The 53385-nt window shown below is 43.7% G+C and overlaps 4 protein-coding genes, 1 non-coding gene and 2 pseudogenes across 5 annotated transcripts; 3 read left to right on the forward strand and 4 right to left on the reverse strand.

Moving 5' to 3' along the window:
* Positions 1 to 7942: 7942 nt before the first annotated feature.
* LOC100839620 lies at positions 7943 to 10966 on the forward strand (annotated as a pseudogene).
* Positions 10967 to 20267: 9301 nt separating this feature from the next.
* On the reverse strand, positions 20268 to 20476 carry MIR396A (microRNA MIR396a). The gene has a single exon (NR_126886.1). It is a non-coding gene; the product is annotated as a microRNA MIR396a (primary transcript).
* Positions 20477 to 24773: 4297 nt separating this feature from the next.
* On the forward strand, positions 24774 to 28515 carry LOC100840234 (ferrochelatase-1, chloroplastic-like; the record flags this gene model as incomplete). Its single annotated transcript, XM_010238621.3, is given in 10 exon segments — positions 24774 to 25025; positions 25593 to 25736; positions 25924 to 25971; positions 25974 to 26027; positions 26208 to 26311; positions 26391 to 26517; positions 26796 to 26948; positions 27192 to 27224; positions 27227 to 27294; positions 27948 to 28515. Coding segments are annotated over 10 exon segments (1299 nt in total), but the record flags the coding sequence as incomplete, so codon positions are not given.
* A 268-nt stretch (positions 28516 to 28783) lies between these two features.
* LOC100828397 (replication protein A 32 kDa subunit A) lies at positions 28784 to 31257 on the reverse strand. Its single transcript, XM_003570670.4, has 10 exons — positions 30977 to 31257; positions 30766 to 30882; positions 30575 to 30672; positions 30230 to 30271; positions 30021 to 30098; positions 29862 to 29940; positions 29657 to 29749; positions 29495 to 29580; positions 29120 to 29188; positions 28784 to 29042 (listed from the first exon to the last, which is right to left on the reverse strand). The coding sequence occupies exons 1-10, from the start codon at positions 31064 to 31066 to the stop codon at positions 28958 to 28960; spliced, it is 837 nt and encodes a 278-aa protein (XP_003570718.1). The 5' UTR covers positions 31067 to 31257; the 3' UTR covers positions 28784 to 28957.
* Positions 31258 to 31555: 298 nt separating this feature from the next.
* Positions 31556 to 36275, reverse strand: LOC100829001 (synaptotagmin-2). Its single transcript, XM_003570671.4, has 8 exons — positions 35381 to 36275; positions 34569 to 34810; positions 34039 to 34057; positions 33485 to 33738; positions 32910 to 33019; positions 32715 to 32813; positions 32095 to 32527; positions 31556 to 31995 (listed from the first exon to the last, which is right to left on the reverse strand). Exons 1-8 carry the CDS (start codon positions 36124 to 36126, stop codon positions 31907 to 31909), a joined length of 1992 nt encoding a protein of 663 aa, XP_003570719.1. The 5' UTR covers positions 36127 to 36275; the 3' UTR covers positions 31556 to 31906.
* Positions 36276 to 39366: 3091 nt separating this feature from the next.
* On the forward strand, positions 39367 to 42732 carry LOC100840838. Its single transcript, XM_024460796.1, has 4 exons — positions 39367 to 39471; positions 40020 to 41177; positions 41277 to 41420; positions 41532 to 42732. Exons 1-4 carry the CDS (start codon positions 39388 to 39390, stop codon positions 41742 to 41744), a joined length of 1599 nt encoding a protein of 532 aa, XP_024316564.1. The 5' UTR covers positions 39367 to 39387; the 3' UTR covers positions 41745 to 42732.
* Positions 42733 to 43064: 332 nt separating this feature from the next.
* LOC100841144 lies at positions 43065 to 51093 on the reverse strand (annotated as a pseudogene).
* Positions 51094 to 53385: the final 2292 nt, after the last annotated feature.

Consider the following 53385-nt stretch of genomic DNA (forward strand, 5'->3'; position numbering starts at 1 on the left):
GAAGGAGGTCGTTGTGCCGCCGTCTATGGCTCGTCGGCCAGGGGCGGAGCTGAAACAAATATTTCCCTGATACCCGCTTACCACTTTAACCTGATGCATAGCCTTATTACACTCATAATTAGCATGGGTTTCCTCTTTTATCCTGATGCATGTGCATCAGGGTAAGCCTACACAACTCCGCCCCTGTCGTCGGCAACGGCGACCTGTTGGGGTTCTCGTTTTTTGTTATAATAGTATGGTGAATGTATTTTCAACACTCCAGCTCAGCGAGCTAAACTTTAGCTCGGTGATACTCTATCACCAAATGGGGCCAATGTGTTTTCAATACAAAGTTAAAATAAACTAGTTTCTCAAAACTGTAATATCCTATACCTACAGTCAATTATACTACAGTTTGTCTATGTTTTGGTTTTTAGAATACTTTGCTACAAACATAGCCTAAAGAGCGAACTTTCGCTCATTATAAATTTTGTTGTATAAATTTTATCAGGAGACCGCCAGTAATGTGTGACATTATTTTTCCTTTTTATTATTAGAACAAGTCGTGGAAAAGATTCTTCCCAAGGTTCTTCCCTTCAAAATACTTCAATGGTGTTTCAAAGGTAGCTGCTGTTCCATGTGATGATTTTGAAGAGGTCTGTAGACAGATTGCTGACGGCAATCCTCTTATTGCTGGACTCACGGTTGGTGAAAAATGGGATAACCTGAAGTTTTGCCAGTTCTACAAAACGATATCTTCGGTTGAAGTAGCCCTCGCTAGGACCTTTAAGATAGTATTTGCCTCTCATGCCATCGTGCTGATACGGGCATGTTGTCTGGGTGGTCATCGGGCTTACTATGGCCTAGACTCTGCTAGCTCCTTATTCTGCAAGCAAGTTGATTTGAATGAAGATTGGAAGCTTCTAGGCGCAGCCCCTGGTGGATTTGGGAAGATACAAGCAGATTCTGACTTTGTTATAAACATTTTAAAGTTTACCAGGTCTGGTGAAGGTATGTGCCATTGATAAGTCAATAGTAAAGAACTGTGAATGTTTTTTTTACTCGTTTTTCTTTCTGGTCACAGATGAAACTCATCCGGTCCTGAGGCATGAACAAGGGCGGAGGACCCGGTAGGGCAAGGTAGGGCGGCCGCCCTACCTTGATTTTTGCCTCAGTTACAAATTGCGGAAGATTAAGGAGATGCAACAGGAAGCTAAAGGGCGGGATCTGTTCATGGGGTGATGGGAGGAGAAACGGTCGGGAACGAGAGAATTGCAAGGGAGATAGATATCTGCGGTGGAGGCGCTCGCACGAGGAGGAAGACGAGCGACGGAGCGAGGGGGCTGGGGCGCTCGGCAGCGGTGGCAGCGCTCGCTCGAGGAGGAAGACAAGGAGCTACGTGGTTGGGCCGTCGGGCGCTCGGCAGCGAGATGGGCCAGGACAGGGAAGGTTGCCAAGCAAAGCAAGGAAAAATTATAGTGCCCTTTTTTCCTTAGCGTGAAACCCTAGCCGTCTGAGAAAAAATAATCCCATTTGCGACCAGGAGCTGAGAGGAACCACGGATCAACATCTGGCATCGTTTTAGCACCTTCCTTGTAAGGTTTTGTGTGTTCTTGACGGCAGCGCTTGACGGTGGATGCAACGACGCTTGGATTAATGGTCTTTCGGCTCTATCCCCGTTCCGGCATAGCTATCATGGTCTACTCCGTAGAGTTTGTGGATCTCACGGCTCGTAATTACGTGATTTTGATCATTTTCCTCACCAGTTCGGCTATGATTCAATGGTTCGACAACCTGTCTTGCGAGGGGTGTGCCCAGGCCACTGCGCGTGTTTAACGATCTTAAGTTCTCAACCGCTGGGATGGGCGGCTCAGTAAAACCTACAAGGTTAGTACAACTTATGCAGGTTTGGTCTTCTACTGTTTTGTCACCAGAGATTTGGAGAAATATCAAAATGCGAGCGGCGGTTAGAGAACTTGGCTTTAGAGATTTTTGTTATAATTTTCGGTTTATCCGAAATCTTTGTTGTTGTCTTAATTTTTCGATCAGTTTTATTTTGTTCGTTGAATAAACAAAGTCGGATCGTTGTTCTAAAAAAAACAAAAAAAATGTGAGAGATAAATGAGCTGAGAGCTCCCACCCTAGGCCTAACTGAGAAAAGGTAGTTTAATAATTCATGTGATGTAAAATTTTTGTGGCGAGTTAATACAGTCTGACAAAAAATATGTGGTTCTGTTGGCAATTAGCAAAAACTTGAGCTAGTGAACGGGCCCCAAAAACCGTGGTTTCTTGAAATTTTACCCTGTTTATTTTGTCAAATATCTATGGGTGTGTCCATATCTCAGGTGCCTGATTTTTTAAGTAAAATATTTAATTCTTGGTCGATAGCATCAAAGTCACTCATTTCCCTTTCGCTGCGAAGTTTAAAACACAATCTAGATCCAACGGCTGAACAATCAACTTATCCCTAACTAAAAATCATGCAACTTGGACATAACAAACCCAAAGATCTATTTTGTTAAGTATATAAGTATGTAGATGTTTTTGGAGAAAAATATAACTATATATTTACTCTTGTAAAGACCGAACTTCATAATTCATCTCCATGTATTTATGCTTACTTGAAACATTGGATTATTAGAAAAATACGGAATAAGATTATTACACACTTGATAATTTATACCTGTATACGATGCGACATTGTTTTTGCATGAAATCTATTGAAATATTGAATATTAAAAACAAAATGTTATAAGAACTAATAAAAATAGAAACAACAAACATTAAAATACAGTTTGTAATTATAAAATATAAATATTAAATGTTATATGTATGTTGTACGAATCGCCCTACGTAAATAATTTTTTGTCCTTCGCCCATGGGCATGAAGATGACTCTCCAGTGATGACACATGAAAATGTTGCTATTCTTGAAGGTGGTGAATGTTTCTAGAAGCAAAATGCTCTGATAAATGTAAGTTATGTTAGAATTTAAACTTATATTTTATCTAGGCAGAAAAATATATTATAAACTAAAACTTGTGCTTGATAAATTTCAAGAGAAGTTGGATGTGCTGCGATTTTGGACTGAAGATTAAGGACCGAGAGTGTGAAAACGTAGGATAGCGTTTAATTCTGGATCGAAGATCAAGGAGTGTTAGACTGCCAGCCGAAAAAACGAGAAGGTGAAAACGTAGGACGGCATTTCAAAAATTCAGGACCCTACTGAAATGTCCAAAATCTTGGAAATCATTTTGTTACTGCATGTTTTGGAGCAATGTTCATTGACTATTGTCTACGGTATTTTGTCCATACTATTGTCTACTTGGATCGATGAATCGACAAGATAAGTTGTTTCGTTAAAATTAGTGCCTAATTTATTGCTTTCTTTCTATCTGTGCTTCCTTGATGTATACGAGTATATGCAAGCCGTCTAAAAAAGATACATACATACACGAGCCTCAATTCAAGAGTATTCAAATCCCTGGCGCCCGGCTGTCCTAGTTCCCAGCTTTCTCCTCTACCTCTGCGGCTCTGCCTTCTCACCTCGCTTGGTCTATGCATGGCTACTGCTCGGCGCTTCCGCCGTTTCCCTTGTGGCCGTGTCTGCGGATGTGATGATCAATTCTGTTTTACTCAATTATGTGCTGTCTGCCTATCCCTCCCAAGTGACTCAAATTTGCAAATATGAATATATCTATATACTAAAATATGTTTAGATGCATATAATATCACGTCACTTAATATGGGGCGGACGGAGTAGTATGCATGAAAAGTTAGTACTGTGTGTCCCATAATCAACTTTTTATGCCAAAAACAAGGCTTAGCCGCTTAGGCTATACTACTATATATACTACTCCCTTCGACCCATATTACTTGTCGCAAATTTAGTACAAAATCAACGACAACTAATATGTGTCGTGTCGGAGGGAGTAGCGTTGTTAGTGTGGACTAAGGACATGCCCTTCAATCGCTGTATTACCTGATGCTCTGTATTAACCATGGAAAATGGAAATTTTGCATGATAGATTTGCCAAAACTCCTTATGCCCCCTACCGAGTAAAGTTTTCTTTCTTTAACTGAAGCAGCTAAGTTGTTAACTCATATCATCTCGTATTGCTTTTGTGCTGTTGTAACTGTTAAAAGTATATCAAATCTCCTTTTCCTATCAGATCGGTCTTTTAGGTGAGACGGCTAGATGGGGTATCTTAACATGGTATCAGAGCCAAAGGTCTCGAGTTCGATTCTCAATCCCCCTGCATAAATATTAGGCATTAGAATTGTTCTCTCTGGTGGTGATAGCATGTTAGAACACTTTAAAGTCTCTATGATAAGTGGTTGTAATTCAGTGACGTGACATGGCAATGAATTTTCAGTTCTATTATTCTGCATGTTCAACAAACAACTTTGTAGACCAATTTATTGCTGTACCATCTTTATATTGTATTTTTGTACACGCTCTGTTGAGTGGGCAGTGTGGCTTGATTGACTGAGATTCTGGATCATTGTCTATGGGGTTCTCTACTCTTCAATGATTCAATATTGAGGAAGTTATTTGTATCAGTAATCAAATACTTACTCGCTGCAATGGATTTTGCATCAGATGGTTGAGCTGAAGGCTTTGAACAATCTTGAGAGTACCTCTGATGCTCCCTCAGTGGCTTCTTTGCTAATGGATAGCAAACCTAGTAACGGTCGCATTGAAACTAGCATTCTCTAGTATGGTCTACGTGAGCATCCAATATCATAGTGATGCTTACTCAGGCCATTGTTGTGCTTCAGTACTGAATGTTACAAACTGCTCTGTTATTGTCTAGCAAGTGTTGTGGTTATGCTTTTCTGTTGGTATCTTTTCTTCAGTTTTCTCCATATGTGCAAGTGATTTTATGAATGTGCTCATTTCTGTAGGTTGACACTATGATCATTCAGGCCATTGGATTGCTGGATTATCTTGACAAGGTGCTTAGTACTTATGCAATGAGAGTCCCATAAGTCGTTCAGATAAATATCCATTAGGCCCTTTTCGGTTGCACCAAACCCTGCAAGGATTGAGAGGGATTTTACGGAAATTGAACTAAAATTCCATCAATTCCTGTTGATCCACACCGAGACAGGTAGAACCGAACTAAGCCTTACGCGGAAGCCGTGAAGATGATGGGCAATCCTGTTAACCTTGACTTGTCTGAGGCACGTGTCCAAAATTGTGGTTCTCATGTCAGGATGGCAATGGGGTGGGTCTGGACGGGTCGACCAAATCCATATCCATCGCCAAATCAACTATCCATCCACGAAAGTATCCGTGGATGCAAAACCATATCCACATCCATATCCACCGGGTATCCGGGTATCCATGGATTATTCATATCCATGCAATATACATCATAAACAGGAGCAACAACAACATATCAGGAATTGGGAGGGGATCGATGGGGGAATCAGGAGTCGAGGACATATCGGGGTCGGGTTGTTAGGGTAGGGTTGAGTGGGAAGAAGACTATTTATATGACTCAATGTAGCTAACTAATGAACCCACATGTCAATAATTTATTTATTTTAATAAATACCGGGTATCCATGGATAGCCATGGATCAAATGTGATATCCGTACCCGCTCCACGAGTTGGCGGGTATCCATTCGTGGATATCCATGGATCAAAAACCCGCTCCATATCCGCGATCCATGGGCTGTATATCCATGGATATCCACATTTTGACTATCCATCCTGATTTTCATGTACCTAAAGGTGGTTATTTTAAGTTTTATGTTTTGATTATATTAGATACTAACAGAAGAAGTGGAAGCGGAGCTAATGGAGGCGCATAGTAGAGAAGTTAATGATGTTGACCTATTAAACATCAGGGAGCTGTGTGATCAAGTTATGGCTCTGAAAGAGTAGAGATCCAGCTCTATGACTATCTATCCGGAAAAAGTCAATTAATTTCACTGCACTTGTCTGTGGATACTTTAAGGTAGACTGTCATGAATTTTACCATGAGGTTGTGGAAACTGTTTTTTTTACCAACTGAAAGGACTAAAGATGACATTCTACAAATACGGAGTACATGATATGATGATGAACAAGTTACAAGGGTAGCTCGAAAGTAGTACATTCATTGATCCATCGCTGGGAATGCTTTCCGAAATGCTTCTGGGGGCTTGGCGTTCTGGACTTAGACAAATTTGGCAGAGCTCTTCGCCTTCGCTGGGAATGGCTCAAATGGACCACGCCGGAGAAGCCTTGGTCGCTGATCCCCCCTCCCCTCAATGACTTGGATAGTTGTCTTTTCGCGGCTGCCACTACCATCACTGTGCGTGATGGCCGGCTCACCGATTTCTGGCATGATGCTTGGCTTGACGGTATGCGCCCTAAGGACTTGGCGCCCGACCTCTTTCTGATTGCTCGTCGCAAGCGCCGTTCGGTTCGCGACGCCCGGTGGCGTTTCAAATGGATCAACGACATTGCTCATGGTATCACACATGGTAACATTCAACAGTTCGTCCACCTCTTCTATCGAATTGACAACGCTTCGGCCTTAATTGAGGGCGATGATAGCATCACCTGGAACCTCACCCCATCTAGTTGCTACACTGCCAAGAGTGCTTATCTTGCACAATATCAGGGGTTGCAACGCTTGCCTTTCAATCCTCTAATCTGGTGTGTTTGGGCTCCGGAGAAATGTCAGTTTTTTGGATGGCTCCTCGCTCGCGGCAGAATCCCCACCTCCCTCCAGCTCCGGGGTATCCCCAACGACAAATGGTGCCCCTTCTATCATGTCGTGGAGGAGACGGCCCCTCATCTCCTTCTTGATTGCCCTTTCTCGAGGGAGGTTTGGAGTTTGATCGCAGGCTGGGCCGGGCAGAATCTTCTCAACCCCGCGTCTTGGCCGGACTTTGACTCTGTCCTGTGCTGGTGGCTCGGTCGGGTGGAGGCGGCGAAACCCCTTGGTAAGCCGGGCAGAAAATGCATTGCTTCCCTTCTCCTGCTTTCGTTGTGGGAGATTTGGAAGGAGAGAAACCGGCGCACCTTCCAGTTCAAGCTTCTTCCTCCACTGGCTGTTCTGCTCCTCATCAAGGCTGAGGCTGCTCTTTCGGACCTTGCCGGTGCTGGGCTTGGTGAGCTCGTCTCCGGTGACGCCGACGTCCCTTAGGTTGTGGGCGTTCTTTTCTATCTTTTGTATCTAAACCCTGCCCCCCTCTCGTCCTTTGTTTTCCGTGTTTTGTAAACTCACCGGGTTGATTCTCTCAACCCTGCCCCCCTCTCGTCCTCTGCGGCTGTTTTGTCAAAAAAAAAAGTAGTACATTCATTATTATTCTGAAGCGAACTCACGTGCTACTCCGCGGTTGGCTACGTGTCGAGTTTTAGCTGGACACCCTCGGTTATAAAATGGCGCGCACACATCCATTCTCCCTAGTACATCGCACTCCCAACAATTTTCTAAACATCTTGTCAACACGTTTTCCATGGATCCAGGAGCATCTAGTTCGTCAGGGGGAGGCGGAGGATCTAGTACGTATACACAAGCTTAATTTTACTATTGCTTAATTTTTCAACATCACCCATATCAAACGGCCTATCCATGATGACCCGCACTTGAGCCCTGACACATTCGGAGAAATTAAGCGTCGTTGAGGATGCAAAGGAACGGTTGGTGTGACTTAAGGCCTAGTAGCTGCATCAACCGTCAATCAAAATTAGCTAGCCATCCATCTCTTGAACCAGTAGCTTATTAGTCTTGTGTCTTCTCCTTCCCTTTGCAATAATTTTGGTTGCTCGGAGTGACAATCCAACTGTTGTTTGGCTAGGGAAAAGCCGGGTTTTATTATCACAATTGTCTTATGTAATGATTGTAACCAGTCCTTGAATGAATGAAATGTTTACTTCCCCTAAAAAAAACACAACTATTAGTTTTTTTTTCTTATCTGGGCCATATGCAGTAGTGGGCTTTCCTCAGGCCCAGCTCGCCCGTGCTATACTCGGCAATTGTGTCCGCGTCTTCGTCTCCTCAATCCCCAAGTCCGGTCCCAATCGCGTCCCAACCGGGGAGGGGGGGTGGCTCTTGCCGGCCCGGCGGATCCCTTGCCGGCTAGGGTTCAGAACCACGGCCACTTGACCACCCGATCTCCTCCAAATCCAAATCACCCATCGGAAAACATCTCCCCCCAAATCTCCTCCATCGGAAAAAATGTCTGAAGCTTTGGTCCGCCGCAACAAGAGCTCCGGTAGCAACAGAATCAGTAGAATCAGCAGCAGCATACGGAGAACCTTTCGCATCGGAAGCAGCAGCCGGAGACCAAGGATCTATGGGCCCGACACCCTGGGCCTCGAGGACGACCATCTCCAGAACGATGCAGTGGAGGATAAGACAGGCGCGCTCCTACCGGAGCTCCTTGCCAAGATTGAGAGCTACTACCAGCAGGTGAAGCACCGGAGGGTCTTCGACAACGGCTTCTGCTTCGGCCTCCTAGATCCCGTCTCCAACATCGTCCTCGGCGTCTTCCTCAGCGACGAACACAAGATCTGATCGGCGACATGAACATGCGCTCGCTCATGGGCCTTGTCGCCTTCCTCACGAGGCTCTTCCTCTCCCTCACCCAAGCCAAGGCCCTGTGGTATCTCAATAAGGCCGAGTTGGATGCCCTCGTCGCTGCCCGCCTCATCATCAAGCACCGCGGGATGGAGCCGAGCTTCGGGTTCACCTCCGGCGCCACCGTCGAATCGGCGCTCAGATGCGCCGCCGCCGCCGCCCAGCACCCCGATCCGCTCCAGTTCGCTGCAGGATGCAAGTCAATCTCACCTCTTCTCAACAAAGTCGCCACCTTGCTATCAGGCCCTTATGCCACCTTCGATGAAAATATTTTCAGTCACATGCAATCCATTCTGCTCCAGGGTCCTCGGCCGTCAGTTTTCAGCCTGGAGATGTCCTGGGACCTTGCCTCTTGTCGCCTCGCCAAGCTCAGTCCAGACCCCTTCATCGAGAACAAGGTGCAGGTGTACCCTGAGCGGTCCACAATGAGGCGCATGCTTCTCACCACCATCCATGGATACTACCTGCAGGCACTTGCCAGGCTACCCAAGGACAAGCTGCTCTCGCGCTACCACCACAGCATGCTCCAGGCCGGGCACTGCTACGGCCCCTTGGACCCTGTCTCCAACATCATCCTCAACACCATCTGGTACAGCGCCGCCTTCCCTCTGACCAAAGCTGTTGAGATTGAGGCCATCAGCACCAGATGACTGCTGCGGATTGCGGTCCGATCCTTTTACGGCCTCGTCTCCTTCATGTGCAACCGCTGGGCCCTCGACGCGGATCAAGCAATACAGCTGCTGCTGCAGGCGGATTGCAATAACCTCCTGGATTGTGGAAAGAATGCTGCTGGTATTGGATCTGCCACTGTCCAAGAAGCCTACACCGCTGCGGCTATTGCTGCGCAGCACCCGGTGCCTCATCTCCAAGCCTCTCTTCTCGGACCAGCTAACCAACCGTTGTTGTCGATGGCGTCGGACATCCTCATGCCCGGCGGCATGCTCTCCCGTGAGGACACTGACATGCTGCAAACATGCTTGGTCTATTCCTGCCAAGTACAAGAACAGCAACCGAGGGGGGAACCAACCATGTTGAACAAGTGGGACTATCCTATGATTGATAGGATTGTAAACAACTTCTGGACACAACATCACAGAGTCGTAGAAATGGTAAAAACTGCACTTGACCAAATGGCTTTTGATGATGTGGCTTCTTCTATTTGCAGTGATGAGGTTGGTTTCTTCTCTCTTAAATAGACTTGCCCTCAATGCATCAACATTTGCTAACTTTTCTTGTCCTCACGGTTCAAGGTATCCAAATACAAGCTGCACTTCATTTGCGGTGTCAATGAGCGTGTTGATGGCCCCGTGTACAAGGACAAGCCTTCCACTTTCATGTACCGTTGCTCCCACGTCAACTTCCTTGCTACCCCATCTGCAGGTGGACCTCCGACGCTATTCTTTGCTGAATTTCACGGTACCAAGGTGGGCTTGTGCTGCCCTGTGAATGTACCACCTCCACGTACTGGTATGTACTCCCTCCGTTCGCATACCAAGGGAAAAATCTGGATCTTTTTTTTGGAGTGATTTTACCCCCTCTACGACTTAAATGCTTAGGAGCTGGTATAAATCGTGATTTCGCATGTGTTACGGCATGCATTGGGCAACATCCCCTCGCGTCGTTCCGCATGCATATAGGCATAGCTGCTAGACAATGGAAAATCACGTCTCACTTTGCATGCAAGGCTGCTGGACAATGAAAAAGCTGAGCTCAGCGGGATCGATGGGGTATAGTGGGGCTGATTAATTACTTGCGGGCACGCGAAGGGATAAAAAGAGATAGACGCCATATTAACCGGAATAGAGGAAAAAAAAACTAAAACGCCATCTATAGAAAAACTGATGGGATATGATGTTACTTCCTTGCGATTTATATTTTCCATCAAAATGCGTATATATAGTTCTCTCTGTTATATGTGACTTGTATGTTGATGGATAACAAATGTTTTGACTTTTGAATGACAGAGCAAGTGCGTTGCTTTTACTGCGAATGCCATGGGAGCAGGATTGTGCACCCAGCAAGTAAGAGTTTCTGTGGAAGTGAATTCGAGGAGATAGTGTTGTGCGGAGATGAATTATATTTAGATTGGTACAGCAACGATGAAATCATCAGTCACAGCCATCAGGTGAGTTACTGGGCGGATCATGTGGAATATGATTGGATCTACTGCAGTTACAGCCTTGAGGATGACAAAGATGAAGGAATAGCATACTTTCTTCATAATGAGATTCTGTATGCTAAGTTTAGGTAAATGACACAGGGGCTGTGAATGCAAGCTTGTATTAGACCGTTAGTTTGGTTTCTTGGATGTTGGCTATTATATATGCCACGATACTCTTGTAGTAATGTTTATTTAACCGAACCCATGAATCCTAAACACTGATGCGTATGGCGTTCCTCTCAGTCTAAGGACATTTGAACCTCATCACCAAACAAGTTGTACGTCTCAAGCGCAGGCTGTAGCAGGGATGTGGATGGTCTGAAACGTTGTTGTCATATAAAGGTAAAAAGGAGGAGTCCAACCAATGCTTGTGTCTGTGTAGGCGAGAAGGGGGCGGAAGGGGGTTTCTCGTTTCCTCCGCCGGGAAGGCCGGTGTTCTCCTTAATACAGGATTCGTATGCATGTTACATCCGCTACCACATCAGTTGCAAAGTACATTGTACATGGACGCAAAGGCAATGGAGACAAATGCCCACAACAACATACATTGTACTACATGGTCAGAAACAAGAGACCAACTCTACTAATGAGCTCACGGCAACATCTAACCCTCCTTTTAAATTAATTACTTTCATTTCCATCAATCAGTGACGGCCACCAGACAAAATTAGTAGAGGGCATACTAATTACCTTTTTGGTTAACTAGCGCGTGCACTACTTGGAAAGGCAGTTAATTCGGCTAAAACACTTTGCCCCCGACTAGCATGACAGACATAAAAGTTTTAGCAGTTGATACTATTCGATAAAAAAAATGATTCGGTTAACATGTCAACTATACAAGAGTTAAAACAGTTTTGCCTAATCTGATAGTACAATGTCAATCTTCATAGAACAAGTGAACTAAACAACTATCTCACTAGTCTGTCAAATGGCAAATGTACAACTGAACCATGACTGACAGGTTCAAGATCACGATGATAAATAACATGAATGAATGGAATGGAAGACTGACAACCTACAGCCTTAAAAAATATTCAGTGTTTTCTTGCTTCTTGAGTATCGCTGGTCTTGTCATGGAGGGCAGGGCATATATCAAAATAATCACATAAATGTAGAATTATGTGTTCTACAACAATGCATTTTCCTTGTTTCCGCGTTTAATCATTGGTAGGGGAATGCACAACAGTCATGAAATGCCCAGGAGATAACCTGCTACAACAACAAAACTGCACTTGAGTAGAGAAAAAAGAACCCAAAAAAGCTTACAAGAAAATACAACTTACAGATGTTCATTCTGTAGTACCCTGCATTTCGTACATCACAAGATTAAAACAGTCGGTTTCTCCTTCTGCCCTTGATCACAAAACTGTACTGGTTCTGTCAAAACTATCAAAATCCTACAGAAAAGATTATAGCGGCACATCATGATGCTTGATTTATCTATCATGATGCAAGCCGCCCACATAAAATTCCACTGAACACCAAAGCTCCAAACCACTTATTTGACACAAATCTGCAGAATAAGAATTCAAAATTTTAGTTTAAGCACTTCATAGCTGTGTAATTAAAACGTCCTTTTTCTAAATCTCCATGAAGAACGAAGATTCAATGTAAAGAAACATACTTCCTATTGCAATCTGCACGGTCGGACAAGTCAACAGTTGATATCTGCCATGCCAATTGTGCAGCTGCAGCTGTCAGAAAAGGGAAGTAGGCCCATGCTGTCGAACATGGTTAAAGTGCACAGTCAATATCATGTTGCAACAGTATACTCTCCATAGAAAATGACATTCTGATAATGAGCACCAACCAAGTTCAGCATTGTAGCCACTGAGTGCTAAGCTACCAATGGATGCAGCACCGAAGGCGCTAATCCATTGCTTGGTCGATTCTCCAAACCTTAATGCTGTGGACTTAACTCCTACTTTGAGGTCATCTTCTTTGTCCTGACATGTATTAGAATTAGATTATAATAAATCACAGCAATCTGATAAGATGGTTTTGCTCAGGTTAGATACACAAGAACGCCATTACTAAAATACCTGGTGTGCATATATGGTATCATATACCAATGTCCAGCATATACCAGCAGTATACAATGGAACGATGACTGCAGGATCTAAGCTCTCTTTGATAGCAGCCCATCCTAACAGAGCTCCCCAGTTGAAGGTCAAGCCAAGATATGCCTGAGGCTGAGAAATGCATCGGGTGTAAATTAAGTGATCATTCTCGGTAACCAAGATTATGCTAGTACAACCATGTACATACCCAAAATGTGAACCTCTTCATCAGGGGGTAAGAAAAAACCAAAAGAAGAGAAGATGCCCCAAGGACACGGCTACATAGAAAATAAGACAAATTTAGAGGTGAATATTACGACAACTAGATAACCAAAATGCATCTGATAATCTGTTAGCCCTTTGGAGTATGCGGAAATGAATAATTCAAAATGGATGGATAGACACGTATTTGAGTTGAAAAGTTTTTTTTAATTCCACAACTCTGCAGCTTGTTTGGTTGCCATGAACTTTTGGGAGGGAATGGAGGGTTGAAGCTTCCTAGCAATTGTCAAACAAGCCGATGGTGCTGTATCTCCAAATACTTTGACTTTGTTAAGTAAACAAGATTCGGATTATGCCAACAATAGTAAGCATCGTGTGACATTGTAAGAGATATGATTGCGAATATGGGATAACAAAAATCCTACCCTCAAGAAACAGTGTTAACAAGGACTCCATAAATCATCCAGAATCTGTTTTACTGAACACACAGTACACGGAAAGTGACATAAAGATAGTCTAAATGCATCTAAAACAAGTAAACTGCATTTCACACAAGCAAGGAGCAGAGTCTATAGTTTACCTATAGTTGTTCAGTTGGAGAAGAATGCCTAATCCCAGTAGTAGCTGAGCTCCGAGGAAGCACACTCCTTGAGAAGGGGTTAGAGCACCTGATGCAAAAGGCCTGCTTTTGGTGCGCTCAACCTACATGAGGAACATGTCAGTGAATGCTCTGTAGTTTTACTCTATACATTTTTTGTCCTAGGAACTAACAGTAAGGTCATGACATTGAAAACTTAAATCCGCTACATTCTTGGTTCATAAGATAAGCATATAATATACCTCAAATTGCAGCTGATCCTTTTTTTCTATTAACACAACAATCTAAAGGCACTTTTCGCCGACACGCAAAGTTGAAGGCATTGTCTTCTACCAGAAGAAGTTACAGAAGAAACAAATTGACCTTGTTATCAATGTCGCGGTCAAGAAGATCGTTCACTGTGCAACCAGCCCCCCTGAGGAGGACAGCTCCACATCCAAAGAGTGCCAGCATTTTCAAGTCAGGGAGCTCCCCCGGCATTGCTGCTATTGTGATTGACCTACGAAGCAGCAGTACAATGTGCTATCAGCATAACATCGGACAAGCGTACCAACATGTGTGCACAGCAGAGGGGAACGTATAGCAAGGAACAAAGGTAAGAAGAAGATCATCAGCCCATGTAGCCGTAGCAAACCATCAAAGAGTAGCATGAGCAAGCTAAATTACCCATGAAAGCCATCAAGGATTTATAGGATTTTGCTTCTCGGTGAGTTAGTACTCTGTAGTATATAACAGGGTAAGAAGAGTTGCTTCTGGTGCTAATAAACATGTGTGTTCTTTTCTTCCTAAACCCCAAGGTTGAGCATGGACTCGGAAATTTTAAGGAACAGCTGAGCTCTCTGGTCTCCAGTGAGTCGACCCAGGCCGAGCATTCGACCCTATCTGTACGCGATCGTGGGGAGAGAACTAGAAGGTGATGTTGGGAGAGAAGTAAAAGCGGTAGTACCACATGCAGGGCCAGGCGAGTAGCCATGTACCGATGGGCTTGTCGATGCGGGCGAGCATCGCGTACGGGTGCGCCGCCGCGGGGAGCAACCTCTCCACCCACGACACCGGCGGCGGAGGAGGAGGCGGGAGGTTGTCCTCCTTGTTGTCCTTGTCCGTGGACTGGGAGGAGGTCGAGAGCGGGTGAGGGAAGGTGGTGGGGAGGAGAAGAACCTTGGCGGGGTAGTGGTAGGAGGAAGCGGCCGCGGAGGCGGTGGACGGCGGGTGCGGACATCCTCGGCGGCTTAGGGTGATGAGATGGCGCCGGGCGTCGGGGTTGGGAAAGCGAGTGGGATCGGGGGAGGAGGATGGAGTGTGGGTGAGCGGTGTGACGAGCGGGAGAGGGGCGGTCCTGGCGCGGCGGCGGAGGGCGGCGGCGGCGGCGCGGAGCAGAGCGGAGGACGCCATGGAAGAAAGGAAGGAAGCAGAGCAAAGCTGTAAGAATTGGGGATGGAATTATTTTTTTGGAGAGGAAATTGGGGATGGATTTAAGGCCCAGGTATGCAATACAAGGCTGCTGCTTCTGCTTCGGGCCCAATAACGTAGATGGGCCGGTGGTAATTCACTAGTTTCGGGCCCCATACAGTACATGAACCCGCTTCGATTGTACTTCTAGAAATGTTATGATACAAAAAAATGTGTGAGTATATCTTAGGCGTCATTTTTAAGTTGGATTAAAACCTGGTTGTTATTCCACTCTCTCCTTCCATGCTACGCAGACCATATACAATGGTCAAGGAATCGACTTATGTTTAACTAAAAATTAGGTGATTTAGATATAGCAAAATTATAAAAAAAAACATTGTCCTTCTACTTCTAGAACAAGAAAAAAAAAGGGTTTCTCTGTTTAAACGATAGAAGAATTTGTTCAAGAAAAAGAGCGGATTTTTTTTTTCATGTGTAAAAGAATAAAAGTAAATCACAGGAGCAATGGCTCGGTCATTGGATCCATCGGATCGGATGGATGGATGTATACAGATCGATCTCGACACTTTTGGCTTCCTTCATATTCTGCCTCTCCCAAAGATTCGTAATACCTATCTATTTTACGTCAATTAACCTACTACTCTCTCCGTCTCATAATTTTTGTCTCAAACTTGACCAAACATGGATATATATATTTCTAAAAAATATCTAAATACATATAATATTTCGACAATAATTATGAAACCGAGCGAGTAGTTAGTACCGGAAAAATTAAAATAGGAACAATGAGATGAAAGTTCCCAAGGTTGGGTACGGTCGACGACGATGCATCGCGATCGGTCGGCCCACGATGACAGACAGACAGATCGATCGAACTGCATGCAGCAGCAAACAGACAAAACACAAAAAAAAGTGACAACGCATGCATGCCAAATTAACTAAAGCTACTCCCAGCTGCTAGCTGCTTCCTTTTCGCTTTTTTGCCTTTGTCTTGCTTTGCTTTATGGTCGAAGCTGGAGTCAGTCCCAGTAATTAAGTAAGTAACAAAGAGTAATCGAATAACCAAGATGATGATCGATTGATCATGATGAGATCGATCTTTAATCCTTCCCTTGCCTTGCCGGATGATGATCGATTGATATATACATAGACATTCCCAGCTGCTTTCACTTTTGCTGCAAATCTTTTCAAAATCCCTTTTCCAAGCCCGGCAGGCACCAACTGCACTGCACTGCTGATTGAGTGAAAGAAAGAAAGCAACCCTGCACCAAAAAAGCTGATCCGGCCAGTGCTCAATCTCTATCTATCCTTCCCCACACCTGCATATACGCATGCAGTCTCCATCAAATCCAAATCAACACCTAATTTAATTTACTGATCAATTGCAGGCTCACAAATCATTGTCAGGTCTCAAGACACAACAGGCATCATCATCACGAAAATTCACCTCTCTTTTTTCCCTAGGGTTCAGCCAAAGTAACTGCATGCCGATTACTTATATGTGACACGGATCATCACAGCTGTAAAAAAAATAGAAATTAATTCGAAGAGGCTTCAGGCGTAATAATTGATCGATGGCTTTATGTATTACTACAGCTATGTAGAAATGTACGTACGTACAAGAGAGAATTCCATATTTGCCACTGAGAATTTGTCCATATGCCCAAATGTCACTGAGAATTTACCTGTTCCAAATATGTCACTCAAATTTTACATGGGGTACAAATATGCCACTACTGTTAGTTGACCGCTAGTTGACCGTTAAGTCAATTTCATATTGACCGAAATACCCCTAGTCCACTAGTCAGAAAAACAAAAAGAAACAAGAAAACTAAAATACCCTCTCGGTCTCTTCTCCCTCTCTCTCTCTCTCCACAAATTATGATGAGTTTTAGTATATTAATTTGCTGAATCTATTATGAATTTTGTGATGTTAATTAAAATCAAAGGAATTGCTATTGAAATTTTACAAATTTTCATGCTAAAATCATTATTGCTGAAACTTACTTCGAAATGATATTATGGGCATCCTAAAAACCTTGAAAAGCTAAGTTTCTAAAATGTGTAATTTGTTGTAAACGGAACATCAACATATTACATAGGGGCAAAGTTGTCTTTCATCTTTTACTTAACGGTCAACTAACGGTAGTGGCATATTTGTACCCCATGCAAAATTTGAGTGGCATATTTGGAACAGGAAAATTCTCAGTGATTGGACATACGGACAAATTCTCAATGGCAAATATGGAATTCTCTCTCCTAGTAAAGCGTGCGCACAAGTTGCTAGCTAGCTTTATCTACAGCATATATATGCATGCATCATACACAGGAGTATATATAGACGACACTGTGCATTGCTTGCGCACTGCACCAAGTATGTATACATATATACCTTTGCTGTGCATAGAGAGGCAGAAGAACTGACTGACACACAATTAAACAAAACAAAAGCGACAGTGCTGATGATTATAACCGGGCAATTGATCGATCTAGAAACAATCTTGAAACTCACTACTTCTGTCAGAACCAACAATGATCATATATATATAGTGTTCATTAACAAGGCAGATCGATCGAGGATATCCAGAGCTGAATCTAAAGCTAGCTTTGACAGTACATAGAAAACATGCCACTAGAGCATGCATGAAAACAGTGAAGAAATTCTCTCGTGCATATCATTGCTGCAGTGACGGCCGGGCTGGCATGAAATTCACAGCTCTCGACAGTGAAAGCAAAGCTTACAGCAGACGCAGAGCTTAGCTTGTGTCACTTCCAGCTAGCTGCATCTGCCAGCAAATTCTACATGTACTAGTGGCTACTTGGCTAGTAGGAGTATAGTACGTAGCGATATCAGTGGACATGATATGGAGACATGGAAGTGAGTGATGGAGGCCGGACGACGTACCTCTGATCTCTTTTTCATCATGCTCGACAGTACACGAGTGAGTGATGCCTATAGCCTAGCTTAGCTTAGAGCTAGCTTGTGTAGCTTGCCGCCCAATGCACAGTGCGGGCGGTTTCCCAATTAGGCAACACCACTGTCGCAATTATTGGGATTTCTCACTCTGCTAGCTGCATGCCCGCTTCAGATTTCCACATATAGAAGCCAGTAGTTGTAGCGATGTCCATCGTTCCAGTATCTAGCTAGGTTGTACATGATGTACTGCTATGCTAGCTAAATGTACTACGAAGTTATTATATTACAAAGTTAGTGACACTCGATTTTGTTCATGGGATCCAAATGTTATTAGTATCATGGGATCCAAATATTATTATCTTTTTTCCTAAAAAAAATGTTATTATCTTTAATGGCTGTCGAGTTTAAGTAAAGTTACACGTGATTCTAAAAAACAAAACGTCCGCACGGGTACACAACATAGAGAAAGTTATAACATACTCTTTCCGTTCCTAAATACTTGTCGTGGTTTTGCACTCGGAAGGAGTACTTAGTATATATGTATATATTCTTGTGCCTAAGTTTTGTTGCTAGCTTTTCTCAGAACTACGTACTACTATACGGTCAGTATATATGGTGTGGCTGGCAGATGCAACAAAAGATGCAGAAATGCTGGCTGTGGACGCGACAGGTCAGGTCGGCACCCACCACCGTACCGGCCGGACACCGATTGCATGGATGGATCGATCCCCACGAGACGTCAACAAAAAAAAAAGCAAGCTTCCGGTCGATCGATTCGATCTGCATGCTGCCATTCTACTGCTCCAACCTCTCTGCCCGCACGCCATCCATATGCATCTTTAGTTTCTTCAAGCTCAAGATATATATACAGTTGAACCAAGAGGCATGGGCAGCAGCACCAATCTTTTCTCACCTTGCTCCCCTCATGAGATTTTGGAAACTCTCGTGAACACCAGTTCATCCAAAAACTCAAACTGACGGCGGAAAAGAGGGCACCCACTTATATTTCGACGGATACATATATATGGGACAATGTAAGATAAAGCGCAAAAAACAGCCGTGTGGAATCTAATATTTGCATATGTTCCACTTCATATATACTAATGGGGAATTTTACTTTCATAACAACAGGAAGCAATTCACAGAGCATGCGTGGATACATGTCAAAGAGAAGGAATAGGAGAATCGACTTATATGCATATAATCCATCGACAGGAAATTGTTAACCCATGCATGTCAAACCCTCCGTTCCGGAGTTCGAATATACATGCAGGGCGTCAAGTAATGGTTGTTACCGTATAAAATTGATGCTTAAGTGATGCAGGACAGCAATATTAATTTCTTCTACGAAACATAACAAAACTCGGTACTCAATCTCGTGTGTACAAGTAAAATCTAGCTAGAAATATTTCTTTTTCGGTGTTAAGTTTAGGATCTCCGGCAGTAGTTAGTGGCGACTTCTTATTTCGGTTTTCACCATCTTCTCATTGAAAAATAAAATCTAGAAATATTTTGTATTCTTCGAAAAACATGTATAGAAACATTTCATAAACATCTAGAAAGATTCACAAATAATAAGATCTAACTAATGAACCATAAATTTGTTCTATCATTCATTCCGGCTAGTACCACGGAGTTCAAATAATTTCCTAAATTAAATTAGTAGGAATTTCAAGGCTCAAGATACCAACTTTTTAATAATTTCCATAAATGTTTTTTTGTTTGCGCTACCATTACACTTGAGGGAAAGAAATCCACATATCTAACACACGGTGAAGCATGATTTATGCACTACCTGGCCGTCCCTGGTATATTAAGAATGGAAACACTCTTAATTAATTGGGTATATATAGAAAGTCCATCGATCTCTCTACATGGAGGAAACAACGCAAAATCCCTCAAATAAGTCAAGAAAGATGAATAAAAACTTGGTTATTTGGACGACTAACTTTACGAAATAGAAAGGTACCGACCAAAAAAAATACAGCCTAGCTTAGATCTACACGCGAATAATTCACAGAGAAACAGATCTACCAAGCACTAGTACATACTCTCGTGCATGTTTTAGCTAGGAGTAGATTCTCATAAAGAAAATCCAGAAAAAGGTGGTTCATCTTGAAACATAGAATTGGGCGAATTTAAATCAATTAAGGATGCGTACGTACCTTGATCAATTAAGGATGGATCTGCATACGATAAGAACCAACCGGCCGGCTGGGAGAGCAAGAGATCGATCGATCTGCAGAATTGAGGAGCGGTTTTACCTGGGATTAATCGGCCGCGCAGATCGATCGATCTCCCTGATGCATGGATGGATGTACAGAAAGGAAGGGAGCTAAGCCAGCAGGGGAAAGAGGCGGCGGCCATGTTTTCCAAGGACTTTCTTGAACCATCAACAAGGCACATCATATCATATACAAGCAATTCAGATCGAATCGAACCGAGGATGACAGATCGAATTGAGCAGCTAGCAGGCTAGGCGCACGAGTTCACAGTTCAAGAAAGCCTGTGGAGAGCATGGCCGCAACCTGTAATTGAGCCGCGCGCGCGAGCTAGGAGAGATGAAAGGCCGGCGTCCCCATGGATCTCGAGAGGAGGAAGGAGGAGAAAGGGAGAGATGCAGCTGATGGGTTTGGTGAATTTTGGGGAACGGAGAGGAGCCGGTATAAATAGAGACCAGGAGGGGAGGAGTTAAAAACGAAAAGGAAGAGAATGGAATTTTAACCCTTGCTGCACGTACCGTACGGTTAAGTTGGAGTTGTAATCTGCACACGCTCTCCAACATAACTTCCACACGCACACGTGCACTCGATGTCTCAACTCACCTGCCGTTAGGACGCCCGTCCTTTTCATTCATCATTTTAATTAAGTATTCCAGTAAACTGTGAAATTATCTCTCCGTCCCAAATGAAATAACAAAATATTACATGTATTTAGACATATTTTTTATATAAATACGTCTATTTATACAAATGTGAGTCATTTAATATTAGACGGGAGTAGATTATTGCATGTGTACACTGTGCCCTGCCACACTAGCTAGCTGTTGTATTAATCCTCTTGGCAGAAAGAGAAAATGTAGTATGTATAAAGAGCCCATGTAACCTATCACATGTACATACATCGTGGAAGATAGATGGAGAACAGATCGACCGATCGATCCATGGATGGATCGGTCACATGACATGACTACTGTTTACACTAGCTAGCTAGTTAGCTTTTCACGTGCACTGCTCCAGGCCAGCTAGCAGGTCGATGGCCGGATCGATCGAGTGCAAGAAAATAAGTGTTACTAGGGAGGTACAGTAGCTAGGAAGGAAATTAGGCGCGCACACACACGCACAACGAACGACTGATTGATTTCATGTGTGGAGCCCATGCATAAAGATTAACTACCCTACTCGATCGATATTACTTGTATCGAAATCAGTCGTCAAATGCTTAGGAGCCGTGAGCTTCCGGTAGTTGCTGGCCACGTCTCTTCCTCGTGTTAATGAAACCAAATACGCCAATCTCTTTATTTTCGCCAATCTCTTTATGAAAATAAGTAAGAGAGCGTAAATGCATTTGGAATAGCTTGACATGAAATCCCTTCATGATCTCCATATGGAATTAAAAAAGTAGCGACCGATGGAGTAGCTGTGGCTTAGGCAGAGGGGGTACGGGGGTGTTTGGGATCTGAATAATCCCGGCCGACCAGCAGTACGATACACCTGGCAGATGGAAGCAGCTGATGCATGCATGCGACACACCCACTTTTCCGGCCTTTTTTCTACTGCCTTGTTCATACTTATACTCACATGCATTAATTATATGCGAGTGTCACACTTTGATGTTTCAGCCCTACGACCGAAGTCACTACCATTTTGTCGCCACACACATGTATACATACATGCATCGATTAGTTAATTTTACAGGCATGCACCGGCGCCTATATAAAATCCAAAGCACATATACTACGTGTACTGTCTCTCCTGCTGGCATGCATGTCTCTGTGCTGATTGATCGATCTGTATCATGTACTGTTTGCTCTTCCAATAATCTTTCCACAAGCTAGGCAGAACATGATACTTTTTTGTGTGTGTGTGAAAGGACCAGAACATGATACTACACAGCACCGCCCTTAATTAACTAATTTCTTTTGAGAACAATTATTAGCTATAGTTAAGTGGTATAATTAACACGAAGGAAACCAAACAGCAGAGAGCAGAGCCCATGCACGGCAAACACTGCAGCTGATTGAGTATATAGCAACGATAGACAGCTCTGCGTGCAAAGAAAATTCCATCCCTTACACCCTGTCGCCTGCCTGCCTTAATTCGTCTTGTTGCATTGCATTGCATTTTGGCTCTCGATCGATCGACCACTTTTTCGTAATTAATTACTCGTTGCATGCTGGCTTCTCAATCAGCCGCGGTCCCATGTGTTTGTTGGTGGGCTTTCTTGCTAGCTTTAATTAATTTGGTTTCCTCCGTTTGATTAATTGCATGCAATCAAATATGTTGAAAAGTTTGACATCAAGCAGACATGCATGCATATATTTCATGAAAATGTGGGTAGATATATAGAAATGGCCAGCACACAATTACTCCCTCCGCCCCAAAATGAATCCAAAAACAGCTTGTCCTCTCCGTTGGTGGCTAGCTAGCAGTGCAAGGTTTTGTACGTAGATCGTCCAATAAGCAGCGAGGATTTAGATCGAGCTCGAGAGAGGTTTTTGTAAGGTAGCCCCGGTGCATCTCGATGGATCCATGGATTGATGATCGATCGATGCATGTGTTAGGTGATGATGGACATATATAGCGACACGATCACAATAATTAATCCCTTTCCAGATCACCAGCAAGGCTAGTGTGATCGATTGGACCAGCTAGCTACCAAAACAAACAAAACAAGCTGCTGTTAGTACTGGCTGGTAGCTAATTAATGCATCGCCAAGGAGTGTGTACGTATGACTGTACAAATATACAACAAACTAAATCAATCGATCTTGTGTAAATAACACGCCTAAGACCTACTTTCTACTTTCTTTTACTTTTGACATTTTGAATATATCTTCGGTCAAACTTTGATCATCAATATATCGTTGTAATACTTAGATTTCTTTTTTCGCGGGGAGTTGTAATACTTAGATTCCAATTATATTGACGGTTAGCTTGGATTAATGGGTGTATTTTTAGATTATAGGTGTGTATACATTCCTCTGTCTCGAAAAAAATGTATTTCCTCCAATTCATATTACTTGTCGCCAGTGACCGAGCCAGAAATCCATCAAACCCCAGGCCATCACGAAAATTACTAAGCTAAGACCCAGGCCAAATCTTCAAACCAGTAGAATTAACAAAGAAAAGCCATTCGACACCCCAGGCCGCAGCCTGTCTCCGCCTCTGCTTGTCGCCGTTTTGTCTGAACATTCATGTATGTTGACGTGTTTTATTACGTAGGTGTGCATGTGTATCTAGATAAAGTTGGACAACTAATATGCATGAGAAGTAATCCTATAGTTAACCGGATGGAGTAACAGCCAAGTACGGCCTCACTCGAGATCAGTTAATGACGCCAGTGACGCATATATGCATGCACGCATGTTTTACATAAAACTGATGGACATGCTAAGCTATAGCTAGATCTGAGGGTCCATCCGTACGTACGTACAGATCGATCGACGGCTCAGATATATGGGCACATGGTACGAACGCGTCTTTTGCGATTCCAGATCTGTCTCTCTGTGCATGCATGCAATTACGTGCATCTGTACACGTACTAGCTTCCAAACCTTGCTCCTGCATTCATCGATCCGTGCTTGCCTATGGACACTACAGACCAAACAAATTAAGGACGTTAAACCTGGCTTCTTTTTTTTTTAGAGGAGACGTTAAACCTAGCTAGGTATGTATACTCACTGTCGGCAGAAAAAAGAAAAGAAAAGAAGGAATGCTTCCTTCTTTTTGGGGCCGAGAGGCGGATACAAAAGTGTGTCTTCATAGACAAAAGCCCAGCATCTGCTTTACCCTTCATATGGGCCGCAAGCCAGCCAGCCAGCCCAGCCCAGCCCAGCTGCTTGTCAGTCAGCCCAATGCTGTTCTAGCGTGCGGGGAGTCTCTCCTTTCTGAATCTTTGAGAGTGCCCTGCGAGGAATTCTCTCCTCGTCTCCGTCCGCCCTGCTGTTCTAGCGTGGCGATCAATCCAATCCGGGCTTTAATCGGACCGATTGATCTCGTTCGTCGGGGGTGAGGAACCTTAATAACTTGCTCACGTTAATTCTTTTCCTCATCACACTCGATTTTGTTCTGCTCTAATCCAAAATCTTAATTTCTTTCTCTCCGATTCCTGCAGTTTCCCGCCGATTCATCTGCTTCCTGGTGGAACACTGGTAGCAAATTGGCAATTCGAGGCCATGCGCCTCCATATTAGGCCCACCACTGGCTCCCGGGTTCCCGATCTGAGGTGAGGTGCCGCTCTTTCTCAACCATTCATGCAAGCGTTGTGCTTCTTCTTTTGTTCTTTTGAGGACTCACTCATATCTGGCGTGAATGAAATTTATTAAATGGATGTCTAGAGCTCCTGAAACTAGTCACGGAAACAGTTTTCTTTTTTCTTCCACTTGCGAGCATCTTTCGACATGCACACATATGAGTAAACTGGTACTGGAGTTTGATGGGTGCTTTTTCTATTGTACTACCAAAATCGAAGAACAATGCCTAGAGCCCCCAATTGCCTCCTGTAAGAATGTTATGTATGAAAGTACCCAGGATCTTGTCGATTGGTTAGGGCAACCCGAACAAACAAGGTTCTGAAGCTCATCGATTTACGATGCATGATAGCTAACGAGTATCTGGTGAACGGTTAACTTATACTGTGTAGCATCAAGTGGACCCTCAAGTTTTGTTCACACAAGTCTAGTGCTTAAGCAGCGCCACAGTTTTGCTGTGAAGTCTACCTCTGCAGATGTATGCACAACATTTGATGGAAGTGTCGAAGGTGTATCTTCACATACTGTTGAAGAAAGGGTTGGGGTGCTCTTGTTAAATCTTGGTGGTCCAGAGACCCTGAATGATGTTCAACCATTTTTGTTCAACCTGTTTGCTGATCCAGTAAGTGACTATACCACATTCTTGTAGTTTTGATTGCTAGCGTTGATCTGTTTATTGCCAATTATTCAACAGTATCTGACAACTTTCATGGATTGTATTCAACAATATTTTGGTAGCATAATATATCAGTGTAGTCCGGTAACTCTTTAGGACATGCAAAATACCAATTGGAAAATAAATAAATAAATTTGCATGTGTGACCAATACCTCCAATTGAAATTACGTTGGCTATTTGGACAAGGTTTGTGCCCTCAGAATGCATGACCTGTACCAGAAGTTGTACTGCCATTCTAATCTTTTGTATTTATGTAATATAACAAAGCAATTAGCCATTCTTACGTGGCCATCTCGATCACCATGACATGATGCTGTTGCAACTTCGTCCGTTCGTCGCACTGTTTATGAGGGCTCACTGAGACAAAATTAGTTTGAATTTGGAAGAACGGTCAGCTTCCTTGGCTCATCCCTATAGAAGGGATATCCGTACTTCTTATATCTGTCATGAAGTAAAAAGTTATGTCACTGAAACAACGATTTCCTTTTGACTTTACACTTTCACAACCCCAGGATATCATTCGACTTCCTAGGCTGTTCAGGTTTCTTCAAAGACCATTGGCCAAACTTATCTCTACTTTTAGAGCTCCAAAGAGTAAAGAGGCGTATGCTTCAATTGGTGGTGGATCACCTTTGCGGAAAATTACCAATGAGCAGGTAAACTACAACAGCCTAACCACTCTCTGAAATTTTAAGATTTTACTTCTGATGTATGTGGTGTAGTAACTTGTCTTCACCTTTTTTAGCAGATGTGTCATAAACTCGTGAAATAATGGAACTTTTGTCACACTTTGGATACGATTTTGCTATATTTGTGATATTAAATGTATTCTATAATTTTCAGGCAAATGCTTTGAAGCTGGCACTACAAAAGAAGAATCTGCATGCAGATATATATATGTTGGAATGCGGTATTGGTACCCTTTCACGGAGGAAGCCATTGATCAGGTTAATTAAAAACCTCCCATCTCGGTGATTTTAAGTGCCTATTACATCATTGGATTTCTTCCTTTTAAGTCTCAGCAGTAGTTTATTACCTTTCTTATTTATTTAATTGTTCTACCATGGTAATTGATTCTAGTTCTTTAACTTGTGATAAATGTTTTTCATTGTTTTGAGTGGTAACAGATCAAGAAGGATAAGATTACAAAGCTTGTTGTTCTTCCACTGTACCCTCAGTACTCCATATCAACAAGCGGGTCAAGCATCCGTGTTCTCCAGAACATTGTCAAGTAGGCATTTGCCTTCTCATATGAAATCTCATCTTTCTGACTGTAGAACCTGAAATTTTAACACAATGCATCCATGCAGTGAAGATTCATATTTTGCTGCCTTACCAGTTTCCATTATAGAATCATGGTACCAACGTGATGGCTATGTGAAATCAATGGCTGAGTTAATTCAGAAGGAGCTATCAATTTTTGCAAATCCTGAAGAGGTTTGCACATTCACTTTTCCCTCTTTTGCTTTTCTTTTCTTTTTCTACATTTAACATATTTTTGGTAAGGATTACTTTTCCTATCTACAGGTTGCAAACTTGCAGCATAGCTATTCGTATTCAGCGTGTTATACCATTTCTTCCACATTTCAATTCCCTCAGGCCTTTGGTTTGGCATTGTTGTAGGCATTTATTTGATAATTTATCATGGAAATTGAACGGTCCATCTTATTATCATCCTGTCATTATTTTTCATGATTGCAAAATTTAAATGGCAGGTTATGATATTCTTCAGTGCACATGGAGTACCCCTTACCTATGTTAAGGATGCTGGAGACCCGTACAGAGATCAGATGGAGGACTGCATTACTTTGATCATGGAAGAGTTGAGATCCAGAGGAATCTTAAATAGCCACACTCTGGCTTACCAGGTACGAACACATGAGAAATGAACATTTCTCTTGTTAACCACTACATTTAGTGTAATGAAAGCATCTTTGGGGAAATGTCAGGGATATAGATGTGATCTTTTGCACTTAGAAGCTAGAAACCTAAATGTGACCATCTTACCCTACAAACCTGCAGCGGAAGAAATTTGAATTTGTACAGTTTGTGCTATCTGCTCATTCTTGTACTAGAGACCACAACAATTGACCTTTCTGCACACATGGCAGAGTCGAGTGGGTCCAGTTCAATGGCTTAAGCCGTATATACTGATGAAGTTATAATTGAACTTGGTCAAAAGGGTGTAAAGAGCCTCCTTGCTGTCCCAGTAAGGTAATTATTAACTTAAGTATCCAGTTACTTATTATTTTCCTCATTTAGTTGTTTTCCTAAGAACAACAATTAAGGTGCTCCATGCAGGTTTATCCCTTCCTGGTTATTTGATCATATGCTTACACTGATCACTTGAACCACTTTCAAGCATATATGTTATTTTTTTCTAGCAATATTTCCTAGTATAATATCATCATTAATGTAACAAATCAGCTCTATTTTATCTCAATTTGGTAATAATTATGCACTTCTATGAGTCGTAATTGAACTTCCAATAATGCTTCATCTGTTAGCTCCTTGAGAACTGTGCTGCGGCTATTTTTTTGGTTTACATATTACCTCCAAAATCTGGACAATCACAAAGTTTCAGTGGTCATGCTCTCACCAAAGTTATGGATTTCAGATGATTTTCCTCGATGAGTGTTTTGCATGACAAAATTGACACATCAAGATTAGGACTTATTCTTTGATAGCAGACTGCTAGCTTTACTTCATTAGGATTTTGAGCAATCTAAAATTGAAGTTGCATTATCTAGTCTCTCTCTCTCTGTTAATAAGACAAGGTCATCTCTTAGTTCTTGTGTTTTAATTTTCCATGCCACCCTTTTGAGTAGCTCTAAGCCTCTAATACCATTTACTAAAATAATATTCAGCTTCGTGAGTGAGCACATTGAGACATTGGAAGAAATCGACATAGAGTACAAGGAGTTGGCTCTGGAATCTGGCATCGAGAACTGGGGTAGGGTTCCAGCTCTTGGGTGCACCTCATCCTTTATCTCTGACCTTGCTGATGCTGTCATCGAAGCCCTTCCCTCTGCTTCTGCAATCACAACCAGAAAGGGTATCAACGCTGACTCAGACATGGACCTGAGGCGTTACCTGAGCAAGATGTTCTTTGGCTCAATCTTGGCCTTCATTCTGCTGCTATCACCAAGAATGATCTCAACTTTCCGGAATAATCTGCTTTAGGTTGCTTTTCTTTCGTTTTTCCAACAAGACAGAAGAAGCATGAGTATAGTGGCAGTAAAGATGTTTGGATTTTTTTTTTATGTAAATGTGTGCAGAAGGGTTTGAGAGCTAACTAATTCTGTGATTAGAAAGTTACTGTGGTTATGTAATTCACTGGTGCGTACCTGACATGTCAGGCATTCAGATGCTACTGCTATATTGATGGTTGTGGTGAAGCAATGAACTATGATATCGAGCAAGTTTTAACTGCAAGCATCTACGGCTTGGGCTTGCCCTAACTTAGTTTTCTCTTGTAGAAGCAATCATCCTTTTCACTCGTAAATCACATGTAAAGCAATGCAACAATGAGATTGAGCGATGTTTTAACTGCAAGCTTGCATCTTCAGGCATCCAGATATTACTATTACACATATGCAGTCAGATAGAGATGCTTGCGCTAACTCAGCTTTCTCTTCTAGAAGCAATCATCCTATTCACACATAAATCTCATCACATCGTGCAAAATAACTACCTCTCAGGATAGCACAAGAGACACGCAGATTATAATTTCACTAGATGAAGCATAATTATAATAGATGAGACATCAAACTCATACAATCAAGTTCAACACACATTTAAAGTAACACACCCCGATCATCTTTACTGTTATGCTAAACATCGAAGGACGCCAGCAAGTGGCGACACACCTAGAAACTCAGTCGACTAATGCTGACTTGAAGTGGAAATCATCAATCGTTGAGTAGATGTGCCCAATATCGACATTGTAGTAGATAGCTTCCCTGCATAGAAGAGGGGTGAAAATTAACCAGCAGCACTACATTGAGTGTCTATGTGTCCAAGAGAAAGATAGGCTTACTTGATCTTTTCGGCAGGTAGTTTGAACCGCTTGGTAATTTCATCAATATGCACCCCGTGCTCACTCTCGCTGTCAGTTAATCAAGTGGTGAGAACAAAAGCATGAAAAGAAATGGCTAGTGAAGTAAACAAATGAACTTTCTACTCGTGAAAGAGACATTCACATAACCAACTGTTCTTATGTTTAATATGCAAGCTAGGGTAAGTATTGGACCGCCCTATTTTGATGGCATACATGCTAAGCATAGAAGGCAAATCCCATATGGCCAAGCATACAAACTCTGGTCGAGGTAATGGATCGTAGAGGATACGTATTAGTATTTGACTTTTTTCTGTTCCTATTGGGCAAGGGAAGGATGGTGGATTTGCAACTTACGCATTCGCTGGTTCGCAGAGAATTTTCAGCACCTGTGTGTGCAAATCATCAGTCCCCGATCCATCTGTTCCACTGGTCACTGGTGCCTGTAGAATTAAATAAATGATGACACGAGAAGAGTTCAATTGTTCCCTCCGTGCAATAGTTGCAATGACAGCTTACTTGGGACTTCAAAGAGGTTGGAGTGGTTGCTTCGCTGAGACTATTGGAGAGTGAGGTTCCTATAGCAGAATTAGTTTTTGCGGGACTGCCAACCTACAATTAAACATAATCATTATCAAAAAAATTAGACCAAGCCTTGTAACCAAGGAGGCAAGGACCAAAAAGACATGTCATGGAAGTATTTGTATGGGACATTAGAGTGTACCTTTGATTTTGTGTTCTCTATGTGTATTCGCACACACTGAATGAAATGCAGCGTGACCTCGTTGTAATCAGTTATGGGTCTGACATGGGAAAAAAGTATATAAATTTGCATGTTCCATAACGTCAGTGGCACAAATACATAATATATTGCAAAAATTACCTGACTGAGAAAGCAGTGGCATGCTTCTTGTCCTGAAGTCCCTTGAGGGTACCGATGACAGCGACATACATGCCATTCCTTCATTGACAAATAGTACAAGAAACGGGTGATGATCCTTCGAAAAGGAAGACGGTAATATATTTTCCACGACAAAAGAAGACAAGTGTATACATGACAAAGCATAAATGAAGGTTACAACTAATACGTACTGAATAGCAGCAGTTTCAGCAGAGTCTGTAGCATCATTCACCCTGTAAAACACATCAAAATTTACAAACATGTGAACTTATAGTCTGATACCTATTGCTGACAGAGTCACAGAAGATAATATCAAGTATGATTAGCCACTATGGTCTTTTCTGAAAAGTAGGATGTCGTTATTATTGAATTGCTTGCACTGTGTTAAGCCTGCATTATCCTAGTGAAGAGTAGACGTTTGACAACTCTAACACCCAACAACCAGCAACGACAACCGAAGCACAAAAGCCTAAAATTACCCCCGTAATAACATATGAAACTTAAAAAAGTAAGCGATTTGCCAGAAATGCTCTCACCATCGGATGAAATCGAGGCGGCCGGTGCCGTCATCTAGCGTGAAGGACACATCCGTCGCCCTCTCCGCCTTGCCGTTCACCATCCCTACGAGCCTAATCTGCAAAATCACCAGCCCATACAACAGTGTAAGAAGAAGCCATCAATGGCGAAGAAAAGAACCGAGGACAAGCGAAGCGTGGGTCCACCATACGTTGGCTATCTCGACGCCGTCGACGACGAAAGGAGCGCCCTTGTCGCCGCTGCCGGACAGCTGCGCGTCGGCGATCTGCTTGACGGTGAGCGGCGTCGTGCTCGACGCGCCTCGGAACTGCGAGATCGGAAAGGGAAAGATCTGGGGTTAAGGAAACAGGGGCGGCGGACGGGGGAGGTTCGAGGATGGAGAAGAAGAGGAGGAGGAGGACCTTGGAGGGGGTGGTGGAGTCGGCGGCGGCGTTCTGTGAGGAGGTGAACTGCGATGGCGAGAAGGCGTCGAGCTGGCTCGAGAACATCATGGCTGGTTCTCCTTCTTCCCCTGCTGCTCTTCTCGATTGGATTCTTCTCGCGGCGGCGATTTAATGGGATTTGCTGGGATCGGTATCGGAGAAACCCTGGGCTAAGAGGAGGCGCTGTGGATGGAAGGGAGCTGGGAAGACGGGATTCGGAAGACGAAATAGCGGGAGATCGGGGGAAAGTGCGGGAACAGCGCCCTCGCTTCCCGCCATTTCTTTGGCGCGGGCGGCGGGACTGCGGGTGCTTCGGTGTTCGCTGACAGGTGGGCCTCCTTCTACATATGCCAGTCTCTATTTCCAAAATTGGCTTCAGAAAAGGAAAAGAATTTTGTGCCTGACAATTGGAAAGTTTTGTTAAATTGACAAGAAATGGAACCTTTTTTATTGTGTTGCGTATGGTAGATTTGTATGTCAACTTCTTTTTTTGAAGTCTAGGCCATTGTTATGCTTTCAGGAAAGGTTAGATAGATTTATAAGAAGCATGCATCCATGTTCTGTCCAGCTCTCCTTGATTATCATACAAAAAAAGAAGCTACAAGAGGATCAATCTTCCAATCACAAATTTCTTATGATTGCTTGCTTCCACATGAAAAAGAAGAAGGATATACATACCAAATGTGCATGATCGATTAGTAGAAACGATGAATTAGAAACAAGAAAAAAAGAGGAAAGAAGAACAAAAAGGATAGCCGCCAAAATGCCGAGCCATTCCTGATTCCTCTGCTATACGGCATATACATTCGCTAAGATGATGCAAAATTTTCTCCTCGTCGGTCGATCAAACGGGTGTGAAAACCGGAAGGCGTTGATGTTGTCTTCAGTCCAGATGATTGATCTAAAAATCTAAGGGTTGAAGTAGCCTGAACCACCAAGGTTGGAGGAGACAAGCAGCATCACACTTGTTATAGCTGCAAGCCAGACCAGAGCCCTATCTGAAGAAGCAAAGCAAAATGGAACACAAATCAAGTCATGTCCAACATAAACATACCCAGCAAACAAGCAAAGCCTATAGATTCAGACAGATGTTTCACCTTCAGGGCTATTGGATACGGTAACTTCATCGGAGACGGTGCCCGCGGTGACATCATCACCAGCTTCCGATTCCTCCACCTGCTCGCTATCTATTGAGCTTCTGGTTTCAGATGACGACACGATGCCTTGGAACTCCTCGCTCACGAGCAGCGCAGCCAGCAGATCCATGAATGTCTCTCGCTCGTTGCCGTTGTTGAAATCGCTCGGCTTGGTCCCGCTGATCTGGACGTAATCTAGCACATCCTCGTCTGAAACGTAGCCCACGGCGTACTCGCTTTTCACCTCTTCATCTTCTTCTTCCTCAACATATGCTTTGTATGTGAGGCGAAGGAGAACTTCACCGGATGATCGTTTGCCGAAGAAGCCCCACCCTCCATATAATGTTACAATCTTGTCCGTAGGTACTGTATCTTTAAGTGACCCTAGATCAACCTGACAGGGGCATCAACAGGAAAAATCATCCCACTTCAATCAAAGATGCCCAGAAGAGTTCTATGCAACGAAATAGTACAGTAAACTGCAAGATTCTATGCTCCAACAAATATAATCATATGTCAGTTTTGAGAGTGGGAAAAGGGAATTTTCTATTGAAATAAAACTGCAGATGGCCAAAGCCTACCTCGCCAGTACCAATAGTGATGTCGGTCAAGCCAATAGAATCCTTTACTTGAATACGCAGCTTTTGTTTGCGAGGATTTGCAACTAACAAATGAAAATCCTGTTTAATTGAAGTGGTTATAAGTGTGAAAACATATATGAAATAGGTTTCTGAAAATGCAAGTGAGTCTGAAGCAGAACTGTGTCAGAACTTTACTTGATTCCAAATTGGTTCTCCTGGTAGGCCAGTCACAGTTGTTTGGCTGTTTTTCTTGCTCTTTATGACTTGATCACCAAGAATCATGGCAACGTATGGATCTGTCTTCCCTGAAAGTACAATAAAGTGTCTAAAAGGTTTCATCAACACAAAACAGAGATCTGAGAACAATAAACTAATTTTTATTACTCTTTTTCACCTTATGTCAGTGTTATTTAATTGACGAATTTAATATGTGCTGATTTTAAGAACAGTCATAGTCAATAGAAGCACCGCTTGGGTGTGAAATTCTTTCGATTGCTTCAGTATGGACTTGAACACAAATGTCTCTTAGCAGAAAAATCAAGGAACACTGTGGACTGGGTCAGAGCTAACTGTTTGAGCTCCAGCCCTTGAAAGGGGAGTCTTTTTGGACCCAGCTCAAGGTTTCCCAGACCTATCATGGTCTAATTGTAGAAATTCGTTAGAGCACTTTCTTTCTTGAAATAGCAAGGTACACTATATCAGATAGACACAATATCAGCTCTTAACTAATAAGCAAATAATAAATCAAACATACAAAAATGTTTGCTTACCAAATAAGACAAAGCTAAGCTTTCTAGCATCAACTAGCGTCACTGATAGCTCTCCAACGAAATCCTTATTCCCATCTTGAATTAAGTCAGTTGCAACATCTTGCATTATGCCACTTGCAACATTTTGAATGATGTCACTTGCAACATCTCCTGCAACAGGTCCCATAGCTCTACCCTGTTGAAAATCAAGGACAATCTTTTTGGGCCGTACAAAGAGACGTGGCAGATCTTCCGTTAGAAGTTTCGTGAGAAACCTAGGGGCAGGTATCACAGGTAACTTGTTAGGTCATAGCTAACTGTGAACGTGACCTTTCTATGAAACAGTAGCATGACATTGGTATTTGTTTCTGGGAATAATTACAGAACTGTCCTAAAATGAAAAGGCAATGTAATGCGAACAAATATGTTCACTACTTAATTCGAAACACCTTCTATCTTCTGTAAATTTGACTATGATCTATACTCATAAAGAGCCTAGGTGAATAAATCATACTAACCAACTAAATGCAAGCTGGGGGAAAAGTCAATTTTTACTTTAGGATGATAGGGCTTACATTGAGAGAACAGGAATTGCTGGTGGAGGCAGCACCATGTACATGCAAAAAAAATTAACAAAATGTTAGCAGATAATTAAACTAACTGCTGGTTATGTTATGAAAGGGGCACGGAGAATTAAATAAAAGGCTCACAATCACCAAACAGGGCATGAACAAGAGCTTATAAATAGGAAACAGTAAAGAATTATCTGGCCGCAGAAACTCACAAATCTAAGACCTAGAAAATATATAGTCCCACGAGATTACTAATCCTCTCATTTTCATCTATACACAAAGAAACAGTTCCCATGACTATAATTCTGAGCTAGCAGTCAAAAATCACCTGATCTTTTTGACATAAAATGAGTCTATTTGCAGGAGCAGGACACATCATCAGTTCAGTATTGTGCTAACATGACCTGTGCCTCAATCTTAAGAAGGAAAGCACTGATCCTAAATTTTGAAACGTCCATGTTTCATTCAATGCACCATATTGGTTTGAACTAGGTGTAAGTTGCAAAAGGGACAGTGAAGTTGCAAGTGCATACCCATCAGATTGAAGAACCGAAACAGTGACAGCTCAAACTTTATCTTTGGAAGGGACACAAATGCCCATGACACAGCTCCCACCCATGGTTCTGTCGGAATAAGCCTTAGTTTAACCCACAACTCTCCATCAATATCAAAATCTCGGACCCATACTGGCACAACAATTGGTACAGCACTGGACTTCAAGGAGAGGGCCAATGCCATGCGTGCACCACCAGCATAACGAATGCCAATTTGATACCTGAATTACACAATGAAATAGTTAACTCTGACTTGTTTTCTTTGCCAACAGTTAATCCTGAGAAAAACACACAATTCTAGCAGCAATGACTCCTGGAAGGAAAATTAGCTTGAACATACTTGAAAACTAACAGATATACACCCAAATTGTAGTAATGTTGTACCGTGCTTCCATATTTGAAGACATCTAACAGTTGGTTTGGTGGTGGACTGGACTGTAAGTCTATAACAATGCCAGTTTAATCGATCTTCACCTCTATTCTTACACAATAACTAATTATTCACGAAGATTATGATTCACTACTACGAATCCATAAACTGCCCGCTCTGCATCAAATTCTATTGTCAACTACACACAAGTTCAATAGGTTGTTTCTAAGTTCTAACACCAAAGTCTGCATAAACCTATCATATCATGAGTTGATATTCTGATTACCATTGTTATGGTGATGGTTAATTTTCCGAATCAATTATCACAGATGATTGAATTGTGCTTAAGCTGTTATGCACCCTCAGTTACCAACAGTAAGTGTTCCCAATTCCAAGAGGATGGCTAAGAAGCGAGACTCACTGCAGATCGTTGGCTCGTCGAGACGTGCGCCTCTCGACATTCCTGACGGAGAGCGGCTCCTCGCCGAGGTAGAACTGCCTGATCTCGACCCGGTTAACATAATCAGGCTTCTGCAGGTTATCAATGACCGGCTGCAGGAGCCCAACGATCCAGTTCTCGATGCCGGGGCGGTAGACCTTCCAGAGCTTGCCCAGCACCATGTTGACCCACTCGACGGACTCCTTGCGCTGCAGGTCCTTCTCCTCGAGGAAGAGCGAGTAGCTCGGGGTGGGCACCTGCGGCCAGGTGCCGTTGACCCTGACCTCGCGCTCGGCGCGGCGCCGCCTGCGGAGCGTGAGGAGCTTGTCGAAGGCGGCGCCGACGAAGAAGAAGAGCGCGAAGAGGCCGAGCACGGAGCGGCTGACGGGGGGCAGCGGCGGCGAGGGGAGCGGGTGGATCACGCCGAGCTGGGTCCGGAGCTTGGAGACCAGCGGGTCTTCTCCCGAGCCGACGGCGGTGAAGGTGGAGGAGGGGCGTGAGGGTTGGCGCGAGGCGGAGGCGGAGGAGGTGGGTGGTGGTGGGTTGTCGGGGGAGGGGAGGTTGTTGGCGGAGAGTGGGGATGGTGGGCGGCTGCTGGGCGGGAAGGCGGCGGCTTTGGGGACGGGAAGGCATCGTCGGCGGCGAGGGCGGAGGAGGGGGAGGGAGGGGAAGGAGGAGGAGGGGCTAGAGAGGGAGGCAGGCGGGGTGCCAGCGGAGGGGGGCAGCATCGGGGTCCACCGACATCCGGCGAGCGAGGCGTGGGGCTCGCCGGAGAAGAAGATATGGGAGGCTTGCTTGCAGGAGAGCTTCAGAGTTTTTTTAGTGGTGGGTGCTGCTGCCTCTTACGCTGTCTGTTGGTCTGCAGCGAGTGGGAAGTGAGAAGAAGAGGCAGGAAAGCATTTGGACCAAGTACTCCCCAACACTGTAAAATCTGTATCCTCTTCTGGTCTTAAAAGGTCTAAACTTTGAAATCTTTTAACTAACATGCATCGTGGTGAATCTGAAAAAAAATAGTGCGAGGATACGATCATATGTAGCTTCCCCGCCGGCGATATAGATCTGTCGGCGTCTCCTTTGTCCGTGTTCTCGACGAACATGTGCACCGGTCGCACGTGACTGGGATGTTTTCCCATACGTTCGTGGAGAAGGCCGTCGCACTAGGCTTGCCCCGAGGGGCGGCGGCGGAGGCTTACTCCGGGTGAGAAGAGGCGGCGCCGGAATTGGAGGCGATGGAGATCGAGGAGTAAGCGTCGGCCCCTCGTGCAACAGCGGTGCCACACCCCCTGGATCCGGCTTCCAGGTTCTCGGGACTCCCGAGGAAGAGGAGGAGCGCCTTATCTTCTTCGTGAAGAAGGCCTCGTCGGAGCACGTTGCCAAGGATGACGCCCGCCAGAAGGCTTTGGACGACACGGAGTTCGTGCGGGGGATCACAGCGGACCGTGCGTTCGAGCTCAACCGGCGGGCATGGCTTGCGGACCAGGGGCTAGCGCCGCTCCTCCGGTACTCCGTCAACGAGCCACCGGAGGTGCTCCCCACGTGGACGAGGACGACCAGTAGCAAAATTGATCGTATTCCTTTTTCCACGAACACTAGGACGCTCAGATGGTTATACCAGAGTAGGTTTGACTACCTATAGCCCCTGTTGTACGAGAACGCTCGGTAGCAATATGTATCTCGTTTATTAGTAATGAAATGAAGCAAATATATTAGGGTTCATCTTTGTGTTCTTCCTAAATTTATTTATTTATTCACAATTTGCGTCCCCCTGTTGGGTGCACTGCCCGATCTAAACGGATGGAGACCGGTTTGGGGCATTTTTTTTGTCCGCGAAAAGCGGTCTGTTTGGATCGCCCCGCTGGGGTTGCTCTTACACGCGAAGCTACGGAGTAGCAGTACTGGTCTCCTGTCCCACCCTCTCTCTCTCTGCGTCCATCCAGGTATGATCCTTTCCAAACATGACCACCAGGTAAATAAAGCAGTGCGAAAAAGAGTTTGAATTTTGAAACGAAGATACAAGAAGGCTCGGGCTCCATAGTTGAAAATTCAAATAAAAATAGACCTGTACAGCACCTCAAAAGATTCCTGCTGAGCCGGCCATCTCTGCACGCCATAAAACTCCGGCTCCATCCCACCCCAATCTCCTCATCCACCGCGCACCATGGAAGCCACTTACATCTCTATCCGGCTCCTCGGGCGAGTCTCTGATGCTGAGGATCTGCCAGCGTGACTCCGCCGCTGAGGACGCGGTGCGCAACAACGTCCGCGACCTCCACCGGCGTGCCTCCCCCGCTGTCGACGCGGTGCGCAACGTCCGCGATGTCGTCTGCCGGCGTGCCTCCACTGGCGCTGCAGCTCACGAGCATGACGTCCGCGTCGCCGACCACGACATCCAGCCCTCGTCCCCACGGTTCACAACTACGAGGCGTACAATGTCCGCGTTGCCGACTGTGATATCGAGACCCTTCGCCGCTGACGGGACGCGAGCGATCCGTTGGATCCGCACCACCCGCGCCTTCATCAGTGCCGGTAACGAACCTCCGGTCGTCGGCCTCAGAGTCCAATAGGCTCCCACGCCGCGCTATCCCCAAGGACATCTTCCGCCGCCAGCAACTACACATGTGCTTCAATGAGCGCTAACCTTAAATGAGCTATAACCATTGGGTGAGTTTAGTATTACATATAGCCGTTGAGGGCACACACGTTAGGGGTACACGTTGTTTTGAAGTTGATGGAATTTTACCATGGGCGAACTCACAATGATTTAACATAGACATGTAATATTTAATACCTTTTCTTGTATGATTGCAAAAAATCAATTTAATTTCAATACATTGTTGGTGTCAATATATTAAAATGTTTATGTTTGTCTTACATATGATTAGTATACATCTCATAACATGTTGTTTATAAGTTACAATTTCTATTTGCAAAGATATTTTCATAGTTATCAACATAAAGATATCAAGTAGATATTTGACATAATAAACGAGACTCTTTCTCAATATAGATATTGTTATATTAGTTAACAAGTAATAAGATTTTTTGAACCCAACCTCATGTACTCATGCATCTTTCATTTAAACTAAGATTCTACTCGGCAATAATAGTTTACAAAATCCTTACAAAACTCCAAAATAGCTAGGTTTGAAACCAGCTTTAGAGATTTGTCATCTGCTTGTTACATCTTTTATTTCAATATATAGGTGAAGAATAACAATATTTACATCGATAAATATTTTGTATTTTATGACAGCATAATTTACATCAGGATATTTTGTACCCATATTGAGTATGTCATTCTAAAAATGATTTCCAGATATTGCAAGGAACCTACACCCGTACGCAAGGTCATCAAGCACCCCCCTGCCTTCAAGGTCCCCAACGTCGAGCAGATGAACTCGGCGATATGCCGTCAATTGTAAGGAGTAAACATTACATCAACACTCATCATGAACGAGAGACGTGATTTTGGGCAACAATTTGGTACTGTGGCTGCTATCTGATCAAATCCCCAAAGTGCAACTACTGGCCACAGTACTTAAGGGCAATGCTTGAAAACTCCAATGGAATGTCTTCACCTGCCTACCTTCTTCTCGCGTTTAGGAGTTGCTCCCTGTCCGGTGTCGTTGGAGCAGGTGAGGGTTTGCTTTTGCGGTTGCGACTTCTTTTGTCGGTTGTGCTTTGTTATACTCCTAGTCAAGGTTTTCGTGCGGCTTTCCTTGAATATGCTGCGCATTATGCGGTTTTCAGCTCGGTTTCCCTTATAAACGGAGCCACTCTATTCTTTTTAATGAGTTGCAGGAGCACCCTGCCCTCTTGACGAGGTTCCGTAAAAAAATTTAAAAAAATTAAGGGCACTCGGATCTTCAGGTATGTATTGAGTCTGAGTTGTATTCGTATCGTACGCACCCAAAATGTATATACTGATCGGAGTTCCAGAGGATAAACAAGCCCACATCAACCGGGGATCTACGTTTGGCTTGGATCCGATGGAACCTAGTCGACGCTTCCGGCGGCTCAGGAAGGCCTCCGATCTCTCTTCTACCGCCGCCTCCTCATACTCCAAACCACTGGTATCCGTCCCTCCTTCCATCTCTGCCTTGATGTTGAAAATTTCCCAACATCTGTGCGTGCGCACTTACGGCCAAATCGTTGAGAGAACATCCCCTGTTTGTTCTGGCAAAAGGAAACAACTTGCACTAATCTTGTTTGGGTTGTGGACTATTTGTTCGTGATGGTATGGGTAGAGACAATGCTACCTGTTTGTTTAAGATGAGTATTTTGCTGCAGGTATTCTAGTCAGTCAGTCTCTTTATTCCTTGTCAAAATTGATCCATTGGGACACCTACTACAATTACAACAATACTACCCTTGCTCTTCAATTGTTTCCCTTGTTCATGGCATTATTTAGTTTGTTTTGGTGAAACACTACTCTGTAACGTCTTAGTCTCTGAAATTTCGGTTAATATAATTATTACTTTTAAGGTGCAAGTCTCTGAAATTTTGGTGATCTTGTTAGTGTTGAACACTCTGCAAGTGGCTTAATTATCTGTTAAGGAAACTTCTTGGAACTCGCTGCTGACTGTAGTTTCATAATTTTTCTCATGAAAACAAAAACCAGACGCATAGGACCAACAACAGCGAGGATGTCAGAATCAGCAGCTTACCTGACGAGATGCTAATCCTGATCCTCGACAAGCTAGACGCACGCACAACAACAACCACCACCATCCTTTCCAAGCGATGGCTGGATCTTCCTCGGCGATCACACACCTCTTACGACATCTCCGTCCATGAACTCCTCCCTCCACGCTACCACAGGCTGAAACAGGCCATGACGGAGCTCAAGGCAGGGTACGAAGCAGAGAAGAACTCGCATCACCTGACCGATTACGTCGCCGTCAGGGAGCGATACGAGCGGTGGATGAAGAGGGTGGATCTCCTCTCGCCGATCCTGCGGCGCTACGAGCGCCGCGCCATGCTGTGCTACGTCAAACGGGTGAATGCGTTCCTTCTTGGAGGAGCTCCCAAGAGAGGCAGCAGGATTGTGCAGCGGTGCTACGTTAAACGGGTGAATGCGTTCCTTCTTGGAGCTCCCAAGAAACATAGGCCTGTCCAGAAGCTGAGGCTTCAGTCCTTGAAGACGAGCAGGACTAACATCGACCAATGGGTTGCCGCGGCGATCGCCGGATGCGGCGTCGAGGAGCGAGAGCTTGACTTTGGAGACTTTGGCTGTCCCTATGACTTCCGGCTTCTGGATGGACTGCAGGATCTGCGGCTGAAGCGGCTTGTGCTGTCCAGTTGGTTTCATCATCTTGCGCCCGGCTCTTCTGTTTTTCAGGGACTCACACAACTCACTCTGTACAGAATGTCAGACCTCCGAAGCGTTTGTGATGTTGTGGCTAACTGTGTCCGGCTGGTGGATTTAAGGCTCAGACATTCTTGTGTCGACGATGCCTGTTTCCGAATCGATGCCCCGGCTTCAAAGTTGAAGAAGCTGCAGCTCGACAGGTGCAAGATACGGAAAATCTACCTGCATTCGCTGCCTTGCCTCGAAACTTTTGCTTTTCGGGGTGAGCCGGCCAAACTGTACTATGTCGAGGTGCCTCGACTTAGGCGTGTGAGTTTGAACTTCTTGCAAGAAATTGGAGATGATAATGGCAGCAAAGACGGTTCCTCTTCTAGCAGCAGCAGCAGCATGACATATCCACTGAGCAAATTCTTGAAAGGCTGGATTCCACCGTTGGAGTACCTTGTTCTGCAACTAAAAGGGTCCCAGGTGAGCGACTTGAATGAATGGACCATTGTGCAGCTATAACATTACATTGCTACCTAAATATATACTAACATATCATTTGCGTCTTGCTGTAAAATGTAGGTGTGGATCGAACCGATCGCCTTTCCCGGCCTGTTGGGTCATCTCAGGAAGCTGTTCGTGGCCAACGTGCCAACAAGTTGGGACGTATTCTGGATTTTCAGCTTGCTCGATGCCGCGCCTGCTTTGGAGTCGCTCCATCTCCATGTATGTCATTTCTGGATCAAATAACCTCATGTTGAAGTGTACTTTCTGGAGTTGTCAAAAAATCTGTGAAACCAAACATTTCGAAAATCTGATCTGAGTGCATATATGCAGATTGACAAGAGCAGCTCGGCAGAGGAGACGAGTGCTGTTGTGCTAGATGTGGAAATGGAGCATCGTGAGTACCATCGCCTCAAGGAACTGGTGGTCGTCGGCTTCGATGGCGCAGGCTGGCAGACAGGGTTCGTGAAGCGGATCATGAGGGATGCTGAGGCGCGTCCATCTGCTCGACGGGCGTCTCGTCGAAGACGACGACGAGCTTGGTGACCTTGAAGTAGTGCCACGACGGCGGGCGTGGCACGAATGTGAGAGGTCGGAGGTGCTTGATGACCTTGCTGATGGGTTTCCCTCGCAACGTCTAGAAATAGTTCTAGAGCGAAGCCACGTCACTTGTTTTCACACGGAGGGAATACAAAATATCTGGACGTAGATTATGCTGGCATAATAAAATGCAAAACATGTATAGATCGATATATTATTCTTCACTTGTACTCCCTACGTCCCATAACATGAGACACATTGGATATCAGGTGGCCTGAACTGTTTTCATTTGCTGTGAAGAGTGATTTGTCGGTTGCTGATATGCATTTCAGTACTGATATGATCACCCTCTTTCACTTGCCTCTTTCACAAGTGGCCTTTGAGCAGTTTCAAGAGATGTTGCTTCTGGTTGATAACCTGGTTCTTGATCACCTGAACGATACATGGGTTTCTGCTGGAGCATGGCATGGCTTCTCTGCAATTCGTCTTTACAATGTTCTCATTGATCACATTGAGATTCATGCGGCTTTCAGCTGGATCTGGGGCTCCTGTTGCCAGTACAAGCATAAGATTTTCTGTTGGCTCCTCATTATTGATGGACTTAATACCAGGGCAATGCTTGAAAGGAAATCATTTCATCTGCCATCATTTGTCTGTGTCCTCTGCAGCCGCAATGAGGTGGAATCTAGAGATCATTTTTTTTCCATTGCCCGTTTGCTTTGGCCTGCTAGAGATATCTTTGCCCCTCCTTTTCACCTCGGCTGAATGTTCTTCATAACCTGACGGCCCTAAGAAGATTGCTCCCTAAACAATTCAGCATGGAGATCACTGCTTTGGTTTGTTGGAGCATCTGGAGGATCCGAAATGATTTTATTTTCAATAATGTGCTGCCTTCACTTTATAGATGTAGGAAGATCTTTCGGGAGGAGATGAATCTTGTTTTTCATAGAGCCAAGAGGAAAAACTCTGAGGCCTTGAGAGATTGGTTGCTAGCCTTTCGATGACCCTGTATATAGATGTAATTATCCTTTTTATTAATACATAGATATAATATTTTCCTAATAATAATAATAATAATAATAATAATAATAATAATAATATGAGGCACACACGCATCTCTGGATCATCAATTTAGCTAACTAAATATAAATTAAATAATTAAAATATTATATCATTAGAAAGTTTTTTCGATAACGAATCTAAGGGTGGTTTTTTTAAAAAACATACATATTTAATTAATCAAATTGAGAATTTATGGATGTGTGCGTGACTCATGTTATGAGACGGAGAAAGTATTAGGATAAAAAATGTAGCAGGCAGATGACAAGTCTCTGAAAAGCTGATTATTTTTATACAAAGAGTGAGGAAAAGGCTACAAAGTTACGATGTACTTTGAGCCCAGCCCACTAGCCAGCGGTAAGAAGAATCCAAAGAGGCACCGCACCAAGCCCACATGAGTCGACCCACAGCCCGCATCCTGTCTTTCCCCTCGCCGGCGATGGAGCCCCCGCCGTCCCTCGCCGTGCAGGACCCCTCACCCCGCCGCGGCCGTCCGTTGTCTCCTCGACCGTCGCCTCCGCACAACAAGGGTGGGTGCTGTGCTTCTTCAAGAGCTTCAGAGTCAGTTACGGGTCGATGCTGCCTCAAGTGCAGCGGGAAGACAAGAAAGGTGCACCTTTGTGTCCTGCTACATCCTCCATTTCTTTAAATTTTCCTTTTATTTTCATCCAGCAGCAATTCGTGCACCCAATGATAACTGAAAACTGTAAAAATCTGCCTAGTCTTTACTGCCTCTCCTGAGCATCACCGATCGATGTATGCCTTTTGTGTGACAACTTTGAGGCTGTAGAAAGATGTCCATCACGTTTCACTGCATAGATGTGGTGCAGGGAAATGAGCCCGATTAAAGAGTTAGTAGAACATCTTACACCTTAGAGTTGCGCTTGAGCAACAGTTCGTGCACGCAGTCATAATTGGAATGTTAAATCTGCAGAATATTGTACTCCCTCCGTCCCAAAATAAGTGACGTGGAATTGTATTGATTCTTATACAAATCCACATCACTTATTTTGAGAAGGAGGAAGTACTTTGAAACACACCATATACAAATATTGTACTTTGAAACACAACATAAACATTTTTCAATGGCAGCTTGGATATTGTGCTCAACTGCTCATTGTAGAAAGACATATTGCCTCTTTCAGTGCATAAATGTGATAGTGGGAAAAGAAAGGATATGCTTAACGCAGCCAATTAAGGAGGAGTGTGTGACTTGTTGTTAAGACACCTTCCATGGTTGAATCATGTAAAGGCGTCCGTCAACGCTTTTACATGTTGAACTTTGACTATAAAATTCTTGTAGAATACTACATAGTTACAAAAACATAGAGAAATTGCTTTAAAAACTTGCAGCACTTTGCATAAAAATTTGCACAACATACCATCGTTGTGAGCTGTTAAGTTCCGGTCACCTAAACCACCATTTATCTTTGGAAGAATAACTCTGTCACAAGCAACTAGACAATCAACACTGATCTTTGGAAGAACATTCTTCCACAAGAATGTTCTTTTGAGTTGGTTGATCTTCTCAATGCTCTCCTTCGGCCATTTAATACAAGCTATGTAGTCCCTCCGATTCATAAAAAGTGTCGCCCATTTAGTACAAAATTTGTACTAACTTAGTATAAAATGTGTGACATTTTTTATGGATCGAAGAGAGTAACTCACAATGGAACAACATTGATCATAGTGAGACGACCACCTCAAGACAGGTAAGTGACAACCAGCAAGTCATACAGAAACCTTGATAATCCCGCGGATGAGAGAGGCCCTTAAATATATTGTAAAGAAAAAATGATCAAAAAACAAGAATCAGATCATTATATGTTTTCTACAGGAAGAAAATCGTTCTTGACTTAAACATAAGCAAAATTGATGGAGTTAGTCGATCTTTACAGAGAAGGAATTAGCAATTCCAAAGCGTACAGTAGGGTGGTTGGGATGTGTGCTAGCGGCTTCCTCCATGGCAGCCTTTGTGGCCTCAATATTCTTGTCTCTGCGATTTGTATTAAATCTGACAGTAATGAGGCAGGGGAGATTCCTGATTCCAAAATCACTACTAATAGTGATAGATTCAGATTCACTGGATTCAAAAAAAGTTGAAATCGCGAGTTTTTCTAGCTTGGGCATGCCTCCTACTGCAAACATCAGACCCATCCCTCCATCCTTAACATAATATCTAAACATCCTCAAGAATCGGAACCCAACTTCACCACTGACTCTAAGCCCTTCTTTTGACTCTGCCGCTCCACTCAGATACAGAATGAGCAGAGCAGGTAAGGCTCCAAGAATGCAGAAATCTTCCTGTGTGATTGCCTCCACTTGAAGGCATAACGACCGGAGGTTTAGGAGGGAACTCACCCACTTCGGAACCTGCGGCAAACGTGACCTGTAGGTCATAAGTTTGTGGATGCTAAGCGGAACAGGGCACATAGGACCCTGTTGTAAGAAGCTGCCCCCTTCCCATATAACTAGAGAACCAAGGTTTTCACTTCTTCCTAGGTTACCAAGAGAAGAGACAATAGATTTCCTGCACTCCTCCTTGTGAACTCCCGTTGTATCTCCAATGGCAGAATCACCTTGAAAATCGAGGAGCAGCTTTCTCAAATTCTTTAGCTGCCCAAGTTCTTGCAGGAAGTTAAATGTTTGCTTGAAGACGTAGACACTTTTCAGCATCTCCAGTGCTTGCATCTTGGCAATTCCACAAGGAAATGTAACATCATTGTCGACAAATAGGTGCACCAATCTTTTGAGACTGACAATAGATGCTGGTAACTCATGTACCATGGTGCTTCTTAGGTCCAGCATCTCTAAGCACCCTAAATTACTGATTTGTTCTGGGAGCTCACTTACTTCCGTGCCCCTCAAGTTCAAATACCTCAACAGAAACAATCTCCCTATATCTGCAAGATGATGATTTTCCAACTGGTAGCAGCCTCCAAAGTCCAGAACGCGCAAATGCCTAAACTTATCCAGAAAAGGGATTTCCACAGAATCCCCAAACACACTAAGTGATCGGACATGAGATAATGCCAGGCCTGTAGGTATGAAACAATTTCCTTGTTTGCCGACTTGTAGAGAGATCCGGCGAACTTTGCCTTGCGTCCCAACAGTTAGATTAGGAACACCAAACAAAGTAACAAAGTTCTCTTCGGTGGACTTGGAATTGATGAAATCAAGAACCGTATCATGAACACGACAACTTTTCACATTACCATATCTATCTTTCTTCACGGGTTGGATCAAACTCCTATTGAGGAGCTCATTGAAACACCTTTCTCCTAAGTCAGATACAGTGTATCTTCCTTCTTTATGAATGAATCCTTCGGCAATCCATCTTCGTATAAGATCCTTACTCTCAATAATAGAATCTTCCGGAAATATACTCAGATATAAGAGACAAGTTTTTAGCCGAGGAGGGAGATCAAAGTAACTAAGTGAAAATATTCTCATCATTCTTTCCACACTACAATTTCTTTCTAGTGCATGACCCATTGACTCTTTCACTTGATTCCACATACCCTCTGTTCTTTCTATGTTGGCCAACAAACCTGATATAGCAATGATCGCCAAAGGTAACCCAGCACATTTTTCCAAGATATGCTCAGAAACTTCTTCAAGGTACGAAAAGCAATCTTCTTCAGGGTTGAATAGTCTTCTATGAAATAATTGCCTTGAGTGCACAATACCAAGAGGCCTTATGTTGTAAATATGGTCGCTGAATGATGAACAACATGAATGAGCGACATTGTTCATACGAGTAGTGGTGATCACTCTACTGCTATAACTGGTCATGGGGAACGCATGCTTGATAACATCCCATGCTTCCAAGTCCCATATATCGTCAACAACAACAAAGTACCTGCAGATGGATTATGAGTGATATTAGAGTGGCTTTAACAGATAAAGTATAATTTCAAACAGACAAACACGTTTAGATTGACATCATGAAAATCAAGGAAGCTGGCATAAGTGTTAGAATGTGTCATGTCCATGTTAGCTTGGTGCATACGGAGAGTAAGGACATGAGCAATACTTTAAACAGGAGGCATGACCACGGAGATGATCAAGAGTTATCAACTATATATGTCGACAAACAAGAGATCAATCAAAGCATTATTATGAGTAATCATACATATTTAATAGATCTGGAAGGGAGGTGGATCAGGCGGTCATGAGCACCGAAGCAAGAATTAATGTGTGAACCCAAAGATCCATTGATCAAAAACGATGAATAGAGTGCTCACATAAACCCGTAAACTAGAAGTTGTCCAATTTTGGACAGCTATATTGCCGGTGATGCACGGGCAGTAGTGAAGGGGGTGCCACATAATATAGTCTCAACAACATAATAATGTCAACAAGGTTAAAAATAGGAATTAAGGAGGTTAGGCAGTCTGGCATCTAACAAGTAACAAGATTAAAGTGCTCTGAAAATTATGTTTTAGGGTGTTAAGGGGGCCGAAAAGGAATTCTGACGTAAAGTGATCCAAGTTGTTAGTATAGCGAGGAAAATGGACTTTTCAATATTTAAGAAATAATAATATTGAGGCAGCATTATAGGGACTACTCTATTCCTTATGCAAAATTATGTCATATCTTACTTAGCAAAGTGGAAGATCATAAAGTATCAGTAGAAAAAGAAAAGGACATAAATGGTGAGGTTCTAAATAGCTAGTTATAACTTTTTCTGGACCCTAATGCGAAGCGACGGACCAAGATTATGCTATTGGCAAGATATTTCTTGATATCCTTCAATAGCTTTTAGGGATCTTGTCGTAGGCGGTGGAAACCGCGATTCAAAACCTTGCTAACTCATGAACACATTGAGGCTCCTAGTATACGTTGTTACTACTCTCTCCATTCTATTTGACTTCTTATTTTGGACATCCACATGGTCATCTGGCCCTTAAATTGTCTAGCAGTATACTAGAAAATGTATTTAAAATCTGAACACACAATCCTTTTTCATGAAAAGTTACTAGTATGATTTTCATGTGAAAATATCTCAATATCTTTTCATGCATTTGAGGACAACAGGTGGAGATGAACATAAAGTGTACCTCTTGTCTGCTAGGAAATTGGTGATCTTGCTGATGAGTTGTTGCATGCTCCCTGCTTCTGTGTCAGCATAACATTGACCACTAACTTCACTAAGAACAGTTCTGAGAATATTCATCATGTCTGGATTTCACGATACAGATAAGAAGCCCCGACAATCATATTGGCCTTTGAGCTCTTGATACACTTGGCTTGCAAGAGTTGTCTTGCCAATTCCTCCAGATCCAACGATGGATACAACCTTCAATTGCTCTTGTGTTGACACACATCCATGCTTTTCAGTCAACAGTTTGATTATCTCCTTCTTGGGTTCATCAATTCCGACTAGCTTTGAGGCATGCTCAAAGATAGCAAGAGCTCTAGGATCAACCGTTGCATTGATGGTCTTGGAGAAGGTCTCGCGAGCCTTGTACCTTGCATTTCTCTCCGCCACCTCAACGATCTGTTTCTTCAGATCTTGGACCTCCTTGCTGATCCGACGACGGGCATTCATCTTGCCCAGCGAGCTCTTGATCTTCTCCATGAAGCCATCTAGTTTATTGTCTTTGTCATCGACATGTTTCATAAAGTCGTCGATGGAGTCCTCCATGTCGTAGGACAGCTCCCTGACCTCATTCATCCATGCCTTATCCTGCGGATCAGGATCCTCCTCCTCCGACATCTTGATGAGAAAAGCGTCCATGGCGGCGAGCTCATGGGTGAGGGATTTGATCTCAGCACGCACACCCTTGAAGCGCTTGTACTCATCGCCCAGCAGAGCGGTCAGCTTCTCTAGGACGGGTTTCAGGACTCCCGTAACTGTGCTCACCAGAGCCGCCTCCATGGTTCAGTGTCGTGGTAGCTAGCTCAGTGCTCACAAAGCTAATTCTGTGTGGATTGGTTGCAGTAGCACAGTGTAGGTGGAATGGAGGTGCTAGCTCCCTGCCTCAACCTTATAGTTGCACTGCCAATTATCAGTTCTGCATTGTCATTCCAATTAAATTACTAATCCCCACTTGCTTGACACTTCCAAGACTGCAATTTTATAAATCACAAGTGGTGATTCTTTATTGATATGGTAGACCAAGTTGTGCAATAACTGGTTATTAATATAAGATCGGGGAGTGCGTTTACACTACAGATTAGACCTTTATACTATGGACAAAAGGAAGAAGCCAAGGCAACGCTGGCTGTTGGCGTAAGGCGTTAAGTAGACATAAACATATTTACTGGATCAGTGCTTGCGAACCAATCCCTTCTATAACACTGCCGGTACTATATAAAACTGAAACATATATTTGAACAAACAAGCCAAGGAAAGGGCAATTATTGCTCGGATTAGGTAGCAGGTTAGTTTTTAAATTTCAACTAGCTTAATTTACACGCTGCTACTTGACCATAATGGTGTGAACGCTGTCATCTCTTTTGGAAAACCTGTCCGGTCTGTTGTCATTAACTACTAATACGGAGTACTTTCAATCTAGATCAGAGTATGGATCAGCCGTCATGTCGAAGAACAAAACGATAGCCTCGGACACTCGCTGCACCCATCAGCTGGGGAATGTTGCCGTTTTGTGCTCCCGTTTGCTAGATAGTCTGGAGGGGGGTTGGTGAAAAAACCAGCTCCATGCGCATCTCCACCAACTGCGCAGACTCAGTCGCTCGGTCAATAAGAAATGATGTTTTTTTTTGCGGGTAATAAGAAATGATGTTTAATTATATTGTCGCTCAAACTCAGTCGCACAAATATGTAAAAGACTAAAGTTCTGCGCACCTAAGAAAATGTGATTCAAATGAGACCAATCAAATTAAAATGAGCTGGAATGGTTTCGCTACCTTTGCACACCTGCTCCATTTTTTTATTTTTTATTTGACCTGACTTTCTTCTGTTGAATAAAACGGTTTCAGATCAGACTACAATTATTATCTATTGTACTTGTCAGAGAAAATATGGAGGCAGCAGCAGACCAAGAGGAGCTTTCCGAGGTAGTGGCAGAGAGCTGCCTGGAGTGGGGGGAGAAGAGGTGAACACAGGCAAGCTCTCTCGTGTCTTGTCCTGTCTTTTTTATCTTGTCTCGGCGCTGAGGCAGCACTTGACTCCCTTTTTATTACTGGATCTTTTTTTATTTTTTGGTTTTCTATTGAGCAACCAATACAATTCGTTTTTTAGGACATATAATTCAAATTATATGCGTCTAGCTCATGATCTATTGATAAGGCACATCATCTTTCTCGGATAATCATCAAAACAAGACCCAAGGCAAGGAAGCAATGTCAGTAGAGTAGCCAATTTAGGTAAGCAGGAGGATTATATTATATACGCAGGCAGGAGTATATTGACAATTCAGTCTAATATGAGTCCCATCATCTAGCTGATGGGAAAGTTATATGTCCACTTAGCTCATGAAAACAAAATCAAGATAAATACAGAGAACTGAATAAGGACCCGCAGGCAGGCAGCTTTCATCCCTCTATCGCGCAAACAAGTACACACGGCATGTCAACAAGAACTTTGAAACATTCATCGCGAGAAATTAATGGTCTGAACCCTGAGACTGAAAGCAACCGGCATGCCACAAGCTGGAAGACAGACAACCTGATCATAAGAGGTAACGAAAGAGGGAGCCAGAGAGATAAATCTTGGGCACGAATTAGTTACTCACAAAATTGATCTTGTGTGGATAATGTAGTACCTGAAAGTAGTACCAGACCGTAATGTGGATAATGTACTCAACTGAGTACGAACTTTCCTTCAGTTCCGACCTTGTTGTACCTGAACTAGTAGCAGGTAGGGAAGCCTTTCTCTGCAGATGACTGTTGATTGAATTGTTACGCACTATCCGATTGTTACAGCCAACAATAGTACTACTCGAGTTCAGAAGGGATGGCTAAGAAGAAGAGACTCACTGCAGGTCGTAGGGACGTTCCCCGCTGTGACATTCCTGACAGACTGCGGCTCCTTGTTGGTCGGTCGCCGAGGCAGAACCGCCTGGATCTAGACGCAATCAGGCTTCTGTAGGTTTGTCGATGAGCGGGGCTGGGCTGAAAGACGGCGGCGGCTTTGGGGATGGCGGTGGCGGGGAGACCTAAGAGAGGGAAAAGGAGGGCGACGGTGAGCCGGCAGCATCGAGGTTCACCAATATCCGGCGAGGAACGCGTGGGGCTCGTCGGAGAAGATACGGGAGGAAGGCAGCAGAAGCAGAAGAAAAGGTTTGAACTGAAGGTCCCTTAAACGGGTTTGGGTGGGCCGGCGCGAAAATTTCGATACACCCGGCCTCTTCAATTTGTTTTTTTAGCCGGCGCGGTCCAAAAAAGTTAGCCGGCGTCGCAGGCCGAACTGCGCCGGCGTCACGTTTTATGGCGTGGGCCCTTCTTGTCTGCGCCATTTACTGCCCTCACCGACTTCGGCATTAATCGCCACCGGTTTCGCCTCGGCTTCGCAGGCGAGTTACGGTGGTCGTCGGGTCAAACCGCCACCCAGTCCCGTCGGTTTCGGCGCCCCCCGTGCATTCCCTAAGAGTATCCATAACATTTTTCAGTGCAGAAAAAACGGAAGAACCAATTCAGCCTCAAAGAGTTTTGGAGCAAGAAACAATTACTCCCTCCGTTCCTAAATACTTGTCTAATACAGCGACAAATATTTAGGAACGGAGAGAGTACTACTTAAGCTAGCCAACAAAGGAAAAACAATAATACTGTACAAATCCTTGTACAATACTAGTAATCAAACCATAGCGAAATTGCTTCTCAATAAATACGAATTCAGCCGTGCGGAAGTTGTCAAGCAAACCATACGGTTAAAATTAGATCAATACTCAACTAATTCAGTCTTCGCAGATTTTTGACCGAAAACTCCGACAGTATCTATATCAACGGAAGGGTGGTTAGGATGAGTGCTAGCTGCTCTCTCTATAGCAGCCTTTGTAGCCTCAACGCTACTGTAGTGGCCACGTACTTCACATTTGACACGAATCAGGCACGGGAGGTTCTCAATTCCGATATCAAAAAAGGGAGACAACTCCTCAGCCACGCAGAACGAAAGCTCGAGTCCTTCTAGCTTGGGCATGGATCCTGCTGCAAATACCAAACCTGGTCCTGGTTCACCCCATAAATTATAGTAACAAAAATGCCTCAAGCATCGGAACCCAAGTTCACCACTGACTTTGAGGCTATTAACTTCAGAAGCTGCTGTTAACTTCAGACTGAGCAGAGCGGGTAAGGCTCCAAGGATGCAAAAATCTTCCTGCCTGACTTCCTGCACTGTAAGGTATAAATGTTGGAGGTTCACGAGGGAGCCCATCCATTTCGGGACCTGCCGAAGATGTACACAACTGAAATCTTCAATCTTTAGCTTCTGGAGGGTAAGTGGCACAGGGCATAAAGGCCCCTCCTGTTGTAAGACGCCTCTCCCATCCCAAATAGTCAGAGAGCGAAGATTCTGAGTGCCTAGGTTACGAAGAGAAGAGGCAACAACTTTATGCCACTCGTCCTCAACTCTATAGAAATGATAAGTTCCAAGTTCAAGGTCCAACTTCCTGAGATTCTTTAGCTGGCCAAGGTCTTGCATCAAGTCAAATCGATACTCCGGGAAGCTGACATACTTCAATACCTCCAGTGCTTGCATATTCGCAATTCCATCAGGAAGTTTAACTTCAGAGTCAACAAGTAGATGCGACAATTTTAATAGATTAACAATAGCTGCTGGTAATTCACGCACTAGGGAGTCTCTTAGGTCCAACAACTCTAAGCACCTTACATGTCCGATCTGTTCTGGGAGCTCACTTATTGATGTCATTCTGAGGTTCAAGTACCTCAACTGAAATAACCTCCCTATATTTACAAGATGATGGTCTTGCAATTGAGTGCAACCTTCAAAGTTCAGAATGCGCAAATGCCTAAACTCATCTAGAGAAGGGATTTCCGCAGAATCTCTAAACACACTAAGTGACCGGACATGAGACAATACCAAGCCTGTCGGTATAACAGAATTTCCTTGCTTGCTGACTTGTACAGAAAGCCGACGGACTTTGCCTTGTGTCCCAATAGTTAGATTAGGAACACCAACCAAAGTAACAAAGTTCTCTTCGATGGACTTGGAAATGATGAAATCAAGAACAGTGTCATGAACTCGACAAGCTTCCTTCCGCTTATTATTATCTTCAAGTTTCTCCACAGGTTGGATCAAACTCCTATTGAGAAGCTCATTAAAACACCTCTCTCCTATCTCATGTACTGTATATCTGCCTTCTTTCTGAATGAATCCTTCGACAATCCATCTTGTTAATCGTTATCACGTCTTTTTTCTCAATAATAGAATCTTCCGGAAATATGCTCAGATATAGCAAACAAGTTTTTAGGTAAGGAGGCAGATCAAAATAACTGAGTGACAATATCTTCATCATTGCTTCGATGGTAGGATTTCTTTCAAGTGCACGACCAATTGAATCTTTCACCTGATTCCATAGATGCTCTGTTCTTTCTGTGTTTGCCAACAAACCAGATATGGCAATGATCGCCAAGGATAAGCCACCACATTTTTCCAAGATCT

This window comes from Brachypodium distachyon, chromosome 3, assembly GCF_000005505.3.
Source record: "Brachypodium distachyon strain Bd21 chromosome 3, Brachypodium_distachyon_v3.0, whole genome shotgun sequence".
NCBI classification, from domain to species: Eukaryota; Viridiplantae; Streptophyta; class Magnoliopsida; order Poales; family Poaceae; genus Brachypodium; species Brachypodium distachyon.

Bases quoted from the DNA above. Each gene is read 5' to 3' on its own strand.
- LOC100840838 (XM_024460796.1), top strand. From the start codon at position 39,388: ATGGAACCTAGTCGACGCTTCCGGCGGCTCAGGAAGGCCTCCGATCTC. The intron at 39,472-40,019 runs GTATCCGTCCCT...AACAAAAACCAG, and splicing joins CCTCATACTCCAAACCACTG to ACGCATAGGACCAACAACAG. The intron at 41,178-41,276 runs GTGAGCGACTTG...TGTAAAATGTAG, and splicing joins TGCAACTAAAAGGGTCCCAG to GTGTGGATCGAACCGATCGC.
- LOC100828397 (XM_003570670.4), bottom strand. From the start codon at position 31,066: ATGATGTTCTCGAGCCAGCTCGACGCCTTCTCGCCATCGCAGTTCACC. The intron at 30,099-30,229 runs GTACGTATTAGT...TTGTCAATGAAG, and splicing joins GCTGAAACTGCTGCTATTCA to GAATGGCATGTATGTCGCTG. The intron at 29,581-29,656 runs GTAAGCTGTCAT...TTAATTCTACAG, and splicing joins CAACCTCTTTGAAGTCCCAA to GCACCAGTGACCAGTGGAAC.
- LOC100829001 (XM_003570671.4), bottom strand. From the start codon at position 36,126: ATGCTGCCCCCCTCCGCTGGCACCCCGCCTGCCTCCCTCTCTAGCCCC. The intron at 32,814-32,909 runs GTAAAGTTCTGA...TCAATTAAACAG, and splicing joins GAGAACCAATTTGGAATCAA to GATTTTCATTTGTTAGTTGC. The intron at 31,996-32,094 runs GTGAAACATCTG...TTGCTTCTTCAG, and splicing joins CGTATCCAATAGCCCTGAAG to ATAGGGCTCTGGTCTGGCTT.